This window comes from Strongylocentrotus purpuratus, unplaced genomic scaffold (genome assembly GCF_000002235.5).
Source record: "Strongylocentrotus purpuratus isolate Spur 01 unplaced genomic scaffold, Spur_5.0 spur5_scaffold_12, whole genome shotgun sequence".
Taxonomy (NCBI): domain Eukaryota; kingdom Metazoa; phylum Echinodermata; class Echinoidea; order Camarodonta; family Strongylocentrotidae; genus Strongylocentrotus; species Strongylocentrotus purpuratus.
In genome coordinates, this window is record NW_022145597.1 from 25,668,641 (window position 1) to 25,740,729 (window position 72,089).

The 72,089-nt window shown below is 36.9% G+C and overlaps 1 protein-coding gene across 1 annotated transcript; it reads left to right on the forward strand.

Moving 5' to 3' along the window:
* Positions 1–23,419: 23,419 nt before the first annotated feature.
* LOC594691 (telomerase Cajal body protein 1) lies at positions 23,420–36,602 on the forward strand. The gene is made up of 12 exons (XM_030982222.1): positions 23,420–23,529; positions 24,300–25,039; positions 25,838–25,927; positions 26,825–27,049; positions 27,680–27,770; positions 28,849–28,981; positions 30,245–30,337; positions 31,221–31,339; positions 32,152–32,255; positions 33,173–33,331; positions 34,459–34,635; positions 35,353–36,602. Exons 2-12 carry the CDS (start codon positions 24,489–24,491, stop codon positions 35,354–35,356), a joined length of 1,746 nt encoding a protein of 581 aa, XP_030838082.1. The 5' UTR covers positions 23,420–23,529; positions 24,300–24,488; the 3' UTR covers positions 35,357–36,602.
* The last annotated feature ends 35,487 nt before the right edge of the window (positions 36,603–72,089 follow it).

A 72,089-nucleotide genomic window follows, 5' to 3' on the forward strand; every position in this document is an offset into this window, starting at 1 on the left:
AATCCTGATTTAAATGACTTATTTTATTCAGTGAATGAAATAAGCATTTAATTGATTTGATATTACATGTACAAGTACATGGTATTGTATATTGCTGATTTACGTGGTAATCACATTTGTTTAATAACATAAAATTGTCTAGACAAAAAAATAAAATAATGACAAGCACTGCTGTGCAATATTTAGGAAAAGTTTGACTTGAGGTTAGGATCGTAATTCCTTCTACTTTCACTTCCTGTGGGTCTACTAGAAAAGCACCCAAACTGCTCTCACCAGAGTTGGTGACAAGGGGACAGAAAATGGAGACTACTTGGGTAAGGGAGAGCTGAGAAATGAAATTAATGAGTTGAGTAAAATATATTTCACGCATTTGTAATGACTACATCCCTTGCACTGGGTTACTGGTATGCGGCCGTGTTGATATGCACACCTTGGTCTAGTGGAGCTCGCTCTCCATCTCTCTCTCTCTCGCTCGCTCTCTCTCTCTCTTTCTCCTCATCTCTCTATCTAGTCTCTACCTCCCTCTCTCTCCATCCCTATCTAGTATATACATGTACATATCTCTCCCTCCCTCTTTGCCTCTCTCTCCCTCTTTGCCCCCCCCCCCCCCCCCCCCCCCCTCTCTCTCTCTCTCTCTCTCTCTCTCTCTCTCTCTCTCTCGCTCTCTCTCCATCTCTGTCTAGTATCTACTTGTACACACAAATGTACATCTCTCCCTCCCTCTCTCCTCTCTATCTCTCTTTGCCTCTCCTCCCCCTCCCCCCCCCCCCCCCCCCCCACTTTCTCTTGCTAAATAATAAGGGGATGTGAGGTATGAAATTGGTCTGACAGCACTTATTTACGTATGAGTGCATACTGCAGTCTAGATTGAATGACTGAATTTATGTTCAGCAATTACTGAGATGTGGTGATTTACTTAAAAAGCCATGGGTGCAGTGTAAACTTGTGAAGTCAATTAAAGCATCACCTTGAGCAGTTATGACTAATTATACATGCATGTGTTTTATGTATACTGTACATCAGTGCATGTAGATTTATATCTATCAATAACTATCAATGATCAACAACACGTGAACGAAAGATGCTCGCTCTGCATGTACATGGAAGTTATAAACCCTATATAAACCCTACCGCTCATTTGCAGTCGCAAAGCCTTGTCATTAGTCGTACATAACTTTGCGTCTCAACTAAAAGGATATGCCTACTGGAGGGTCTAGTACATCACATAGGCTCTGTACTTAAGCTGCTCTTATTTGATACAGCCAGAAAGACTGACACTGACAAAGCTAGGCTCTGCTCAAGGCTTTATGAAATTGTGTTCAAGTGTCCAATTATGGCCTGTGCCCTCCAGACTACTCTGCAACTATGGAAACAAAGCAAAGAAACAGAATTTAATCTACAAACACCGGTAGCTTTGTACCTGGCTTTGTGCATGCTGGCTTATTACAATCCCAGCCTATAGTCACCAATATAATCCACATGTTCCAATATTGAAAAAACATGCACTAGGCCATGTGATCTAAAAAAAGTGGTTTTCTATTTGCATCATGGATCGATGCGGGATGGGACATGTGCTGTACATTAGCACATTAATACTGCCTTTACTGGCTGTGTTCCCATAATGGAAGCTTTAGTTCAATTAGAATTGATCGCGGGAGCTCTTTCGTGCAGGGCAAACACGTTTCATGAGTATCCCTTTTATTAGTTTTTAACCCGATTCCAATGCTTGTTTAAAGATAATTAACGGCTTTATCTTTGGTCAGGTAATGTTATTTGCTTAGGCTTTCAAATGAATCATGTATGCTTTTTTTTCTAATGGGTCACAGATTTCATTATCTGAACATTAACTGGGATAAGCTGACAAATTTTCCTTTTGATATGAAGCGCTAAGCCACTATAGTACAGAATAATTCTGCAGATATTTCAATGAACAATACGTCATGTTCCTCTATAACTTTACACAATACAAGTACATGTACATGTACTTGTCAAATTGATAATGAACCAACTGAAAATATATATATCTATGTAGATGGCATATATTGTCATATGTTCAGAGTTCTCATAAATATAATCATTTTAAAATCTTTGAAAATGTATGCATTTGAGTAGAATTGTGTTATTGTTGTCCCGAAATAGAAATTCAGTCAATTTTCCCCAAACCCTAGCAGCTACTCACTTTGTTTTTAATGAAAAAAACATGTGATCATATAAACTAGTTCATTGTTTATTTCTTTGCTTCTTTTCTTGTGGTTGTAGGATTTGGTTGTTTATTGTGACTGAAAAAAGAAACCTCAAAAGTCACAGGTAGCCCTTGGTAGCAGAGGGGTCAACACCACAAACACACTTGACCTCTCTAGGCTACGAATACAGACCTTTTGATTTGAAGTTTTCTTGTTCGAACAATGGAATATTCAACCCTGACACAAGTGACATGAATGTGACCGGTTAAACCAAATTTTTATCCAGATTCCTTCAATTCAAGCAAATTCTTAAAGCTGTATAACTATGAGATTGAGTTCATAAAATGTATTGGTATGAAAAAATGTTATTATTCAAATTTCAAAGGAGCTTTTTCGTTTTTATTTCGAACACCTGTATAGTACAGTACAATTTAGATGCACGCAGCAACACTATGCCGGTTTTGCTCGCGCTCTCTCTATCTCCCTCTCTCCTTGTCTCCCAGAACTCTTTTGAAGAATTTCTGAGGGACTGTAATACTGTATTGTTTTTCACCCCTCGTACATTGTATGTGTACATAGTATACATACAGATGGTATCTAGAGTTTAAACAAAGAAAGGGTTATTCCTGAACAGAATTCTTTGTCAGCGCAATAAAAACAGGTCTGATTTTCAAGACTGGGGCTGACCGACCTACCTGTAGGGTTTCAACACTAGAGAACCATGTTCAAACAAAGTACTATGGTGGTGGAGTTTAAACACAGAACAGAGCTTTTAGGCAAATTTTTCGCTGCATGATTCATACCCAGTCACACAGAGAGACCACAGTCAGTGTACCTACATGTACGTACAGACCTTCGTTTATGAGCACCCACAAGGTATGTACAATGCACCCGAGACTGATGGAGAACTGTTTGGCATTTGTCGATGATGGACAACGGAGCATTCATTATACATAACTTACAGTGAATGACCAACTGCACACTATACTATCCATTTACATGCATGATCTAATTTGGAAAGAATTTGTAAATGGAATTTGATTTGAACATCAAAACATGTAAAAACAAAAATCATGATATTAAAAGTTTCAGAATAGTTATGAATACTGGTATTTTGAGGTTGCAAGCTTTCTTTTTATAGGAATAGGAGGAAATGTCAAATTGGCTCAAATAATATTGATTTCAGACCAGTTGTGAAATATTTTTACTTACATGTAGGTAAACAATATGAAATGGATCTGGAAATGAAATAAGAAGGGGTCTGTTTATAGACAGGTTTAATTTATTTTAGTTTATATTTTCAAATTTACTTTACTGAAGTAGATTGTGGTCAATTACACCACTCCAGACTATAAATGAAAAAACATGTACACATTGTTTCCGCAACATTTCCTTGTTGAAAAGGTCATGTCATTCAACAAAAATGTCACTTTCTCCATTAAAAGTTGGATAAATAACCGTTACAAACCCCCTTTGTGTTTAACCATGCAAAATGTATATGACCTTGCTGACATAATTTGGGAATATTCACTGAGGGGGAGGGGGGGGGGGGGGGGGCTGGAGGGAGGGAGGAAATATTTGTTCACACTTTTTCTTGAGGGAGTCCTTCAGCCAAGTTTGTTTTTCAGCACCTGGTGAGCTGTGTGACACTTGATCCTTTTTCTTCTCTACACATGCCATTCGGGTGACCAACGTTGGAAAGGGCAAAGGTCGTATTGACACATGTAAATCATGGCTCTGAGCAGAAACATACATTACAGTGTACATATATATTTTATGTGCTTTATTAAATGTTTGCACATGTACATGTAGGTCTAGCCAGACCTGCAACTTCTGCAAGTTTATTTCAAAATCAAAAAATTAATTTTATTCATTATCATAATATCAGACTTCCTTTACATTATATTTTGCTGGACTTTCTTGATCTCGGCTGTCGGAGGGGAAACCCTGCTGCACATAACGAGTGAAGGAACACGACAGTTGGCCTAAACTCAGCCCAGAGAGTGAGAGAGAAGGAAAGGCTGGATGTCGTTGAGCGCTACTGTGAAAATAACCAGGGATATCCACAAGATTTCCTTTATTTCCTCACCTGGTAGGACTTGGTAGGCCTTACAAGGCGAAATCAAGTCAAGTCTGGAAGTAATACCAACCCTCTTTTTTCTTTTTTCCATGAGTATAATGTACAGTACATGTACATGTAGGCATGGCTCCATAGTCCACACACTTACTTTGTTATAGGGGGTCTGAATTATGCACGAGACCTATAAAATCTTGAAATTGTGGGGAGTCTGGACCTGAATTTTCGGCCGAGCTTTTATGTAGATTCATATCAAAGATGCAGATTATATTACAGGACTCCACTTCTTGACTTGGCCTGGCCAACATGTACAATGATTTTACTTTCTGCATGGGGCAATTAGTTTTTTTCTCATAAATTTAGGCAAGTAGTTTGGTACTTTGGTTATCCTCATAAGATTAATATAGACCTAGAACACTGCATTTCATTCATTAATCTACCACTTCTTTTTTTGAAGTAAATAAAATAAATACAGTAGATTGATAAGCTTGCATGATGTAGCCTGCAGCATACAGTACATTCAAAATCATTCCATATTATTAATTGCAGGAATCTCAAATCAAATCGTTTCTGGGAATGACATAATACTAACAACCATGTGACGACTGACCAATAGTATAATCTTAATGAAATATACATGTACAACAGTACAAGTGAGTATCCCTTGTACTGTTTTCCAAATTACTGACTACTCTGGCCGCATAATAATCTTTTGGGAGCAGGCTGTATAATCTAGGATACATACAGTGACCAGTAAATAAGTACAACTGAAGGTCAACAGTGAAACAGATTTTGATATTGCATTGCAATTTAGATGAAGTTAGCCTACATGTTGTTTTGGACATGGATAATTTTGTTGGCAAAAGACTACTTGCGAAAACAAATAATGAAATCCCAGTTAGTCATCACAACTGAAGTATATTTTATCAAACTTTCCATAGATACATTAGAATTCTTATATTTTGATGTTTTATTTAAAAATCCAATTCTTCATTTTCTAATTCTACACTTTGCCAGAGCTAATTAATTTAATTATGTTTTTTCCGCCATAGATTACAACAGTTGTATTTCACCAATACTGCTCTTTGTACAGAAAGACATTTTGATCAAACATAATTTGATAAGAAACAGAAAATATATCTATATTTGAAGACATCATAAAATATTACCAAAGAGTAGACATGAACATGAACATTCACTCAATCATTGAGTTATTTATATATGTATTACTAAATGGAAATAAAAACCTCGCTTGAGGATAAGAGAAAAAAAATGTACAGTGTAGGCTATGCATTAGAATGCATGTACAGTACATTTATTCCTACATTTTCTTCCCCTGGGTTTTTATGCCCGAGCTAAATTGAGAGAAAATGGAGGTTGTGAAAGGAAAAAAGAGCGGAGAAACAAGAGAAAAACCGAGCGCCGCCTCCCTGATTCACTTTTCAATTCGATCGTCGTTCGCAGGTGTAGGGCAAGAAGATTGAGCATTCTCCCGTTTCAGCGCATCGAGAGTGGAGCGCAGAAACTTCCTCAAAAATGCCTCAGCAGTCGTCAGAAATAAACTGCAGGATTGAATGTCAATCACAGGCAGTAAATTCAACGAGAGGGGCTCTTTATAGGCCCCGGTTTTGTCTTACTGCTCTGCATCGGGCACGGGAGAGAAAGAGAGAGAGAAAGACAGAGGGAGAGATGGACGAAGAGAGATAGGGATAGAGGTCAGGTTTTATTATTCATTCATAGCGCCGGTGATTCATTCATAAATTGGACACACTATCCCGTCTCTCCAGATTGCTAAACAGCACTGCCCGGAGAGGGTAATAGAAAGACACTGTGCCGGGGATCTGAGAAATTTACCTGATTTGCGGAGTAATATTAGCCGTACATTAGCATGGGATCGAGTGAGAATGGGTGTGCAGTGAATATCACCAGTGGACTAAGGGTTGCATGGGTGGAGTATAGATGAGCTAGCACAGAAACGAGATTCAATTAGGTCAAATTGAATAATGACATTTTGATGTTTCTCATGGTCATTGTAGTTAAGATCCCTATAATCAATTTAGGCTATTCAATATCATTATTTGACAGCAGTTCATACAAGTGCTATTGTGCTACTGCTTTATGTCGAGAATCAATATCATTTCTAGGGACGTAACAGGGGTTTAGGGATCAAGCCCCCACTTAATTCTCACAAGGTATTTAGAAAATAAATTCAAGAATCTTTAAGCCCTGCCCCAAAAATATATTTTCTAGAACTGCTCCTAGTGAGGATTGCGTAATAGTGGTCTACTAGAGGAACAAGAGAAATTGTGTTTCACTGTTACTATGTCCACATTATCTGTTATTTATATGTAAAGTATGTACCCTTGGAATTAGTTTCACTTTTAGTCTGACTCAATTACCTGTACTTCCTCAAACACCATCCATTACATGTACATGATGCCCTTAACAAATAATAAAAGATGAACTCTTTATAGAAAGTCTGACCAATGAATCTTAATCATGGTGCGGAGTTTGATGCAAGCATTCCAAGCAACTACTACTGTTTAAGCTGCCAATTCTTAAGCCCTGACCTACATGTATTATATAGGCCTACAATCCTACATTGTTGTGAGTGATATATTGTGGAGAGGAGACTGGTGAGGATGGGATATTCATATACACTGTATGTGTATTGTGTACGTGGACAAGCCTTTCAATATATTATTTTGATATACAGTATTATTACATGTACAATATATGCAATTAGAAATTTACCTTCCAACTACCTTTCCATATACCTAGGCTAATGCATAACAGGGTCATTTCCCTACAATATGCAAGATTAATTTTTTTTAACACAATGTGGGTATTGATTAATTTTGAAAAATAAAAAATAAATGAACTACAGGTACATGTAAATGCAACCATGTGCACCAAGAATAAAGAAAATGTGAGTTTTTGTTGATAAAAACTACAAACTACCAGTTCCCTGCCTATGAACAAAAGCAATTAATCCATGAAAGATAAAAGTTCTTTGTTTCACCAGAAAGTTCCCTGGTTGCACAATAATCATCGGTCTAAACAACAGGGTTTTCAGTGTTCCTGTTTAGACTCGAGAGCCGACATCAATTGCCACCTGGAAGTATTTCAGACTAAACTCTCTCGAGGAGTTTCTTCCGGTCGAGCAGGGTCCCTCCTGGCCAATTACATGGACGTACCAGCAGAGCCTCATCACCTTTTTAACCATTTCCACAAACAATCCACTCATTTGGACAAAGACCATGACAACTGATCAAAACCACAACAGGATTTCTCTCCCATTGTCTTTCGGCCTAATAGCCTCGGAATAGTTGGAGTACAGGAAACAGTAATGATCTGTTCTCTAAACCCTTTATCCCCCCTCTCTCTCCCTTTACCACCCTCTCTCTCTCTCTCTCTCCATTTCCAAGTTTCCAATTATAAATAGACTTGGTTGAGGGTCAAATGAGTGGTGAATGGGTCATCCGATAATAGTAGTGCTTGAAACTATTTTTGAGTGGCAACTGCAACTGTGGCCTATTTAGGGGCACATGCCACCCCCCCCTCTCCCCTTCTACCGATCCCCCACCAGTAAACAAAAAAGATGTCACAACTTCTTTGTCCCTGTCTGACTGAGTATTTTAATCAGTTTTGATCGTTATCTGGGGTACCCGTGCTGAACAAGTTTGGGATATTTTAGGAAAATGTTGGGAACTTAGGGTTATTTTTTTTCCTCCACTTCCTACCCACCCCTCCCCCAAACCTTCTTTGCAACTTGAAACTGAGCAAGTTCAGGATACATCACGACATACAGAGAGAAAGACTGACAGAGCAGAGCGAGAGAAAGACTGACGGAGCAGAGAGAGAGAAAGAGATACAGACTGACAGAGAGAGAGAAAAAGAGAGACAGAGAGAAAGAGAGAGAGAGGGAGAGAGAGAAAGAGAGAGAGAGAGAGAGAGAGAGAGAGAGAGAGAGAGAAAAAATATATCAAGATGCAACTTTTTTCAAAAACAAACTTACCATTATCCCAACCACCCCACTAGAAAAAGTTATTTACATTTTAACTTAAAGATTACATATTCTGTAACCATGGTAACTGTAAGAAAGTGATAATGCTGTTGGTGACATACAGTATGTAGACATGTATTTCATATATAAGCCTGTATGCCTACAGTATAAGTCAATTGAATAAAACTTGATGCAAGTATGAATGCACCCATTCATATGGGTACATGCACAACACAAGGTGTTGTGTGTACTGTACATGCTTTACTATCCATGGTGTAATGCATGCACTAAGTCATCATCTTAGGAAGAAAGAAGCACATACACAAATGAATATACAATATCTTGACAAAGATGGTAGTTTTTTGTTCATATGTAGCAATGACAGTTTTATGTGTTTCACCTTCAGTTTCTGTGTTTCTGTATGGGGTTGGGTGATAATAGATTATAAAACTGTAGAAAATAATAATTCATGGTATCTGGATATAAAGAATCCAAACAAATACCAATTAAAATTTAGACCATGTTAATATTTTCCATTTGCTACATTGATTTAAAATAAAGTCCAGAAATAAAAAGTTGATACATGATCATATAATTATAACAACTTTAATCAGTTTAAGTTAACAGATAAGCATGACAATGATCTAAGAACACATGCTAATAATGTTAGTGTTTCTTTCTGGTTTCCTTTTGTGTTTTTTTCTACTGAGAAAGTGGAGAGCCGGTGAGGTAACTTACTTGCGATTGCATTTAGAGGAACGTCATTGGCACTAAATCCTTTATCTCGATATGCATCCCGTGTCTCTGTGCATGCCCCTGTCCCTAGGGCCGCTCTATCTTGTCCTGCTGTCAGCCCAAATGCTGCTATTAATGCACAAAAAGTGCAGAGAAGTTCCCTGTATAACGCCATGTTTTCTTTGACAAAATCCTAAATATGTGGTCCAAATAATACTGAGAGCAAATATATGATGGTGTGCCGCGATGGAAGCTGTACACGAAACGGTGTGCAGTTTCGCGTCCGTGTGTTTTGTTCGAATTCCGTTCTCAACGCATGTACATGCAGACGCCAATGTACCAGCCGCCAGTAGTACGTCTATCCACTGTACACACCGCCCTGTGTGGCCCGTACCTTCACTTGCAGAAGTGATGCAAACGACCGCTTAGAAAGCCCGAGTTAGCTCCTCGCATTCCGATCCTTATTTCCCAAAGATAAATCCACAATCGCTCCTGAAGAATATCCGAATGTAGAAATCAGTTCCTCTTTATCAACATCTTTGATTCGATTCCAATTCTGAAGAAAAAAAACCTCTGTGGCAAAGAAACCTTCCGCGGTATCACTCTACTCAAATGAAGCCACTCAACATACACATTTTCCGAAATATGAGAATACGGGCACGCAAATTACGGTAGTACGGGTACCTGTGATAAGGTATATGGGGGAGAAAGCCAAAAGCAAGGGGTACATTCACGGGAACAGAGATAGAGCGTGCATTGCTAACAATGCGTGTGAATACTAATCGCTAATCCATTGGGACGACTACACAGTGTTCGCGGGGGTGATGTTTTACACAATTTATGGAGGGACGTAGCTCATAACTTTCACAGTCCGATGTTCAAGCCAGTATTGAGATTGTAAAAGTGTTTTCTTTCATTTTATTGAGTACTCATTAATAAAGTCATCTTGCTTTCGAATGTATGAATAGCTCTCGAAACAAATATATGCAATGTAATTTGAGAAAAGCAATGTAACAATATGCAATAATAATTAGGCCTAGCAATAATATCACTGTTTAACTTATTTAACTTGTTTCACAATAATGGAGGGGCGTACTTTCACAGGATTGAGTTTATAAAAGTGTTCTTTTTCATATTTGGAGGACTCATTTAATACAATCATTATGCTTTCGAATGTATAAATAGCTCTTGAAACGTACCTAATATGATTTGAGAAAGCAGTGTAACAATATGTAATAATATGTATTTAATTTGTTTAATTTTTTTCACAATAATTATGGAGGGGCGTAGTTCATAACTTTCACAGGATTGAGATTAAAAGTGTTCTCTTTCATTTTATTGAGTACTAATTAATAAAATCATCATGCTTTCGAATGTATGAATAGCTCTCAAAACACATATAATTATGTAATATGATTTGAGAAAGCAATGTAACACTATGCAATAATATCACTGTTTAACTTGTTTCACAATAATGGAGGGGCGTACTTTCACAGGATTGAGTTTATAAAAGTGTTCTCTTTCACATTTGGAAGACTCATTAAATACAATTATCATGCTTTCGAATGGATAAATAGCTTTCGAAACGTATCTATTTAATATGATTTGAGAAAGCAGTTTAACAATATGCAATAATATGTCTTTAACTTGTTTAACTTGTTTCACATTTATGGAGGGGCGCAGTTAATAACTTTCACAGGATTAAGTTTATAAAAGTGTTCTCTTTCATTTTATTGAGTAGTAATTAATACAATCATCATGCTTTCGAATGTATGAATAGCTCCCGAAACGCATATATGCAATGTATATGCAATAATATGTATTGAACTTGTTTCACTTTCTTTTCACGAATTGTTTCGGGAATTGTTTTGGCTAAAATGCTTGGTAGGCCTATATGCAATTGATTTAGGTCTACAACTAATTGATTATTAACGCATTGTTGCTCTACCTAGTTTTTGTATTAAATGCTATTTTATTAATTAAATGCTGTTGTAAAGTTGGATCTTTCCAAGTTGAAATATAACGTTTAAGGATATGGATATATTTTAGCTTTATAACATTTCTGAAATATAAGAGTATAGGCGTATTTATTGAAGTTTTTCCAGAGAATTGTCATCAAATACGATCGCAAAACACCCATACAATTCCGTTTATGATCACGATGTAAGCTGTGCACTTCCAAATTTGGGTTTAATGCACAGCCATCATAAGTCCTTTCTTTGAAGAAAAAAATTACATTTCAAATTTGATCTATTTTATATATTAAAATTACATGTTGTGTTTACAAAAAGCACACAATGTACAATGAACAGATACTATTCTAGAGAGGAAAACCATAACAATGATGATGAAACAGATCTGGAAATCGGAGACTTTAAACTACAAACAATTTCTATTTCAGGGGAAATATTCGTGGTCTGGGTATGGTTTTATTGGATTGGTATAAAAAAATCGCATAAAGTCCGAAACGCGAATTTTATCGTTTTGATGGAAATATATATTTAAGTATTTTTAGAAATGAAAAATTTAAATTTGAATGAATTAGAATTCTATATAAATAGAATAAAAATGTATGAAGAAAACTTTAATAATATGCTTTGTTAAGATTTAAATTAATTACAGATAACCTACCGGTATATGTACATACTGTAATGACAGTGAAGAAACAATTCTACATATATTTTGTTACTGTACTATTTATTCAAACGAAATAACAATCAAAATAAATTGTTTGGGTTTCATGGAAATAAAATAGTGCCCTTAACTGTATTATAATTATAGTAAGGAAATAATTGTTTGCAGCTAAATGCAAACAGTGTCGTTTTCGAACACACAATATCAGCGATAAAGTGTTATTATGATATGGAATAGTATATACGTAAAACAAATCTGAAAGAAAAGAAATTTATGAAAAAGTGGTTACCTTTAACGAAATGTTTCTGATTGTTTATTTCTTTCTAAATTATTTTGCCAAGTAAATCTGTGATCTTTTGAAAATGAAATGCAATTTGTCACTGATATCTATCAATGTATGTATATCTCTTCTTGTAGGCATATGTAAATGATATTATTTGATAAAGGAACCCTGTGGAAGGGAAAAAGAAAAATAATAATAACAATAATGAATATTTATTAAAAATTCCGTGAATCTCTGGCTTTGGGTCCTCATGAAATTGTCAGTGGTACAACTATACAGGTCTGGTTTTATTGGAATTGAGATGGAAAATTTCATATTTTCAAATTCAAAATATGACTATAATCGTGCCTTCTTCATCTTTGTTTTCCTCATCTTATTTTTCTTCCCCTCCTCCTCCTCCTCCTCCTCTTTTTTTCTCCTTCTTCTCCTTCTTCTGGTTCTGATTATGTTGCCCTGTCCTGAAAAATCTTCAAAGTAGAAGGATTATATATGTTTTGAAAGAAAATTGGATTTCTTTTCCATTACATGTTTCCCTTCGTGGTGGTAAACTGGTTATTTTGTCCTGACGCTTATATACCATAAATCCCCCCCCCCCCCCACCACCATCATCCATTTAATCTATGAGATCCATCAACTAATAGTTATAATATATATATTTATTTACTACTATAGTACTAAGAAAATCAAATCCAAATCGCTGAAGAAACTCTGATACCAAATTACTGATAAATACTAATTGTCTGTTTGTAGCCAAAAGGCCGATAACTTGTATACTTTACCTCAAAGAATAGACAAACCATTCAAATAAAATGCAATTAAATTGTCATGCATGTACATGTATATAAAGACAATTCCACTTAACTCGAATTAACGCTTTCTTTGGGCCATGTTACTGTAATTCATATACTTCTAATTAAATATATATATATATATATATATATATATATATATTAGATAGAAAGTTATCAAAAAATGATGAAGACAATTGAATGTCGGACCATTAAGTTTGTTGTGTTCAACTTGAGTGAAGTTCTACTCAATCATGTTCACCTCTAACTACAAATTGAGCAAAAAAACCCGCAGGACTGGGCAATATTTGGGTAATATTTATTGTATAGTACGGTACGTTATACTATCCTACATGTATAGCTCGAATTCAAGTTGGAGTCAATATTTCGCTTTTAAAGCCTAAAGGCAGCAGCGCGTGTAATATGCGTGTAAAAAAGGGCAAAGAAAATGTGACAAAAACAACTAATCGCATCATTAATGGATGGTCCCAAACCAACTAATCTCATCAGTCATCGTTAACGTATGCTCCACCTCCCAACGATATCCTTTCAGTGAATAAAAAGAAGAAGAACAAAAGCCCAATACGTAAAAGGTCCCCCATTCAGCTCCAACTCTATTGGAAGTTTAATCCAGAGGGAACTGAAAGAGGGGTAATTAAGGGTGCATTTAAAGGGGTATTACTAGATTTGGGTATGAGATTAGTGGTGATGAGGGGGTAGGAGATGCACCCCTTTTGGTGTCATTCACCTCAATTCCGGGTGGTCAGTCTCTTCAGTGTCCAAGTGGTCAAGCCAAGTCATGTTTCTTGAAAATCCGTGGGCGGGACTTGACCAAAATCGATACTCTCGGCCGAAGTCGATTTGTTTCTTGTGTTTATGATGTAAATCGGGCCATTAAGGAAAGTAGGAGATGTTCTTCAAGTTGTAAGGGCAAGGATTGAAAACCTTGATCGCTTTTACTTGAAACCGGATAATGGGGTTACAATGTTTATATTTTAAGCTCATTAGCTACCATTTTGTTTACTCTAGAAGCCCCCTCCCTCCCCCGCGCGCACAATTAACAAAACGAGAAAAAAAAGACAAGATGACGTAGTCGTGTGAAATCCTTTCATGGGTAAGTGTATCTACATGACATTATACTGATATACTTGAACACAAACTATGAAGTCCTTCATATCATTGGCGTAGTCCGCTTTTTCATGAGGTGGGGGCGGTCAGGGGGCGGGTTTGATTTTCAGACGCATGTGCCCATTTTAAAATTACACAGGATATTTGCAGACAACATGGCAACACAAATATGAACTTAGTGGCAAATAATTTCTGAATTATCAGCGCTAAATTTGATATAGGTTGAGTTTGTGAGATATTGATTTTATTTTTCTTTAGAATAAAAACGCTGAGAATGGTCGCAAGTATTCAAAAGGCGCATCGTGTGGATGTTACATGCGGCGGGCATTTCTCCTAAAGTCTTAGAATGCCTATCAATATCATTATTTAGCAATTGCAACTTGTATCAAAAGCTATAATTTTTTTAACGTAAGCATAAAACGGTAGCAATTACTTTCGAAACAGTAACCTAAGGCAATATCAATACCTTAAATATTCCATGCAGAAATCATGTTCGGATTACGTAATAGGCTACGTCATTATCATATCGAATATTTTCAATAGGTGATGCAAAAGGTCATTGGAATTGCCTAAGCTTGCATTTTTCAAAAGTAGTTGCTATTATGTTGCATTCAAAATGTGTTGAGCAACACCACTCTCACCCGACAACTTGATCATGATGACACTGAGGCCATCTCAAAATCATTTGTTAGCTTGATCTGTGCGTATGGATATTTTGGGAAAAATAGACGGGCATGGTTCATATTTTTTTGGGAAAAAAGGACAAAGTTTGTTTCCACTTTTTTGAAAGTGCCTTTTGGATTTTCTTTAAAGGGGCGGGGGCACATTTTACACTTTGGGGTTGTTAACCTGATTTGTGAGACCTTATCATTTTGTAATGTAGATCTAGGCGTATCAATAATTTTGTAAAAAATTAGACGGGTATTCGGCTCAGTATTTTTTTAACGAAAAAAGAAGAAAAAAGTTTTTACTTTTTTTATAAGTCCCGATTGAATTTTTAAAAGGAGGGGGGGGGGGGCGCGGGGCACATTTTACGCTTTGGGGTTGATAACCTGATTTATGAGACCTTATTTAAAAAAAAAAAGATTGGCACATGACATGTTTAAGGTTCTGCACCCACCCCACACCCACACCCACACACACACATACACATCCACCATTGAGCTAGTGGGATCTTCTAACGCCGGGTTCAACTATTACGAAACACTATGCAGATAACCCAATGCCATGGCTGATGAGTAATTGAATTATAGGAAAGATAATTAACCTTTTAAGCATGTGATTATTCTTCCTTTATTTGTGTCCACTTAGGATCATTTGTGCACACAATATCATTGTTTAGCCAAGGAAATGACGAAGAAAACGCTATCACAGGTTTCCTCAAAACACTACAAAGGTCCTCCGTAGAGGAAAAGCCGAAGAACAAACATTATTTCCAAACAATACACTAAGCTCACTAGTTATTGGACACCTTATACGCCTACTGGTTATTTACACAACGGAATCAGCCAATCAGACGACGGGTTCTTTATTGTGAGGTCAGACCCTAAGTATGCCAGGAATGTCTGCGAACGGTGTAAGCTGGACTTGTCAACTTTGACCCTCCCCAAAATATTGAAAGACTTGAATAGTGTCTGACTTTGCATAGGGTTTATCCTAATTCGTTTGGTGCTTCTTGTTGAAATTCTGGGACGAGCGATTATTTTATGTGGGTAAACACCCCTCCAAACAATTTTATGTAGATAAAACAAACCAAATAAACACATACTGTTATTGGGTTTTTCCAAAAAATGGCGGGGGGGGGGGGGGGCTCTTATAACTCATTTTGATATTGTACAGACTTCACGAAAAGGAAGAAGTTTGTTCAAAGAGCAACAATAAGTCTAACTACGTCTCTTCCATGTCCATGGTATAACATTACTCAACTGAAAGCCTCTGAAATATCTCGTACACATAAATGTAAGATTTAAAATTAGACTCATTCTATATTTATTATTATTTGTTTTTCTAGTTTCTTCTCTCTATACATATTCATTTCACATAATTATTTTATCACTTACATATTCATTTACTTCAATTACTCAACCCAATTTCTTCCTCCGTTCATCTTCTCTACATACAAGTCTTCTATCTCACCTGGTATGTTCCTTTGTTCTCTTCTCGTTCTTTATTCATGGGTCTTAGGTATTTGTATTTCTTACTTATCTTTGGTTCTCTTCTCATATCCTTTTGAATATTCAGTCTCCTAGTTTGCTATTGGTTTATGATGTAAATCATTTGAATGTACTTTGCTTAAAAATGTTCAGTATGATGCTGCATAGCAGCCTACAATAAAAGACAGACAGACCTGCACTGGACATCTTCTGAGTCAGTCGTATTGATTTAGGGCTCTGCTACTTTTAAGTAGGACATTTAGGAGAGAGGATTTATTTGACTATGACAGTGGTTTTTAGATGATTGGTGTTTTACATAATATAATAAGTGAAAGGTTATTTGTATTAGTTTACAAAGGCAAAGGCGCGTAGCCAATGGGGCGGTGGGGGTGGTCGCCCCCCAAACAAAACAAAACCGCCGACCAAAAGAGAGTGAGAGAGAGAGAGAGAGAGAGAGAGAGAGAGGAGAAAAAAGGAAGAGGACGTATAGGAATAAAAAGTAGCAGACATAGAAACATTTTTTAAAATTCAAACAAGGATTAAGAGTCGTGAACGGTACAAATCGTCTTCTTTCTCTAATAATTTAATGAGACGTCAAAGCTTCCGCGCTTTGCGCGAGAGGGGGGGGGGGAACTGAATTCAAACAAGGGTTAAGAGTCGAGAATGGTACAACGAATCCTCTTCTTTCTCTATTAATGGTTTGATAAAACGTCAAAGCTTCCGCGCTTCGCACGGGCGGGGCGAATATCCCTCGCTCCCCTAAAAAGGCAAGGGGGAACTTAACAGCAACCACGTTTTTTTGGTTTTTTTGTTGTTGCTGTTTCTTCCTTATGACAAACAAAAAAGAAGAAAATAACGTTGATTAGGCACTCACCATACAACCTTTTGTTTCACTAAGGAGATAAGAGGATAATGACTGAATTGTGAATGACTGTGTATTTTCAACTGTTTTAAATGGTTTTAATGGAAAAGCTGAATTGAGAAAAAGTTTAACAGAGTATGAATCTTTCATTTTTAGCAGATTACATGTATTGTAGTTATACAAAAATAAGTAGGGCCATACAGGAAGCATTGTGGATAATAGGGAATCAGATGAGCTGGTAGTTGCTGGTAGACGGGGGGGGGGGGGGGAATAGGGACTTTTCGGACTTTTAGGTTCTCGAGGAACAGATCAATTTTGTACCGTATGTGGATCTGAAGCGGGTGATCCCTCGATCTTCATTTCAATTCTTCTTCTAAAATATTCCATGTAAAATAGTTTATTGATTTGTTTTCTTTATGTGTTATGTTTGTAACTTTGTATATCATATTTTATGATCCTAAATAAAACCAACCAACCCGAACTAACTGAGCTCAAGTTTCCTACCTACGTCTCGAGAATTCTTGATGCGCCCTCTCTCGGCTGATTAAAGGGCAACGGAAAGCGGGGGGGGGGGGGGGGGGAAGTTAGAATTGAAGAAGCTATGCGAATCTCGAATTAGCAGATTAGTTAGGGGATTGTGAGGTAATCGCGGATAATTCTCCCGTTTACCCTGTACACTATATCATTAAAAAAACATCCAACCTTGATAGCAAAATAATTAAGATGTAAGCAGAAAATCAGAAAAGTACTCTGATGAAAATGTAATCGAAATCGGACAAAAATTGAGAAAGTTATGAATTTTTGAAATTTGTAATCACTATAGGCATGGGCTCTTCAAATGAGCTGAATTGGTAATGGTCACTGTCTCATTAAATCGAACACACACAATGACTAAAATATCATCAACAACAAAAAGTACGACTCGGGAGGGTCTTTTCTCTTTGGAGGACCTAAAATATATGCTATCCTTATTATATCATGAGTAGTGCCCCAGGGAAGAAGGCGCTTAAAAAAATAAAAAATAATGATATATGTTTGTACACGACAATTAAGTTATCCTCGACTATGTCACAATCTACTATACCAAAATACCAATATTTGATATTCACATAGACTACCTGATCTCATTTTTCTTGCAATTTTTCTTATTTTTTGTCCGATTTATCTCTAACTTTCGCCATTATTTTTCTGCTTTCATGCAAATTAAATTTATGACAAAGGTCGGATAGCCCTTTAAAACCGAGATGGACAGAGAGAGAGAGAGAGAGAGAGAGAGAGAGAGAGAGATAAAGATAGAGAAAAGACAGAAAACAAATGTAATTGTTTGTTCCGTAAAACTGAGCTCATAATACCCGCATGTAAAATAATCGCTGTCAATCATTCTATTTATAAGTAGTACCCGTAAATTTCATTAAAATTGAGTCGACACCACTTTGTCCATGCTTCCATCAAAACTTGATAAAGATATCAGGGTTTTTTTTGCTTTGAGTATGGGCCTAGTGTTTGTGACGTCATTTATACCGGAAATTGGTCATCCGCAGGTCATCTTGCAGTGAAAGACAAATAAAAGAACATTGTCATTTTCCCGTGGGGGGGGGGGGGGGGGGGTTACTCAGATCTGGTTTGGACTGGGGTGTGCCGCTAAAGCCTCGAAACCCCTACCGATTTTTAAGGGTCATTTTGGGGGGATTTTTCTCAAAGTAAAGCACATTTTCACAATTTTCGGGTGTTAGCCATGCAAACACACAAACATTTTTGAAATTTTGAAAAAGCGGACCCATGCATGTTTTGGGATATTTTTGTTAAAAATAGGACCCATGTTTAGGATTTTTTTTTAGAGCGGCACACCCCCTTTATGTCTCAATATATTAACCCCCCCCCCCCCCCCCCCCCCCCCCTTGGCGGTGGTTAAAAAACGTCCATTTTCAAGGAATAGGGTACTTTTTTCAAAATCCTGCTATAGGGTATTTTTCTATATAGATCCCGACTCCGAATAAAAAAAGCTGGTCGGGAAGCCGATTGTCTATAACTTTCGGTTACGTCATCCTGCTAATGAAAAAACACATAACGAAGCACCGTTATGGGTCGCGTACCAGCATGTGACATGCTTGTATACGACAACAATTTATTATGGTAATTATGGTCAATATATGGTCAATATGGTCAATATGGTCAATATGGTCACTATGGTCAATATGGTCAATATGTGCACGATTCTGCCATTGTGGTTGCATCTATATGGTGATTAATGACGTCGTGTACATTGTCGTACACAATGTTAATTGTGTACTTTATGTAAAAACTATACAAAGTCATGTACTTTATATGAAATAGATCAAATTTTAAATGTAATTCTTTTTTTAATACTTATGATGGCTGTGCATTAAACCCATTTGGAAGTGTACAGGTTGATATTATTGCTTTTCTATTGATAATAAATGTTTACATCGTGAATTTTACATCACGGAAGCGCAATTTGAATTATTTTACATTGTCAACAACTTTAATGGTAATCTCTGTCGCACTTAAAAATGCTCAAAGGGCTACACAATTTTACAAAACTTGTTTAGGACTTTAGGGGTACACGATTGTGAAATACCCGTATGTGAATTCGAGAGAAAACCTCTCGAAATCCTCATTTAGGAATTGTATTTTGGCTTTAGAAGAAATCCTTGATTAGGGGTCAGTCTGGAAAACCTGTGGTCACGCATGCCTACAGTTTTTCTACATGACTGAAATCCCTAAACTCTTTTTAAACGCTTTCAAATGATACTTCTCTAGAAAGAGTCCTTTTAATTTGATTTTTGCCTCTTTTCATATACTTCATTAATATGTGAATTTCTAAAATGCCATAATTATCTTGACCCCCCCCCCCCCCCTCCCCCGCCCATGGCATTTTGAAACTTGACGAATTGGAAGACATGGCATGGAAGTGTAAAAGTGCCAGGAGGAGAGAAAGAACAGAGTGACAAAAAAGGTGTCCATTTGAATTTCAAAATGTGCCCTATTAAAAATCCTTATCACCAAGGAAAATCTTTTCCTTTTATTGGAGGTAAGAACAGAGGAAGCAATTGTTCTTAATATCGAAATGTGCCCTTTTCAAGTTTCTTTTTGAGCTGAAGAGTTTTGCGCTAATAAATTGCTAATTTTTTCCTCTTGAATACGTCTAATACGTCTTCATCATAATTCTTCACCTTCGACGATGTTCCATCCACCTCCCCCCGAAATTACGACAAAATAAGTGATTGTGTTAGCTTTCAACCGTTTCTCCCATCCTTTACAGAACTCAAGTTTGAATTTTCATATATGGTTCTATTTACAAAATATATATAGGGCTAAATTTGCAGGGTTTTGGCATAGTCGGGGCATATAGTATAGGCTATTAATTTCATATTTGCATTTTTTTCTTTCTTTTTTACATTGTACTACTTCTATTTGCATGTATTTTATATGTTCCAGTTTAATTTGCAAATTCAAGATGTCTCAGCTTTTATCTGTGACTTTGAATTTTGTATCAATTCAATTCAATTTCATTTTTTTTAGTACGGAATCCCTGTGGATAAATTTGCTTATACCAAGATCAAAACCAATTGTTGTTGGCGTTCTGTATCGACCTCCGAAAAACAATTTGTTTATCGAGAAATTGTCCAATATTCTTGATACATTAAAGAAGGATGACGAAATAATTCTTTTAGGAGACATGAATATTGTCTTCTTCGCAAATCGCCAATGGCTAAAAAATATATGGGTTTAGTCAACTCATTAAAGAGGCAACACGCGTTACACCTACATGTTCTTCTCTATTGGATCATGTTGGTTGTACCAAAGAAAATAAAATAAGTCAAAGTGGTGTCATCGATCTAGGTATTAGCGACCATTATTTTACTTTCTGTACACGGAAAAATGTTAGACTGGCTATAGGTCATCACAGGACTAATGATATCAGATCCATGAAAAAATATACAGAAGAGTCTTTCAATCTTCAACTATCTGTTGTTGATTGGTCACGAATAACTGACTGTACAGATGTAAATGAGGCATGGTCAATATTTCAACATGTTTTTATCTCAAATTTGAATATGATAGCGCCACTGAAACGGATAAGAATAAAACAAAGATCAGAAACTTGGGTGACTAAAGATATTCTTTCCCTAATTCAAGAGAGAAATATAGTATACAAAAAATGGAGGAAAAGAGCAAAAGATGAGAAGCTCTATAAAAGATACAGAGTATTAAGAAATATGGTCCAAAGAGAGGTGAAAAAGGCTAAACTCGTTTACTTACAAAACAAGATAGAAGAAAATAAACAAGATTCGAAAAAACTTTGGCAGAATCTAAAAAGCTTAGGATTGAAAAATAAGAAGCGAAAAGAACAAGAATCTATCATTAAAATTGATGGGGAATTATGTCATGATAAGATGGCCATCGCTGATGAATTCAATTCTCATTTCACAAATGTGGCTGCCAAATTAGTAGACAAACTCCCCCCTTCCAAAGACTTTTTCAGCGCAGACAATGATTGTATTCGTGACTTTTACGAAAGAAAAGGTGTACGTGAAAACAGCTTCGAGTTATTACCAATCAGTGAACAATTTGTTTTCAAAGAGTTACGTAAGTTGAATGTATCAAAAAGTACTGGGTTAGACTTGATTCCAGCTAAATTTCTAAAAGATGGTGCGAAGGTTTTATTTAAGCCTCTAAGTTACTTAATGAACCTATCTATCTTGACGAGTACTTTTCCAGAGGATATGAAAATAGCAAAAGTGACTCCACTTTATAAAAAGAAAGATAAAACTGATGTTAGCAATTATAGACCTATTCGTGTTTTAAGCGTAGCATCAAAGATTCTAGAAAAATCTGTCTGTGTTCAAATTGAAAGATACTTCAAAGAAAATGATATAATTTATGAATTTCAATCTGGTTTTCGACATGATTATTCGACTGAAACATGTCTAATTCATTTGACTGATTATTTGAGGAGAGAAACTTCCCAAGGGCGCTTTGTTGGTATGGTGCTCCTTGATCTGCAAAAAGCTTTTGATACAGTTAATCATTGCGTCTTATTGAAGAAGTTACAACTATAATGGGTTTTGATAAGGGAAGTTTAGATTGGTTTAGATCCTACTTATCTAATCGGCACCAAGTAGTGGCCATTCATGATATTCGTTCCAAACTAATGCCTATAACTTGCGGTGTTCCTCAGGGAAGCATTTTAGGCCCAATTCTATTTTCAAGTTATATAAATGATATGTGTATTTGTATAAAAGACTTCAAACTATTATTGTACGCAGATGACAGCGTACTACTCTATTCAAATCCTGATCCTAAATATATTGAGGAAAAGCTCAGTGAACAGCTGTCTACGTGTGTCGATTGGATGACTGATAATAAGCTTTCTTTACACTTGAGAAAAACAGAAAGCATTTTATTTTGTTCTAAAAGTAGTTCTAAAAAGTCATTTGAATTCAAAGTGACACACAATAATCAAGCAATCAAGAGAAAAGAGTCTGTGAAGTATTTAGGCATTGAGTTGGCTAGCGCAATTTCATTTTCATCTTTAGTAGAATCAGTTGTAAAAAAAGCAAATTCTCGTCTGAAATTTTTGTACAGATATCAAAGTTGTATGGATTTAAAAGCAAGACGTACACTCTGTTTTGCTCTTATTCAATGTTTATTTGACTATGCTAACCCTGCATGGTATAGTAACATAAACAAGTCAGATCAAAAGAAGTTGAAGATTATACAGAACAAAATGGTGAGATTTATCAACTGTTCTGGTCCAAGAACTCATGTTGGCTACAGCGAACTTTCTAAAGCTGGTTTTCTTGAAGTCGACCAAAGATCAAAACAACTCGTATTGCATCATGTGCATAAAATATATCATACTAGGTCGAATCATTATATTCGATCCAACTTCGATCTTGTTACTGACGTACATGATTATAATACAAGAAATAGACGATTCAACTTTAACTTACCTGAAAGAGTAGGTAGTATTGGAAATTCGTTTTATTACAATGCCATAAAACATTGGAATTCCCTTCCCAATGGTGTAAAAGAAATAGGAAACTATGATCATTTTAAGAGGAAATTAAAGGAATACCTAATACTTGACAGTCAGAGAAGAGAAGTGAATGACATGTTATAATTATGATTGAAATTTTTATTCTGTCGGTTCATACTTTTTCATGTTGTATATACTTATGTTTTCGTACGTTATAGAAATTCTACAAATTCATCATTATTTTCCTCTTCTTCCTTCTCCTCTTTTTCTTTTTCTCCTTCTTCTTTTTCTTCTTGTACTTAATATCATTTCTATCATCAGTTTAATGTTGTTATTATTATTATTATCTTTAATAAGTAGTTCTTTTAATTTTCTTATCTGTCTGTAAATATTACTATTTTAACTTATTAATTTTATACATGTCTGTAAGGGACCCCACTGGAAATAAGCTCTCGAGCTTTCGTGGGTTATCCTGTTCAAGCTGACTTTTTTTGATCTGTTATTATTGTATATTGTTGTATGTTGGAAGCTTGTCGAATAAAAATCAATCAATCAATCAATCAATTTTTGTATCTCAATAATTTCGAGTCGCCGAGTCACGGCTGAGATGGCGCTATAGCTAAAAGCGGCAAAATGAAACTGAATTGCGGTAGCTGAGTGTAGACCCTCGGCCTAGGTAGGTTTTTAATTAAATATTTATTTATTTAAATACTAATGCATTAATTAACATAATTTTGAATGTAAATAAGTGCATGGAAGTGGACATTGTGGAAGACATGATTTTTTAATCTACATTTTCACCATTATCCGAGTTCTTTGCATTTCTTTGTTTGAGTCTCATACTCATTCCAGTCCCATTCGTGTATGTTGGTGTAGTGTTCATGTTCGCTTTCAAATCACGAAGAGAACGTGGCGCTAGCGGCTAGTGTACTTTGGTATCTATTTTTGACCCGTGACTCCCGCGTGGAGATACCCTACTAAAACATACCAGAAAATCTACTTAATCTTCATCGATTGTTCAAATAATGGTCATGATATAAATTTTGTTATATTTCTTACTCCTTTGAGCCTTTTGTGTCAATTTTCTTATCTTTTTTGGAGTATTTTTTGCTAAAAACGAAGACATTTAATAGATCTATTCACTTTCTCACAGTCACAGGTTTCACGGCAAACTGCTGCACGATTACAATACAATTGCATACCGTACCGTACCGACGAAGGGGTGTGGGGGAGCGAGCATGTCCGAAGTTATCAACTGTATTAATCCAGGGCTGTCAACTTTGGGGGAACTCCTTAGATGGAGATCGTATGCAATTTTCTTTTGGCCCAACGGAAGGGAGGGGGGGGGGGGGGGGGGGGGTGTTGAGTTAGAAAAATCAGAAAAATCGAAGTGCTCACTAATATAAGTTTCCACATATTAATCATCATCTTAACTTGCAATTGCAGATCATCTAAGAAAAAGGGATGAATGAAATTGCAATTCGTGGCAATGGAGACGATTTGCAATCATTGGCAGTACTTCAACAAAGTCAGTAATCATTGAGTCAGAGAGGGGTGGTGCTGTAGTTAGTTGGAGTAGCTGATGAAAACATCGCTTTAAGTTTCCAAACAAACGCCAGCTCTCAGAAGAACTTGATGACAGATTCCAATCAGATACCAAGCACAATGTCTCTTCCGGATAACAAAGACGCAGAACCCCAAGATGTCCTTTCAGAAACTATCAACAAATACTTGGCAGCAGAATCAGAAAAGCAGAAAGTAGAGAGATTGCCATTGTTGGCAGACTCAGAAAAGCAAAAATTAGAGAGATCGCCAGTGTTGGTAGACTCGGAGAGAGATGCAGCAGACACTGCTGGGAAGAGCGAACCTGATGTTGCGGAAAAGAGGCATGATAGTGAAGGGGAAACAATCAACAGAAAGTCAGCAGCAGAATCAGAAAAGCAGAAGGTAGAGAGATTGCCAGTGTTAGCAGACTCAGAAAAGCAGAAATTAGAGAGATCGCCAGTGTTGGCAGACTCGGAGAAAGATGCAGCAGACACTGCTGGGAAGAGCGAACCGGATGTGGCGGAAAAGAGGCAGGATTGCGAAGCAGATGAGATCGCCATGGTAACGGCAATGGAGCCGGCAGACATTGGGATGGATGCAGTGTGGGAGGATACAGACATGGAAGCAGAAAATAGTCAAAGGTCAGTGTAAGGAAAGAGACAGGTGTCTGACAAGTGCTCTGGCAACAATATTTTACACTTACCAAACTCCTAGCTTCAACCCAGGACCAAACACTATATCTAACCTTTGAACTTTGAACTTTAAACTAAACCTTTCATATAACCCAGTTGCAACCCTATCCTAACCCAATCAACCCTATATCTTTGAAGGAATACAGCCTAGAGTAATTGTTTGAATATATGTCGGACCACCGGAAGAGACATTGCAAAAGGCTTTGCATGGCCACCATTGAAGTTTACCAGGCACTTTGCATACTGTATAACCAGAGAAGTAGTATGTGAGTCCTTCAGGTGAACTCGCAAAAGTTTCATGCTACGCAATGAATCAGTCACAGCTGATACTGCACTGAATATGTGCAATTCGCAAAAATTTCTTGCTGGTAAAAGTGCTCTCGTTTAACAAATCCCCAAATGTTTCTCGTTTTGAAGTTAGCTGCGTGTTGATGAGACATTTGCCTGGATATTTCCTTTGTCAAATGTTTAGAAATTCCTTGGTTTCTGTTTGTTAAGATAATAATTCCATGAATGGAAAACAAAATAGACATAGATTGATACACACGGCATACTATTTTAGTTCAAAATTGTACCATTTGTTTATAGGTGATGGTTTAATATGAATTGTCAGCATTACAGTTTGCATTTTAGTACATATGGTAAATATTTTGAATTTCTTCGTTATTCACAAATCAAATAATGAATGCACATTAGAGACATTTTCAGGTTGTTTATCATCTCTTTTTTGTTTTCTCTCTGTCTCAGCTTCAACTTTTCTGAGGAGCCTGTTCTGATTGCAAAGATGTCTGCAGAGTTCAATACGGTGAAAGGCAACTTCCTCAAAGGATGCAAATGGCAAGTATCGACTATGGAGATCATGAAATCCAGTTATACCAGCTCTGTTGATTAACTGTGTACAGAAAATCTAAATGCTTTAGAAGAACAAAAGATATTTCCCCTGAGTGGTCTTATGGCATGTTTCAATGTACTTTGTCTTTTGAGGGTATTTTGCCAATGTGGACAACTAAACAGGTCCAGCAACTCCTTAAGGACATGCTTGAGTTCTGGTAATGATAGAATTTTTTTTCTAACAGAATCCAACAAAACTTACACTGAATGTTAAAGATAACAAATAAATAACATGTGCCAAACGATTTTGTTAGAAAATGTTTAGGGGCTGAGTAACGAGTATAGAAAGGTACCGTAAAGAAATCAAGGTAAGTAGGCTCGACACCATGTGCTTAACACAGGTCCCTATGATTTCAAGCAAATTTTTGTGAGGTTTTTATTTTACAGGTTCAAACAATCAATCTACTGCAGGAGAAACAATCCTAAATGAATTGTAGCCATGTTCTCTCAACATACGATGCCCATACCAGAGCTTAAGATTAGCTTTAAAGGAATTGGGTAACTTTGTCTTAGATGCTGCAATGATAATCATAAACCTTTAGGTCAGTCAGGACCCCATGACTTTTTCCAGCTGATCGCCTGTCTGATTATCAAGATATTTATGATTGCAAATTGAAATTTAAAAATTCCTTTTCCTCACACTACAGTCTTTTGGGGAAAATGAATATGGTAAAACCGGTCACTCAAGATTTTTATTTTTTTGTGGCACTTCATTTTTTAGGGCTTCAATATTACACCATATCACAGGCACTGATAATATGTAAGGCCATGCATTTTCAGATTTAACATTTTTAAACAATGCAGTTAATAGACAGGTTTACATGATGTGATTGTACTCTACAGGTCTCCAGATGGGCTGTGCATATTGACCAACAGCGAGGACCAAACCTTGCGGCTGTTTAACATTCCACCTCAAGCATACGGGCACCGCATCAGCACAGAGACGGATGATGAGAGTGCGGACCAAGAGAGGGAGCCAGAGTCTGTCCTACAGATCCATGAGGGAGAGCTTATCTATGACTACTGCTGGTATCCAAAGATGGACTCTTATCTGCCAGAAACATGCTGGTATGAATTGGTTGTCGAAAATAGCAAAATTTGACATATCGTAAGAAGGGTTTAAAGGTCCCATGACCTGCAAATGCATACATTGTATTAGTAATCAACTTCAGAAGAAAATTATGAATTTAGTCATCAAACTGTTTGATATAGATATGCATCATGAAATGAAAAAAAGTGCAATCAACGAATGTACTTCTTGAGAATGATGAGAAAATACATGTAGATAAAACCATTCTGATTCTTTTCTACATGCAGAGCCCTGATTGAAAGTATTATGATATACAAAATAATATGCTACTTTAGGAATGTATAACTAAAAGTAATATGAATTCATAACTAAAGCTGTTATGTACATGTAGTTTACCATTAATGTAATTTTCTTTGATTATGATTGTTTCTTTTTGTAAATTGATTTGTAAACTTTAACAGTGAAAAACAAATTTCTGAATGGACACTAAATATTTGATTTCAACTCATGTCTCATGATTTATTTTGAACACTTATTCCTCTTATTTTGCAACCTGGTAATCCCTGATTCATAAAAATTGCTGCAAATTCAGAATTTACATGGTAGCAGATCAGAACAGTGATACTAAAGAAAATGTGAATCATTTTTTTTTCTTTCTCCAAAATCAGTTTGGCCAGCACAAGTCGAGACCATCCCATTCATTTATGGGATGCATTCACTGGCAAGCTCAGAGGGACTTACAAGCCTATTAATTCAGTGGTGAGTAGATGATCCAAAATATGCTCCTGTAACATCACTCTGGTGACAATAAGCTAGTTTGTAGTTGCCGTCTGAGCATGAGCAGATAAAGGTCATTGCAGACCAAATTGTGAAAAACATGGAGACAAAATACACTGAATGCTCATGAAAGTTATGTAACCGTTATTCATTTATGCACTCCATGATACACAGGTGGAAGTATTCTTTGAAAAGGGGAAACAAAGGCTATTTATGTAGCACCTCCAATCGCTGTAGGAGTGATTATTTCAAAATGTACAAAGTGGGACCTCTTCATGTTTTGAAGATCTGTGGATATTCAGGGTCCTTTGGGACATGTGCTAACCTTGAACTGGTCTATTGCTTGGGCGACAGTTGCTTTTGTCAACAGATATATAATATAGGTTTGTGATTGAGGTTTACAAGGAGGTTAGGGTTAGGTAATAGTTCATTATTCTGGCTAATGGGAGGTGCTCTAGAAGTTAAGCTGCAAGTCATAGTGACATTGCTGTGTTCTGAAATAATTACTGATTTTTTTACCCAGATGTGTGGCCCTGGTTTGCAAAAAAAAAATCTCATCAGAATTATATTAAATTCAATTCAATACAAATTTATTTCCATTCATAACACATAAAATGTAACAAAACTATACTTTGGACAAATAGTATGGAGAAATACCATAAAATCAAAACTTACTCCATTCAAATTTGACATCTTTCAAATTGCAAGGTTGCAAACCTCATTCTGCTATAGCTTCAACCTGAAGTATTTGTAACAATCAAAGGGGTCAACTCTTTTTTGTTTATTTGTTTAAACTCTTATTATTAAGCACTGTATAAATTTTAAAATCCAGTACATTATTATACATTTTATTGATAATTGTCAACACATTCTGTGTTGTAAGGTAGGAAAATTTATAATGTTTGTCCTACCTAACAATTAATGTATGCAAATCGCATTCTGACTATTGAAATACATTTATTTGTAAGGGGGGAATGCAGCACTTAACAAAGATTTATGCATTAAATTTGATTAAATTATGAATATGTTCTATTTATTTTCTTGTCTCTTCTTTGATCAGGATGAGCTCTCCACCCCACATTCGCTCTGCTTCTCAAAGAACGGACGACGTATCTTCTGTGGTTTTAACAAGACTATCAGAATTTTCTACACAGACAGGCCAGGCTCACAGTGTGAGGTCGTTCCCACCAAAAGTAAGTGATTTACAATTTCTACCTGTTTATTATCAATCATATTAGAGACTTTTCGTTTTACACAACGAGAATGTGGACCGCCACGTGTGACATCCTTTTAAGGTAATGTGACGCTCTTTTAAGGCACTGCCGGGCACGGCCCAGTGCCTTAACACAATGGCACACGCGGCAGTCCACGCTCTCGTCGTGTAAAACAAAAAGTCCCTATTCTACAGTCGTCAGTTTTCATGAGGAACTTGACATCCTTTGGCTATTTACCCCATTAGGGATGTTATCAATAATGATACTTAATAATTATAGGCATTTCTATAGCACCGTCTATCTAGAAATTCTATTCCAAGGCAAATTTATTATTACCCGAGCTTTAACCTAGCTGCCATTACAGCGCTCCTGCATTTCAAGAAATTAATTCCTGCCAGGTACCCATTTACCTCACCTGGGTCGAGTGTGGAAAATGAAGATTAATACCTTGCCTAAGGACATTAGTGCCATATCAGGGATTGAATAACGACCTTGAATTTCAAGTCAAGGGCTTAAACAATTCGACTACGACACTTCTGCAATCACCAAGAGTGGACTTTGCTTTTACGACCAACGTGGCTGACGTAAAGCTCGTACATTCCACGATCTTCAGAAAGGAAACATCATCATTATGGTTTCTGAATCTTAAAGTTAACAGAAAGCTTTCCAAGACTCCCCAGCAAGTTCATTGTGGGACAAAGAGTATCGTTGCTTCTGCATGCAAGAGTTTAGATACACACAACAACTAGTAATTTCAAGAAATTTCACCAAGTTTGGTGTGTGTATGATGTAATGCACTTAGAAACAGACAAGAAAATGTCTTCATGGCATTTGATCGTTATTGCTGCTCTCCTCTCTGGTGTATAAAATACTAGACGAAGGAGGTAAAAATACCAATATGATTTCATATATAATTGGTGATGTAAGAGATAAAGTTATGTTCAGATCGTCAACCTTGCTCCACCATCAGTACTGATACTTATTATCTTAACCCAGGTAGATTTATCCGTAATAAAACTGTTCTTCCTGAGGTCCTTATAATCATAATTTGGTATGATCCAAGCTACCATGATACAACACCCAAGCATGCAATAAATTTCTTCCTATCCATTACCCAACTTTCCTTCACCTGGGTAGAGAGTGGCACATGTAGATTAATGACTTACAAGAGAATGTCAGTGCCTGCCAGGGATCCAAACATTTGTGGATTGATTTAAATTTCAACTTTTGTTTGGTTCACAGAGAAGAGTATGAATGGACAGACTGGAATCATTTCTTGCTTTGCCATGGCTCCTGAACTCAAGATGTATGCAGCAGGCTCTTACTCAAAATCTGGTAAATATCTCTCCCATCACAGTTGTGTGATTAATGTTTACCATGAGATCCTTCAGTAAATATTATATATTTAATATCGTGTTCTATATAGATTGTAAGTTGTGAATGTCTTTTAATGTTGAGTTATGTCTTTAATTATGAATTGTAGATAAAAAATGTATGCAGTAGGTTCTTTTCTCCAAATCAGGTAAATATCTCTGTCATCACAGTTGTGTGATTAATTAAGCAATATTTCTGTAAATCCTGTCAATTGATTGCAAGGTTTTTATTAAAGTGTAAATGTAAATATGTTTGAATTTTAGTACATGTAATGGCTTATATAATGAACTGCGGGTGTGTGCATCAGGTTCTCATTCAAAATTTGGTAAATATCTGTGCTGTAATGATTGTGGAATTATTACAGAGATACTTTCTTTCGATCTTGTAAATGGTGTATTATGGTTTATAATATTGTATATAATTCATTATTTTATATAAGTAAGCACCTATCACTTTACTTGAAAATTGTGATATGTGTGGTGGTTATTTTACCTGGCTGCTAAGAAAGCATAAATGCTTGTTAATACGCAACCCGACAGCCGACAGCTTTAGGTCCTCTCCGAGGGACCTGGTAATGAGGATTAATGCCTTACCAAAGGACACTAGCACATCGACTTGGTTTTGAACCCGGGTCACTGGATTACTAGACATCTGCTCTACCAACTGAGCTATCGTGCCTCCTCGTAAAGCGATTTTGTAAATCATATGTGTGATATGTGTGATATTGTAGGGTTGCTTATCATTCTACAACAAATTAATAATCAGTTCATCTATTCCAAGGCCAACTAATAGTTTGAGAAAGCGTTTATAAACTATTACATTTCTGCTTCTGTTTGTTCTTCAGTTGGTCTGTATACAAACGACAACAACAACCTGGTGTGCCTTCTTGAGGGACAGAGTGGTGGAGTAACCCATCTCATGTTCTCTTCAGACATGAATAGACTCTACAGTGGAGGGAGAAAGGTGAGAACTGTCTCTTATGCCATGAGTGCTTTGTTGCTGATATACTTGCGGGGTAGTGATGATAGTGGTTGTTAGATAATGAATGGGGAAATGAATAGAGCTTATGATGTTTCGTTGGTCATGATTGCATCGTTGCTAATAGACTTTCGAGGTAGTTATGAAAGCGTTATAAGACTGATTACTGGATGGAAAAATGAATGAGGCTTACAAATGATAGGAGGGTATGTGGAAGAGAGATACAGGGTTCAAACTATCCTGGAGGTCAGGAAAAACCTGGCAAATGAATTTTCTGTAAATAGGTCATGGGTAGAGAAATTAACCAACTTGAAGGTGGTCAGTCTTCTTCTTCTTTTTCTCCTCCTCCTTCTTCTTCCTTTTCTATTCCCCCTCCTTCTCCTCTTCTTATTCTTCTTGTACTATTTCTTCTCCTCCCCTCCTCTTGTTTTTGTTCTTGTTCCTCTTCCTCTTCTTCTTCTCCTTTTTCTTCATCATCTTCTCCTTCTTCTTCTTCTTCTTCTTCTTACTCTTCTTCTTCTCCTTCTTCGTTTTCCTCTTCTTTCTCTCCTTCTTCTTCCTTCTCTCTTTCTTCTTCCTCTTCTCTTTCTCTTTCTTCTTCTCCTTCTTCTAATCACCACCACCATCACCGTCATCATCATAAATATATTATCTAACAAAATATCTCAATGGTAATGGAACTCCATGTTCCAAAGATGATACAAAACCCTGGATGCTCTTTTCCTCTCTCATCGTAGACAGCCCATGAAGGTCCAATTTTGTTATCTAGCTTTCATTTTCTATTTCCACTGACACAGGATAAGGAGATTCTATGTTGGGACGTCCGTAACCCTGGGAAGGTGCTCAACAGTGCTCTAAGAGAGGTATCTACACATCAGAGGGTCTACTTTGATATAGACAGGTGAGATGATTGAAGACTGATCAGCAACATTTGAAGGAGTTTACTAAATGTTTCCCCTCCTCCTTCTACAAAAGAAGAAGAGGGAGAGGAGAAGAGGAAGAAGAAGGAGAAGAGGAGGGAGGATTATGAGAGGGAGAAGGGGAAGGAGAAGAGGGAGAAAGAAAAGTGAAAAGATGAAGAAGAAAACACTCTGCAAATCTCATGCCCAGAAAGTAAAGGAAAAGATATGATTTATTCGTAACATACAATTTGTTGAATATATGGGAGTTGGGGGCCCATCCCACCCTCCTTTAGAGATAGAAGGTACCATCTTACAATATCTGGGTCGAGTGTGGCAAATGTAGGTTAATGTCTTGCCAAAGGATTTCAGTGTTGCAGCAGGGATTCAAACCAGTACCTTGTGGTCCACAGTCTAGTCTGGAGACTTGTCCACCAGACCAAAGCACCCCTACAGACCACAACACCTCTACATGTAAATGAAGGATTTTGAGCTGGTCTGAAGTGTAATGCCTTGATAAGAGGATCAATAAATGTTTGCTCTCTCTTCCCCCCTCCCTCTCTCTCTCTCTCTCTCTCTCTGTCTCTCTCCCTCTCTTTCTTGATATTTTACTCTCTCACTCTCCCGCTCCCCCTCCCTATCTCTCTTATCACACTTTTGTACCCCTCTGTCATTTCTCTCTCCCTCTCCCTCTATCTATCTCTCTATCTCTCTCTTCTCTCTCCATATCCTCTCTTTCTCTCTCTTTCTCCCACTCTCTATCTCCTTCCTCTCCGTCTATCCCTCCCCCTCTCCCTCCCTCCCCCTCTCTCTCCCTCCCTCCCTTCCTCCCTCCCTCTCTATCTCTCCCTCCCTCTCCACTCCCTTTCCCTCCCTCCACTCCCTCTCTCTCTCTCTTCTCATTTCTTCAACACTACAGCAATGGGCAATACCTTGTATCAGGCAACCAGAACGGAACCGTAAGCGTATGGGACACGTCTCAGCCACCCGCCTCATCCATGGACGACTGTAACTCAGACCCAGTCCTTCTCTCTTCCTACAACTACAAGACTCACAGTGACTGTGTCAATGGCATCAGGTATTGATAGAGCTTCCCCTAACATTGCATCCGCTTCGAGTGCATCCTAGCGTACATTAAGATTTCTTTAAAGGCATCGTTTAACAATGAAAAATCTGAGATGCATGTCCCTACGTGTTATCAGTGTCTGTGATATTGTGTAATATTGAAGCCCTAAACAAATTAAGCTTCAAAATGATCAAGAAGTGCCTCAAAAAAGTAAAAGTAAAAATCTTTGAGTGACTGGTTATACCATACTCGTTTTCCCAAATAGACTGTAGAGTTAAGAAAACCGTTAGGAAAACGCAAAATTTGGTTTAGTTTTTCAATCATAAATATCTTGATAATCAGACAGGCAAACGGATTGGCTTGTTAAAGTCATTGGGTTCCTGGCTGACCTTAAGGTTTATAATTATCATTGCAGCATGAGCTAAATCCAGGATTTTGTTTCAGAATCTGAGACAAAGCTACCCAAACCCTTTAAAGGTACTATGTCTCATTTGCAGGCCCTAAAAATGCCGTAGATATGACAATTTGTAAAGGCTATATCAACTGCAGCTGGTAGTACATGCAAGACCTTTGCTGAAATGAAGCTGATTTAGCCTTTTCTCTGGCTAAAAAGTCTGCCGTAGTATGCAATTTTGAATTAATGGTAAAGACCAGTTTTGGAAACGCCCCCCGCTCAAAAAAATGAAATGGAAGTTCTTATTACCAATCATGTCAAAGAATATGTTTTGACTAATACGTGATGATTCAAATTTCTGGACTGGATAGATATAGGATAGTCCAATATACATCTTTCTGTGTACAGTGCTTGTAACTTTACCAAGACTGGGCCAAATTTCTTATCATTTTGATGATTCCAGAACCTCGCAGTACACACCTATACTTATATGCTAGATGATCAACCTTTCCTGATAGATTCCACAACGTTTCTTTCACGATGCAACCGCATGACCATAACTGGTCTATACCTTTAAGTATTTATATTACTATTATGTCAATCAGGAAATTTGTTTGATATTCTTTATATATCTAATGACATTTTGCAAAGTTTTTCCAAAATTGGACCATAGTAGGATCATACAATATGTGGAGGGCTTCACCAATCAATATCCCATCTTTCATCATCTTTGTCTTCCCTCCAGTCTTCATCCCCATCTGCCTGTCATGGCGACCGCATCCGGTCAGCGGAGGCTGGAGAATCCTTGGAGGAGCTTGGCCGGTGGTAGTGATGGAGACGACAGTGACGAGGAGATGGACCCAGTACAGCCAAGTGACCATTCACTCAAGCTCTGGTCACTCCGCCCGAGGAAATCTGTCAGGTATGGGGTCATTCTAATACTTATCTCAGACCAAGTCGTTTGAGAATTTGTGTAAATTTTGACAGATCCATACAGATTTCAGTTTTGGAAGTCACAATATAATGTCAGATTTTATAGTCATTCAATGTATTTTTTTTTCACTTCATAATCACATTTATGTAAGGCAATGCTGTGATATAATTCCGTTAAAAGGAAGGGGTGGTCTGTTTCCATGTGCAGAAATCTATAATTTACTGACACCAGACTTGGTGGAAATACCATCAATGGGTGTACAAGTCACGTACACAGCCAACCCATGGTTCCGTCAAGAAATACCCCCTAGTCTCTCAGATAGTCTTCAGGTGAGGGAAATGTAAGATAATGACTTTACTATACAGGGGATGGTTGGAAAACGCAAAGCATTACATATGGCCAGTTGGTCATAAAACTGAAGGCTAATCCTGGAGATTGATAACACCTATTATTGGGTAAACAACCGAATGATGTCGAATTCCTCATGAAAGCCCACGGCACTCCTATGCGTCTTTAAGATATAAGGCTTTTATCAATTTATTATGCCCCATGATCAGGGATTTATAGTAAAGGTAACAACAAGAACTATTAGGTGATGGTTATATCAAAATAATTATCATTTTGGATGAAATGACCTATAACCTTTAACCTATGTCATATGGGATGCTTTTTCATGGAATTTCTCTGTAAATCTTTAAATTGCAGATGATATTCGGCCGTCATTCCATAGCTGAATACTGTTACACTGAGCAGCGTCAGCCAGCCCGGAGAGGAGGTGACGTAGACCACCGTGACATGCTGCATTTCATTCTCTCTGCCTCTCCTTACCCGGGAGAAGAATCACCCAGATTGAACAGGCCAGGGCAGGTCAAGGCACTCGTACAACACGCACTGTCCTTTTTGCGTGTTTGAAAAAGTACATCGCGCAACTTTTGGCATTTTATCCGGTTACGCTGAGCTATGTCAGCCAGACCGGACAGGACGTGACGGAGACCACCGTGACAAGCTGCATTTTATCCTCTCTGCTTCTCTTCATCCGTGAAAAGAATAACATGGATTGAACAGGGCAGGGCAGCTCAAGGCACTCTCTCAAGACACACTGCCCATCATGACATGCTGCATTTTGTCATCTCTGCTTTTTCCTCATCCTGGAGAAGAATTAACTGGATTGAAGGCTCAACGCACTCTCACAAGACGCACTGTCCTTTTTGCGTGTTTGAAGAAGTACATCGCACAAATTTGGGCATTTAATCTACCATGTTTCTCCACATCAGGGTGAAGAATTACTGGGAATTGAACGGGCGTAGGCAGCTGAAGACACTGTCACAAGAAACACTGTGCATCGAGCAGCTTTGGGCATTTTATCCACCATGTTTCTTCATATCCGGGAGAGGAGTTCAAAGAACCAAATGGATAGAACAGGACAACTGAGGGTGTTTTTACAAGACGCACTGTCCATATTGCCTATAGATACTCTGGCTCTTTATTCACCATGACTCTGTATACAAAAGAGATGGAGAATCAATGACAGTGAGAGTGGATTGAGAAGGGGAATCTCATGCATTCTTACAAGTCTTTTTTTTTTCTTCACAATTTTGCCACTTTGAACTCAGGAGCTGAAAAAGGAATATATCTATTATGTTTCTTCATACCCATGAAATGAAGAACTAGGTGGATAAAACACAACTAAACGCATTCTTCAAAGACATTTAAGTCTAGTTTAAGCCCCTTAACACTCTGGTATGTTTGCAGGAAAAAACGTATCAAGCAACACTGGCATTATTAATCAATAGCAGTTCAGAATTTTCTGATGAGGCTCAAATAAGTCAGCATTGCCTCCTCAAGTTGCCAACAATTATTTTTATAACCTCAATGGTGTAATAAAGTGGCATCATAGCAATAAGTATATATTTGAATAAAATCTAGCCTGAAGGAGGTCTAGTTGAAAATGCAAAGATTTGTCTGACTTGTTTTTCATTCATATGTAGGCTTTACCAACATTCTATAATGGATGTTGGCACAACAGTAGGAGTAATGGTTTAATGTCTACAAACATTTATATATTGTGAAATAAAATTGAATTGAATTGAAACATGGGCCAAACGGAGATAAAAAGTTTAGGGACTGGACTGAAATATTGTCTCGGACTGTAAGCTGCACTAACCCAATCAACATGAAAGATATGTATTCTTAAATTTCCCCATGTTTTGGTCATAATTATATGATCAATTGGCCCTAATACCACAAATCAACTAGCTGTCAAACCAAGCCAAAAATATTGAGCAGCCCCACCCGCCCATTAAGAAACTTACCAAACTCACCTGGCCAGTGCTCTGTGCCTTCTGGTTGACAAATTTAGCAGACGTAGGGTTAAAAGGTTTATGATGGCAAAAAGTTTCCCATATCATTAATAGAGTGTGGAAAGGATGGCCTGTGATAGATTGAGTCCCTTGCAAAGGGTGTCTGGAGCTGCAGAGGGTGTCCTCAGTGTGGTGTTGGTGTGCTCTGTATTGATAGAGTCCTTGCAAAGGGTATCAGGAACCGCAGAGAGTGTCCACGGTGTAATGTTGGGGTGCTCTGTATTGATAGCGTCCTTGCAAAGGGTATCAGGAACTGCAGAGAGTGTCCACAGTGTGATGTTGGGGTGCTCTGTATTGATAGAGTCATTGCAAAGGGTATCTTGAACTGCAGAGAGTGTCCACGGTGTGATGTTAGGGTGCTCTGTATTGATAGAGTCCTTGCAAAGGGTGTCTGGAACTGCAGAGTGTGTCCCCGGTGTGATGTTGGTGTGCTCTGTATTGATAGAGTCCTTGCAAAGAGTGTCTGGAACTGCAGAGAGTGTCCACGGTGTGATGTTGGGGTGCTCTGTATTGATGTTGTCATGACCTGGAGTTCTGCTGAAAAATATTACCTGCCATAGGTTTTGTGACTAGGTTCAAGGCCAAAGCTACTTAATTATAACCTTGAGGCTGGACTTCCCTGCTCACGTGTGATATGGTAAGACTGAAAATCAGTACAAAATCGTTCGGGGATATGTTGTGCTGAGATTACATCTGGCTTCAGGAAGGCATCAAGAGACAAGATATGTTTTAACAAACTACAAGCAAACAGATTTATTGTCTAGATTTTGGGATGCTCCAACATATGCTCCGGTGACAATTGCTCTGGGCAATATTTTGTCATAGGTATAGAGTTAGGTTTTAGGATTGCAATTGGGCTTTAGGTTAGGATTATTGTATGGGCTGGGGTTATGTTTACTCTCTGGTGCAGGGTTGCAGTTCGGAATTCCTTCAGTTGGGTTACTGAGCACAGCACGATTAATTGTCATACAGTGGAAAATTGTTATAACAAACTCCTGTCCTATCAATAGCTACCTTATTTTTGTAGGGCTCAAAAACAAAAGAATACAGATAAATTGGACCGGCAAATTCACTATGTTATATGCCTTAGGGCGGCTGGGCTAAAGCCGGGGTCATAATACTACTTTTATTATTATTTTTTTTCTTCCAATATTAATTTGTTACATCACTGTTCTTTGTAACAAGTTTCTGGGATCAAGTGATCTAGTTAGAATTTGCGAGGCAAAAGATGGCTTCAAAATGGTTGTATTGTTTTCATTTTAGGAAGTAAGAAAAGGGACGGAGAGGTAGAGGGGAAGGAAAGAGAGAGAGAGGGAGAAAGAGGAGGAGTATAAAGAGAGAGAGAGAGAGAAAGAAGGGGAGGAAGTGCGAGATGAGAGAGAGAGAGAGAGAGAGAGAGAGAGAGAGAGAGAGGGATGATATAATCTTTAACTTTCGAGCCCCGGCTTCATATAACAAGACTAAAATAACTGTGTACTGACTAAAAGTATACAACATTGGCCTTACCAGTAATCAAAATAAAAACAAACAAACAAACGTGCTCTTGCTCTAGTCTGAATTGTCCTGTCATTGTAATATGTTAAAGCCATCTCTTGTCTATGTCTCTGTCTCAAACGGTGCTATTTATGGGGAGTGATCGCTTAGCTTGATTGCAAACAGAGTTAACAAGATTTAGGGGTTTAATCCAATGCCTTTTTTGCTTCAGGCATCCATTGTGATCCGAAATGTATTTAATGAGGAATGCTGTCTCCTACCAATATATATCTAAGCTTATATTCATCATCCACTCAGAGAATGTCACAACTTTATTTTCTTGAAATATAAACAAACCAAAACTTGAATATAAAACAATAATTAACAAACAAAATTAACACTGGGTTATAAAATAGAATATGAACATATTGTAATTTAGTGTAAACTTTAATCAGAATGGCCAACTAAGTTTCCAAAGTTTCAAGATCCCTTTTTCCTCTTATTTTTTTTTATATTTTACTTCTTCTTCGACTTCTCTTTGTTTTTATTTTTCTTATTCCTATTCTACTACTCCTCCATATTCTCTTCCTCCACCTTCTTCTCCCTCCTCTCCTATTTATCATTCTTCTTCTCTTCCTCCTTCTTTTGTTTTTCTTTCTTCTCTTCCTCCTTTAAAAAAAAACTTCATTCTTTTTCTCTCCATCCTTCTTGTCTTTCTCCTACTTCTCTTCTCTTCCTCCTCCTTCTCTTCCTCTTCCACTTATTCTGTTTTTCTTGTTTTACTGATGCTGTTGCTGCTCTTGCTGCTGCTATACTACTTTTACTACTACTACTACTACTACTACTACTACTACTACTACCTCTTCTTTTTTCTTATTTTCTTCTTCCTCTTCTTCTTCTACTTCTTTTCTGCTTCTTCTACTTCTTCTTCTTTTTCTCCTCCTCCTCCTCCTCCTCCTCCTCCTCCTTCTTCTTCTTCTTCTTCTCCTCTACATTATACTATTGTGGCTTGATTCATAATTTTATAACCAGGTCTTATAGCTTCCGCCTAATGTTGACACACGTTTATTAATATATAATCATGTTTCCAAATGCATATATCCTCAATTTGATGCGTTGCTTATATTATTATATATTTATGTTATAAATTTGCATTTTTGTTATAATTGCAATATGTTTTATATTTGTTTATAATATAATATGTCATGTCATTTCTCGCATTAACCCCTAACAGTAATAATTATTTTTTGTCTTCATTGGTCTACATTATGAAAATTAAAACGATTCTACAAAATCAAGTGCCTCGCTTTACACAATATGAGTGGGTGTGACTAAAAATTATTTCTCCGTCGCTTAACACATTTCTTCTTGGTAATATCAAACGTTTCCAGCCATAAAGAGACATTTTAATTTTACAATTAAGACGAGCAGATGACATATGACCACCCAACCTCTTTTCATGCATAATGAATTGTCGCCACTCGCTTATTTTCGTGCGCGAGTTGCTGCCACTATCACCGGCAAACATGCATAATTAATTGTCCTCTCTCGCACCCCCAGCAAAGCTTTCACAACTCAACACCCCGCCCGACAGGCCAGCTTCAAGTCTGCGCAAACAGACCCGTAAGTGAATTCGAATTTAGAATTTGACGAACCACTGGTTGCTAAAATTTCGGATACCATTCCAAAAATGAAGCAAACATAATCACTGTATGTATTATTTTCATTATTACTCACATCACCACGGATATACGGTATTATAGAACTCGCTACACAGAAAGAGTTAATCATGAAGATGGAGTAAACGTATTTGAGACTAGTTTTGTAGACTGTGCTAGACATGACGGACATGGATGGGAATTATGAAGGGCATGATACCCTTCGTGTTTTTTGGATGAAGATGGAAAGAGATATAGAGAGGGAGGGGGAAGAGAGAGAGAGAGAGAGAGAGAAAGAGGAGGGAGAGAGAAAGAGGAGGGAGAGAGCCAAAGAGGAGGAGAGAGAAAGAGAGAGAGAGAGAGAGAGAGAGAGAGAGAGAGAAAGAGAAAGAGAGAATAGAGAAAAAGAGATGCAGAGAAAAATAATAAAGGCCTCGTCATCTAGCTGAGTACTTTAAATTTTCACTAAACCTGTAAGTAAAGGTGGACAAAAAAATGAGAAAAACGAAAAAAGAAAGATTTGAGGTAATTTTAATGAAATAAGGAAGTTGTGATTTAAAATAACATATTAAATTGACTACGCAGTGACGTATTTTTTCATAAATATACATTTTCTTCTTTTTAAATGAAGGAATGGTTCTACTTCGTAAAGAGGTTCTGAACAACTATATATCGAGGACGCAGCGAGAGATTAATTTTTAATACAGAGGAAAAAAAAAGAGTTTTTCCTCTTCAAAAAAATAAAATATAGGAGAAATATCTGCAAGATAAATTCCAAAGTTGTCAACCTTTGTTTGATGGATCGCAAATGAATACTCCAAAACTTTCTTTTCCTTTATCGGATTAATTGCCCCTTGACTTCAACTGATTTGTTTCTCTCATTACTCATCTTGTATATTGAACCCAAATCAATATTAAGATAGCCCTCATTAAGATCATTTTCGCAATGCCGAAATATCAAATAGTTGGAAATCTTTGAGAATATAAGATGACCAATCCATGATTAGTTATTACTTTTTAAAATGTATCACGTTGTGGTAATGTTGGTATGTATTTCCGGCCAACGTGCGGTTACAAAACACAAACAAGCAAGAAATACAAACGAGGAAACGAGGTTCCCAAAACTTTGGAAAGATGGTTTTAATTAAGTCTGACAATGCGTGAAGTAAGATATTACCGCGATCCTGGTAAGAAGATAATCTGTATATAACGGCCTACATTCGAGCTTAAGTTCACATAGCAACACTTCAAACATCGATTAAAAATTGTCAAATTACAAGTCGCACATACTATAGATTATAATGGAACAAATTAGTGAGGAATGAACAGTTATTTGTTTTATGTTTTATAAAACATCCCGAGCCTCCTTTATTACATGCCTTCGTATTAAGTAAAAAGATATTAAAAAGAAGAAGGAAAGAGAGAGTAAGGCCTACAAGAATGTATACAATTCGCCACTATGACACGCCCCCCCATAAAAATATGTTGACCACGCCCAGCTTTATCTTTGTTCGGTAGCCACGCCCTTAATTTGCGTGCGCTCGCCTATAATATATAGATATTATTGTTCACGTTTCATTCATGAACACACTGCAGTATATATAGAACCGAAAAACCACGCCCTCATTCTGGGGGTGGCTTGAGCCCCTATCAGAATCTATACTGGGGCAGGGAAAAACTGCAGCCCACTGACACAATTTAATCTGACCCTCATTCATGTCATGTTCGAACAACATCGTGGTGTCGATGCATAATTTCACATTTTATTAACCAAACTTTTGCAACAGGTGCGGTCAGCATGAACTAGAATTTATCGACTATATAAATGTTTACTTGCTCGCCTAGGGAAAGTTGATAAGAACCCCCCCCCCCCGGGATACACATAAAGATGGGTCTTTTTTTCTTCAAAGTAAGTCAAACATCAGAAAAATATCAAGAATTAATGAATAACGCATTTAAAATACAGGGCAATATACTCCAATGAGCAGAGCTGATAACAATCATTGATTTTCATCTATTTAATAGTAAATGTGCTATCTGTTTCGATTTGTAATAGGCCCCTATCGATTTTGTTTTGTTTTGTTTATCTTTTAAATTTTATTTTATTTAACAAAGTATTTGAATTTGTGTTTTTAGTGAAAGCATACAATTTTCTTAAAACGCCAACACACAACTGGCCTCATCCATGACTAATGGACTTTCCAAGAATTGACTGGCGTATAAGTTAGTCATGCAGCCTACTCTTTTTATTTTCAAATTTTACTGTAAACAAAACGAATCATTAGTTCGTTAACCTTATTTTTTAAGAAACAGAATCAACATGAGCTTATCTGCAGCTTTTTATGCACGTTATTTATTTAAATGTATGTACATATCGTGTTTGTTTGGAAGAGAAGAACGAAGAATCATTAAAAGACGATTACAAGAGGATATACACGTATATAGATCTATAGTTTACTTGTGGAAACTCACAGGCCCTACATCAAAATGAACAAGAGGGACTACATATGCACGTTAAACCATCATCCCTTGCAGCATGCATACACGACCTATATAACCAAACCTTCATAATCGACCCATTACTTCATGCTTTCTTAGATCGCCAAATACACCCAAAATAAGAGATCTACAAGTTAATTGGAATTGTTGGATATGACGATTATATTAAGACGTGACGTCATGACGATTGCTGTCAAGTTTCCAAAACGGGCTAAATTTAACCGGCACGAGAAGCTATGGCAGTATGGGTGATGATGGCCATTAAATATTAATTGTGACGTCATACTCGGCTCTTTTAGAAATTGTCCTATCACCCGGCGATCGACGTTTCGTGGTTCGTGAATTTTGGTGTAAAATCATCACTGATAGTCTGAAATGATAGTTGCAGAGTCAAGGAAAGCTTATGCAAGGCATAATCAGTCATTTATTTCGGTTATATCATTTTATTTCTCAGTATACTATTGAAATAAACATGGTCTTGATGTTCTGCATATATTTTGACGCTCATCCATCGAAATCAGGGATGGTAGGCATATTTTGAAATTCATTTAACCCCCAAAATATGACATAGGAAGTGGTTTCAGAATACGGATTGTAAATAAATGTTTTTAAAGATAACATACATTTTTGAGAGATAAAATCGTGATCAGAATAAAACTCCAGCTATTTAAAATTTGCACAACAGCGAAGCAAAGACTTTAGCTAAAGCAAAGTAATCAGTTAAAGAATGACACAAATGGAACAGAGAGAGAGAGAAAGCGAGAGAGAGAGGGAGAAAGATAGATAGAGAGAGATAGAGAAAGAGAGAGAGAGAGAGAGAGAGAGAGGGTAGATCACTGGGACACTCAGACACAAATATAAATAGACAAAGTTAAAATCTACAATACAATGAAATGAATTAAAACATTAATTAATTTTCAATTTCTAGTATTGGCACAATTAATTACTCCAGAGATTTCTTTTTAAACACAAAGGCTTATATTCCCAAATAGAAAATGTTATTATTTCAAAGGGCATGAGGTAAAAATTAATAACTAAAGTGACTGCAAAAATATTGGAAAGGAAACAGACACTCCAAATAAAAAAAAACCTTTTTCATAAACGAACAAAACGCGCATTCATAGTAATGTGATTATGCACCAGTCTTGAAATGGGCGTGACAAAGATTGACTCCTCTCCTAGCCACGCCCAACAAGGAGCATACGCGCATTGCGATCAGCTGTTCATGTACACAAATTGACTGCTATTGTGCAGCGTAATGAAAGATTACAGCAATTTACTAGCACGTTTTACTTTAATGAACAGGAATTATTAAGGTTCGATTCTAAAATTCGATTGCCTAAAAAACAATGAATTGTGAGAGCTAGAGTGATGACATAGATTGCATGACATACAATAAGATATGAAAAAGACATGACTAATTTGATTGCGAGCTGAAAATGTGAGCGAATCCGAGTAAACAACATGCACGTACTTTCGAATTTCCCATGGTACAAATGCGCTGATAATTGCACTGCGTGCTTTTGTGGTTAAAAGCCCTTTTCGCTTGTACTGCATTGCAGATTGAATACATATACGTGCAACCGAATGAGAAAGGATGCATGTTGTGTATCATGCTTGAGCGAAGCGAGACCACTCCTTTGGTGCACGGGGAGAATGGGGCGAGAAAGCTTGTAACAAATTGTTGATTATACGAGGGACGACGGGAAGAGAGATTGAACTTGATTTCGTGGCGATCTCTGGTCATCATTTGATGTTTGCAAAATGAAATGCATGTAAATTATGCTTCACAAATCCAACTCCTGCACATAAACCCGACATGATTATAACTCCCAGTGATGTTCAAATTGAAGAGGAAAAATGTCATCCAATTGAAAAACAGTTCAGTTTGGGTATAAGAGGATGATGGGCATGTCGCTATAGACAGGGTTTAAGGTTCATGATTTTGAAGTAGGGTAATAATTTTAAATGATATGCATTCCTGAATTTTAACGATTAATTTTGTCTTATTTCTACACATGATCAGCCTAGCGTGCTCGATGAGCCTTCTTTCCTCTCTACTTTCCCCATGTTCATGCTGAGTCGTGGTTTTCGTCGTTCGAGCTCCGTCAATTAATTTTTCTTTTTTTCGTAGGAGCATGCGCGGTGTGGAGGAATGCGTGAAATCTGTCAAGATGGCGACTGTGTTGGTTTTTATGTGAAAAAACACCTCTCGCTTTTTCACGATGTTACTAACGTAAAACCGACAGATAACCCCGACTTTTCACGCGGAAGATATACTGGAGTAACTCCTCGTCCAGCGGTGAGAAAATCAAGCGTTTTATATGGGTGAATTGGTTGGATTTCGTTGGAAAGAAGACAGGCTGTGTTTTCGGGAGCCGGTGCTACTATGCTGCAGCGTAGAATCTGTGGTTTGTGCATTGTATGGTGGCTGCTGGTGATCATGCGACCCTTTATCGCTCATGTCTCCGGAGCAGAATATCGCTGTCCAGCAGGATTCAAGTCGACTCCAGGTGATTCTAAGCAACCAGCCCAAGCTTCAAAGCTATTTCTTGAGCGTAGCCAAGCTGAATACCACCATCTCTATCGCGCATGACGATCGACACGTTCTCTTGTCTACATGTCTGAAATATGACTTTGAGATTTTACGATGGGGGTTCTTTTAAAATATTGGCGGCGAAACCCTTGGTTCATTGGTTTTTCTTACTCGCCTGCCTCGTATTTCGTGCATTGCTCTTGCTGCCTTTTGCAGTCGTCATGGACAGCTACGTGGTGCTAGCATCAACAAACTTGACGTCGACATCGATGACGATGACGACATGGGTACCAACGACAGGGATGCCTCCACAGTGTATAAGAGACGTCTGTAATGGTACTAGTAGTAGTACAGAAGTTACTATTAACACTGTAGAACCCATGTGCAACGAGGCAGGGAGGACAGAAAACTCCTCGTGGGTTGCGTACACTATGGGATTTTGTAAATGGAGGACATATCAGAGTCTAGTGGAGAGACCGGACAAGAATTGTTTTTTACTTAAGAGCAATCAGGAGTGTAGCCAATGTTTAAAAGAACTTCTCCAATTAGAGGCTGACATACAAGCCATATATACGGAATATGTGGGTATAATTCAAAGATTTGATTGCACAAGGAGTTATTCCATGTGGAATTGTCAGGACTGTAAGGTAAGTAAACCAAGAGAAAATGATGGAAAATGTATCCATCGTGTTCTTTAAATCATGACAATGTTTCATTTGTAATGCATGCTTCATTGCTCTCTAATTCATGTTTATCATAAAAAGGTTCCCGATGAATAATACATTTAGTTAGGAGAAGTTACAAGATCCTTTCACAGATTAAGCAGCTGTGCAAGACGTACACGGGAGCTGTCAACCAACGTGTGATGTTCCTTCGTCATTTCCATTGGATAATAACTACATTGACCCTCACACTGAAGAGCAGCAAGACACCAGACTCAACTCAGAAAGGGCGTAATGAATATATCCAAGATTCATCCTCATTTTCTCAAGATATTGCATAAAGTCGTCTCAAGAAGATATGAACGCAGTACTACAAGTGTAATTCAGTTAAGTATGCTGAACCATGTATTAACGTCATACAGAGCAATCATGTGTATTGAAGTGTCACACGGTGTTGCTCTTAACGTGTAGAAGTTGCTACATGTTGTATATAAACTGTAGGACCTAATATATAATTCAACCTGTGCTGTCTCAAGTAGATGTAGAGTTAGGATAGAGAGTTAAAGACATCTACTATCGAGTTTAAGATAATGATCTGATCAACTACATGTATGTCATCAATTTAAAATGGTAATATATTCACATAAATGTACATGTTCCTCACCTCGTGTTCTAATTATTCATAAACTTGGTTTGTGGTAGGTTACTTTCTTATGTAGATGTGAAGATACTTTTTATAAAAATCTTGAGTAATCTTGAAAATGTGTCATGCTATTAATAGAACTTCAATATCATGTAAGATTTACACTGAATAACTAATCTGTAGAACAAAAGACATGATATATTTTCTAATGTTCAACAATTTTCTCTAAAGTATAATGATGACATGTACAGTAGGATATATATATATACAATGATAAAATGATCCCATTTGTTATCAGCTGAGCTGCGTAGAAGGGATTCGAAACTATGCAAATTAATGTATGCGCCAGGCTTGAAGCCATGTAAGAGAGGGGAAAGAATGTGAACGAGTAAGTGAGGGAGAAAAAAAGGGAAAGAGAGAGAGAGAGAGAGAGAAGAGGGGGGGGGGGATATATAGAGAAAGAGTTAGAATGATAGATAAGGAGAGAGAGAGAGAGAGAGAAGGTAGACATAGATAGGAGGGGAAGGGGGCTCAAGTAATTATTTACATGATGAAAAGGGCAGGAGGGGAGGGGGGCTTTGCACTCGGAAGACAGAAATCAATTGCCTTCAGGTACATGTACATGTATATCCCCAGCTTTTATGTGCATCTTTACTCATGTATGTACATGTGTATGCATGTTTACATCGATGTACTGTACATTACATGTATGCATGCATGTTTACATGGGTGTACTGTACATGTATATTACATCTATGTACGTACATTTATATGCATGTTTACATTAATGTGCTTCACATTACATGAATGTAGTACATGTATGCATGGGTGTCGATCCTTACGTAATACCAATTGTTCAGGGGGGGGGGATGAATGAATAGATCATCCCCCCCTGAACAATAGGTATCAATTACAGATCGACACCCATGCATGTATGTACATGTACATTACATTTATGTACATATTCGGTTCTCACATATACTGCATAAGATAGCAAATGTGCAGTCAGTAACATCATGTTCATGTACATGTATGCTTAACAGAGGCAGATCGATGCATATCATTTTCAAGGCTTGAATATCGAGAACAAAGTTGGAACAGAATTTAAACCAGAGCACGTTAGATGGCTTTGCAGAGAAGAGCCAAAGCAATTTGTGTACTAAGGAAAGAGTACACTAATGCCTTTAATATTCAGGTATGACGTGACAAAACCGCAGCATTTTCTAATGATGACATAAAGTGTAATATGCCTTACATTTCTATATACCGGTATCTTTTAAAACAGATCTCAGTGAATACATGCAGAACCTTTGTTGCGTGTACCTGTATTTGCCATTCATTTTCACTATACACATAAATAAAAGGTGCTTACTGCATCGTATCTGTATGAGGCGTAAAGCTTCTACATTTGAGTGATCATAGTGCGCACGTACACAATTTAATATCCATGATCATGCTTCTAGAAATAAGGATGTACATGTACATGTATAGAGCCACATAATTAACATGTACATGAAGGCTTACATGTACAGTATATATGCAAAATAAACCAGAGCTGAACTAATGGTCATGTACATAACATACATGTACATGTTGTGCTGTGCTGCACTGCGTCCCAGTTGAGAGCTGTTAAATCTCTCGCCTCCCTGTGTTATAATGAGTATGGCGTCTCTATAGTGAAATCAAGTAAGGGAATATGAAGTGACTGACTCGATCCGCTTTTGTGTAGGACACTGTTGATAGTGTGTGTACAAATACAGAGGGGATGGGATAGCTATATGTATACAGTGTGTTAAAAAAACAAGAAAGTAGTAATGATATGGATAAATAGTGGATATTTTAAAGATTTCCGATGGAAACAAGAAACTCTCTTTATGTTTAAAAGCTTGGAAAGACAAGTATTGCGAAGAAAAGAAAAGAAAAGAGATATACATATATGGAGAGAGAAAGAGAGAGAGAGAGAAAGAGAAAGAGAAAGAGAGAGAGAGAGAGAAAGAGAGAGAGAGAGATAGACAGAGAGAGGTAGAGAGAGAGAGACAGAGACAGAGAGACAGACAGAGAGACAGACAGAGAGACAGGAAGGTGCAGGAGTAATGCAATCCTATTCAATCTTGATGTTTGTCTCATGTACTGCATATTTATTGCAAAATTCTATGTTTTCATGGCAGTGTTGTGAATATCAGAACACCTTTATTCTACAGGTTTGTCATGGGGTGTACTGTACCGATGGCGTATGCATAAGTTGTATTCAACTACATGTACATGTGAGCTCTATCATGAGCCTATACATGTAACTTGTCCATTGCCTGCCAACATGTACAGTATGCGGGCAGGTTCTACCATCCAAAAATTACTTTACAAATAGACCGAACTCTATATTAATACTCCACCTAAATTTAACCAAAACCATATATATATATACATGATTGTATTATGTATTTAGTTACTGATGAGCCTTCTGGCGAAACAGTCTGTATAACTCGTACCAATAAAGTGTAACCTTCCAACTCCTATATCTACATTTGCTCCTACAGTTGAGCACTGTCAGAAATTGCAGTTTCACTAAACTTGCTTATATATATATATATATATATGACAAACCTAAAACTCTGGTCTTTCCCTATATCTTCAGCAACATGAAGCCCAGGGGGGCGTTTCACAAACTTGTCATCAGTGACAAATGACATGTTGTGTTATAAGCTACTGAAATCCTTCCTTCAGATTGGTTATGAGTGGATTTGTCACCGATTTTTGTCATTTGTCATTGAGAAGAGGCTTTGTGAAACGGGGCCCCTGATCTAGAGTTGCAGGAACAAAGGACAGACCACCACCCAGTGAGTGTATATCAAACGCAGACATGCATTCACCAGTCACGAGTCAAGACCTTAAAGACCCCCCCCCCCCCCACCCCAATCTCCCATGCATGTACCAAATCTGTACATGTACATTGTATGTACTCCATGCCCTTATTGCATCAGGATCGTGAGGCTAAATAAAGCCCCAAGATTCTTTAATTAAGCGCAAGCCACCCCAGCTAATCAGGAAAGTTACATAATTGCTAGCAAACATTTGGTGCAGTAATTGTAGACTCCCCATTAAGGGCTGGATCAGACTGATTGCCCCGTACACGTACTTGCATTCTATGAATTTACCCTCGATTCTGATGTATTTGTAATGCATCGGGAGGCTTTGCAGGCATTGTATCAGCTGGTACTACACTGGTAGTATTGAGCTGGACAAAGCTAGATGCATCCCAGATGAGTAGAATGATTGAGAGAGAGAGAGAGAGAGAGAGAGAGATAAAGAGAGAGAGAGAGAGAGAGAGAGAGAGAGAGGGAGACAGGGAGAGAGAAAGACAACAGAGAAATTATAATTTAAAGAGCGAGAGAGAGAAAGAGTGAGACAGAACAGAGAGAGAGGGAGAGTGAAAGACGGGGAAGGGGGAGGCACAATTTCTTGTTATAAATATTATAATTATGTGAGATTGGGTTTTACTGGGAGGGGGCGCACATACCCTCTGTGCCCCTCCTCACATCCTTGGGTTCTCCCTCTGATATATTACCGGGAAAAAACGCTTTAGTATCCTTGTTGTAGTTACAAATGTGTATCTTCCTTCAATGTTGAAGAAAAGAAGTATTACATTTGACAAAATATGCTTACATTTAATATACATGTATGTGTAGGATATTTTTAAGGGAAAAATCAGGCTCGAGATTTGTAAAACTGGAAACCTTTTAAAACAATGCCTTCAAAGTACATGTACATGTAATTCATTTTCAGTACATTTGCATTGCAACCAACGCTCATGGTACACATGCAGGGGAAGGTAGTTTCTATGTACTGTACCTGTAGATGTACATGTATCGTGGATGTCTCATTTAAACTTCATTTAAATGTATAACTAAGCCACTGTCAGGGATGCCAGTTTTCAGACAATAGCCTGAATTCAGGCCCTGGCGAGTTATTTTCAGACCATACATGTAGTTTAGGCTTTTTTGTGTGCAAAATAGCTCATTCTAGGTGATTTTCAGGCCCTCTGACCGATTCTTAACAGCATCCCTGCGCTGCACACTGCATAGTCTATTCACATGCAGGGGGAGATAGTTTCTACTACTGCATCCATGCCTGGAAATCAGACTATTTCCTCCTTCTTCTTCTTCTTCTTCTGAGAAGGTAAATCCACCTGTCCTAGCTCGAGAGGTCATTTCCATTTTACAACCTTCTGTTACAACAGAGGGGGTATTGAGACAACCAAGGATACGAACGAAGAAGGCGGGGTATACTCACTGATGATGGCAAAACCATTACTACACCATATCATACATGTACTCTATGCGGGCATGTTCCTATTGCTAGGATTGCCTATTAATGTATGTACATGTAAATGTACATGTATATATGTCACTTTTCGTACTGTAATTGAGATCATATCAGTGGGTTGGCTATGAATTATGATATAACATCTAATTTATATACCGGTACATCTACATGTTATGAACATCTAATTTATATACTTCTACATAAATATGTTTTAATACGTCTTTCTTGGGAAAAAGGTTGAGTAATGTTACAAATTTGGAAATTTAAGACGTAATAAAATACTGTTGGATTACAAGCATGCAATTTCTCTTCTACATGTTTTGTGTCATCATCTTCATATAATGTATATGGATGACCTTCTGTTAGAACAGGGGGAGGGGGGGGGGGGGGTGTGAGACAATGTCTGGTAAGATAGGAAGGTGGTGGTAGCACTGATGGGGAAAACCATCAGTACATGGTGTATTTTATCAGTATGGTATATTATACCGGCTTCTTCATATTTTCTAAGATATTCTTTTTTTGTCAGCTCCTATACTGCACAGGTTAATCATATCACTGGCATTTATTTATATCACTTGGCTTTACTGTTATTTGTAAAGACATGTTATCTCTTGCTATACTTTGCATGTTGGTCGTAATACTCATTGGTTTTAATAGTATACGAGACATCATCAGCTTACTGCACATTATCCTGGCCAGTACGATTAAATATCATTAGCATTATTACATGGTTACTGTACATCACATGTATCATTGTCTTGTACAATAATATACATGTTTACACAGAATACTGTTAACATATTTCATATCATCATTTTTCACTAGACAAAAGCCTATATTGTACACATTCATATCTTTTATTCTATTGATGTTAGGACATTTTAACCCCTACTTACTTATAATAGGTATATGAATTAGCTAGTATATACTTCTAATTACCGGTAAACATGTCAGTTCTATTGTACAATTGCTTTATATCCATGCTCCTTAAAGGCATCGTTCACCAATGTTAAATCTGAGATGCACGGCCCTACGTGTTATCGATGTCTGTGATATGGTGTAATATTGAAGCCCTAAAAGAAAGTGCGCTTCAAAAATGATCACGAAGTGCTTCAACAAAGTATAAATCTTTTAGTGACCGGTTTTACAATACTCATTTCACCCAATAGACTGTATTGTTATAAAAACCGTTGGGAAAACAGTTTTTGAAATTTCGAAATTCCAATCATAAATGTCTTGATTCTCAGACAGGTGACTGGCTTAGGGTTTATAATTATGATTGCAGCATGAGTTAAATCCAGGATTTTGTTTAGAATCTGAGACAAAGATACCCAATCCCTTTAAACAGTTTGAATGACACAACCATGATAATTAACATGTACTGTAGGCAAAGACAGATTTATGTACAGTGAAAAAGTACATGTATAGTAGAGAGTAGGCCTGAGTCATCACGGGTTTTGCCGAACCCGGGTTTGACTTGAAAATTTCGGGCGGGGACCAGGTACCCACAATTTTCACCATTGACACTAAAAATCACTTTGATGTACAACTGTAGGCAAAGACTTGAATTTTGAGCTAGAATGGTGTTAACTCATATACTTTAACACAGAGTTAACACCCTTCTGGCTCTGAACATACAATATGTACAGTAGACTGATTTTATATTCCATATCCTTTTTTAGAAGAAGTACATGTAAGTAAGTAAAATAGTCAGCCATATTAGGCATTCAAATATTTACATGTACATGTACATGCAGATAGTCTGTGTTTATGTGACGTGTAATGTATTGGGTACGTGATGGATAATGGATATTGTAAAAATATACAATGTTTTGGCAGGATTATACCATAAATTGTCTTGGGTGTTTTAATAGGAAAATAAGCATCAAAAGATACAAATTTATAGACAACTTTGTTTTCACTTATTGCTAAATCTGATAGTGTATATATTTCATTAAAATAATAAATTTTGATAGACAGATGAGTGATCCCCTTTAACACCAATGCCAAACTTGATTGGAAAAGAAGAAACGATCAATGTTTTTTGTAAATATTGAAACATGCAGTTGGATGTATGGGGATCTTGCCAAGTTATATAGACACTATGAAATTTGTCCCTAGTACTTTTTATTAAGTAAAAGGAGCTTCATCACCTTCTGCATCATTTGCTTGTCACCCTTCATAAAGCTATTATATTTTGTACATTCTGAGACATGGTTCTGTGATGTTTGTGCCAGGCTTTATTTCATCAAAGGTATAGGGTTAGCGTTAGTGACAGTGACGTGACATACCGGTACATACATGTACTGTACATGTATATGTAGCTATATATACAGAGGATTATAGAAGGATGGAGGTACTTTCCCTCTACAATCAAATGGCCGAAAAATGAGAAAGAGAAAACAAATGAAAGAGAGAAGGGTAAAAAGGATGAAAAAAGAAGAAGGTGGAAGGATCCGCGGCACTAATGTCCTTTGGCAAGACATTGATCTACATTTGCCACACTCAACCCAGGTGATGTAAATGGGTACCAGTCAGGAATTTATTCTTTGAAATGGTAGAGCGCCGTAATGGCAGCACAGCTAAAGCCAGGGTAACAAGTTTGGAAGCGCTTAGTGATTGTAATAAGCGCTATAAAAAAACTGAGTAGGCCTATTATTATTATTATTATCCCACAGAGCGTTTCCCTAATAGCAGTGTGATAAATTTGCATTTTCTTTTCTGAGTAAAACCGGTGCCCCCATTGATGCCGAGCCCCCTCAATTGCTAGGCTCGCACTACCCCCTGGTTAATACAATTAACAACTAAATTATTTATATCCCTTGTAATTTGGATGTTTTCTATGTTTTTAGTTACTCAAGAATAAAAGGGAGACTAGTTAAATTAGGGCATTTGTTGAATACTTTTAGATGTAAGACATAATATGTCACATTCTCAAGAAACATAAAATGGGACAAATCAATATTTCACCCACACACACAAATACAAAACTTTGAAAGGTTATGAATAATTCAGGTGTTAACTTTAGGTTAGGTTTAGGGTCTTGGATTAAAGGGATTGGGTATCTTTGTCTCAGATTCTAAACAAAATCCTGGATCTAGCTCATGCTGTAATCATAATTATAAACCTTTAGAGTTTAGGCCAGTCAGGAATCCCATGAATTTTACAAGCCGATCGCTTGTCTGATTACCGGTATCAAGATATTTATGATTACTATTCAAAATTTTCAAAAACGCTTTCCCAACGTATTTTTTAACACTACAGTGTAGTGGGTAAAATGAGTATAAAACCAGTCACTCAAAGATTTTTTGTTGTTGAAGCACTTCATGATCATTATGAAGCGCAATTGTTTTAGGGCTTCAATATTACACCATATCACAGACGCTGATATCACGTAGGGCCATGTATCTTAGATTTGTAAAACTGGAAACATTGTTAAACAATGCCTTTAAGGTTAAGTCAAGGGTTCAAGTTAAGAATTTGGTTTGTATCAAGATTTGTTACCGGAGCATCGAACCCATTCTCTATCTTCGTTAGATGTGAAAGTATTAGTATTTAATTGATTGATGATTTATTCATGATTGAAACTAATGGTTTGAAAATAGATGAAGAAGGTGTATGGTTAGGATACCTAGAAATGTCTTCAGAATGACGGTGCTATTAATAATTAATATTGGGTCGGAGGGGGGGGGGGGGGGGGGACAAGCATAATGAAATACATACTCTAAATGTTTTGAGCATGAAGATATCCAATGAAGAGACATCATGTACATATCCTGGATGAATATTGTCAGGTGTAAGGAAACATCAGAAAACATTTGGTTCAAAGTCCTGAGGGAAAGTTACATTGTATCTTAACATACTCAATGACAGAGATTCCTGGAAATCTCCAGTATCCCTTTAAAAAAAAAAGATTTTAGATATAGATGTGTGCGTAATAAAAGCACTCATACATATGTATATTTGTGCAAAAAATAAATAAATAAAGGGTCAGTTTATGACATTCAATTGTATGCAGTTCATGAGCACTTTAGTTTGACACTAAAATAGTTGGTATACAAAACATAAGTATGTTTCTCATGTAGTAATAAGCCGGTACTGTGCCCCATTTCACAAAACTTGTCATCATTGACAAATGACAGTTTTTGTTATAAGCTAATGAAATCCTTGATTCTGATTGGTTGTCTGCAGATTTGTCACAGATTTTTGTCATTTGTCATTGATAAAGGCTTTGTGTAAATTGGTCCCTGATCTCTTCTATCGATTTCATTTATTCTAATTCAATTTAATTATTCATTTATTCAGTTCTGAATGTACACATAGTAGATCAACTGCCATAAAAAGTATATGAAAAGTATAAACTATTTAAAACAGAATTCAGGTTCTAAGGTAAGCAAATTTGTCTGCCTTGTGTGCCCCTACAATATTGCTCATTCAACTACATTGTGAGTCCATTATTAAAATTATACAGATAAATGTATGAATGTTCACTTTATCTGAGCTATGAAAAAGATGAACCAACCCCAACCTTAGTTTGAGTATAATGTATTTGTCATGTCTGTGAAAACTGTAAGCCAAGTCATAGGTGCATGTGTGATTCTCTAACTTTAATTTTTTAAGGTATGAAATTTGTGAATTTATATGTACATGTAAGTACATATGAAACAGTAAGAATGAGTAATTGTAGACAGTGTACATGGATTATGTAATTGCTTATTTTGTGGTACATTGTGTATTTCAAAGACTAATAAAAGTCAAACAAACATTTGATTATTGGGGGCGGGGAGGCAAGAAGGGGGGGGGGCATATGTGAGGCAGGAAAGGTCATCTAATGAGGGACCAACTGGGCCATTATTATTCTGGAAAGAAAAATGTCTGCATACCAAGCGAAGACCTCATGTTGAGAAGGTGGCTTTTATGACAAATGGCATGTGAGTCCACCTCTGAATAAACAAGGTGTTCAACCCGCTCCAGACCCTGTTTCATCAAACTTCTTAGCAATAACAAATTTTAAAATTCTACAACAAATTTGCCCTAAGCCAATTAAATGCCACGATTATCAGTAGCTCACATATCTGTAGTTTGTGTTTGTTAACAAGTTTTGATGAAATAAAGCCTACATGTAGTTCTCAGAATATAAATGCTCAGGACCCTGTTTCATAAAACTTCTTATCAATAACAAATTCCACAATTCTACAACAAATATGCTCTTAGCCAATCAAATGCCACAATTATCAGTATCTTATAACAGTTTGGTACATGTAGTTTGGGTTTGTTCACAAGTTTTTATGAAATAGGGCCTAGTTCTCAGAATATAAATGCCTTTATGACAAATGGCATGTGAGCCAATCAAATGCCATGAGTATCAGTAGCTTACAGTTTTTTAGTTTGCGTTTGTTAACAACTTTTATGAAACAGGGCCTAGCTCTCGGAATATAATTTTTTTCTTCGAATAAATCAAATCATTTCTTTTGAACTTGCTCAGAGCAAGAAGAACATTAACTATATCATTGTCATGTAAGTTAATAATACCCTTCTGGCCCTAATCTGATATTATATATATATTTTTTTTTTAAAGCAGATGTTTCTGCATTTATTGAAAAATCAAATACAAAATATTCAAATAACAGTAATGGTTAATAATATTATTGATATACATTAAATGTGACAAATGAATTACACACAAAAAATGCATATACATTGTATATAATTGAAAAACTTGAAAGTATGGAGGTAATTCAAAGGATCAAGATAAATGCAGAGGCCAACTATCATAAGCATGAATACTTGAGTCAATAGCAGAACTGGATTATAGTAAATATATAGTAAAACTACAGTAAAACTAGATTTATAGTAAATATAGTAAAACTACAGTAAAACTACATTTAAAAGTAAACTTCAAAATTTAAAGCACATTTATCCTGCTCAGTTCTTGGCGTGCCTATATTTTTCTCCAAATTCATAGAATCATTGCTTTACCGGTATCTAGTCTACTGAGTGCCAAAAGGGCATTCACTCATATTGATGAATAGAAGTTAATGACACCCTTCTGGCTTTATTCTGATAATACAGTAAAACTAAATTCAACTTCAACATTTATAGTTTGTTTAACCTGCTCAGTTATTGCCATACATATATTTTCTCCAAATTATTAGAATCGATGCTTTATACTGAAGCTTGCTCAGTGCCAAAAAGGCATTAACACATAAGACTGTATATTGAGTAAATGCCCTTCTGATACAGTGAAAATAGATATAAAAAAGTTAACTCAAAACTTAAAAGGATTAAAAATTCATCAAGTCTGGCCTTTTATAATTATACCAATTTTGTTTCCTTTATAGGCCTAAGCTGCCATCATGTTTCCGAAGCTGCTATTATGTACACCTTATGCATACATTTTAAGCATATTATATTGTGTATACATGTATATCCATGCAAACAAAATCAAACCAAGCTCATCAAGCAATTGGCAGACTATCTATGCAACAGTTCATTTGAAAATTACATGAGCTTTTAGCAATATTAGCCAAATTAGCCAAATGTCCATCGATGAGTGGGAAATTTAAAGTGCAATTTTCCTTAAAAAATGTATCATTATCACTTTAATAATTCAACGTATTGTCTTAGTTGAGAAGGATAGCTCAATTTTAGGTATGGATATTTAATATTCTATATCTATAGCCCCTGTATCACTGCTGTTATAATATAGTTCTAACATCAATGGGAATTTGTTCATTATGGCAATGATTTCATATCTTATGAAGATGGATACATAAATATACATGTTCAATGTTTTTCTTTAAAAAAAATGAAACCCAACTTTTTTCATTAATTTCTTCAAGAGTAAACATAAAATGTAGAGGTTTACAGTGTCATTTCTATAGTTATGTACTTTAAACACTGGTAAATTAGTATTTAAAAGCAATTCATTTCATGTCAAAAGTATCTTACAAAATGAAATCATCATTGAGCTTTTAATTTCATGTTTTTTAAAAACAAAAAATGCCAAAAGTACATTATCTCATATTCTTCTGGCTATATGACAGATGTCCTTTGAGAGAAATATTTTTATTTTTTCATGCAGAATCAATAATTTATGGGTAGGTGTTTCATTGTTCCAGTTGTGATTCTTTAAAAGTGAAGCATTTCCATATATGGTGCATTTTTAGATGTGGAGAATATATTTTGATGCATCAATTTATTTCATCTTTCAATCAACAGATGACAATTTTCAAGGAATGTGTTTTGCAATTTAGTCACTAAAAATTCAAAATTGGCTAATAAAAAGGAAAAGGAACTGACCATCTTTAATAGTTAAACATGATGAATTCTGTGAAGACCCCCAAAATGATTGCATCATGTTTGATTTGAACCATCATAAACTATGCTCTGTAGTGCATGCATGTACAAGATGGCTACTACATGCAGCGTTGTACATGTACCACCGTAGTGCACACATACAGTATACATGCAGTCCAGTATGCCTCTCTATGAAAGCCGGTAGATAAATAGCCTGGGATATATATATATTGACCGGCCATACGACGAAGATCCCACTCTGCTAGCGGGAGAGAGAGAAAGAGAGAGAGGGAGAGAGAGAGAAAGAGAGCAGGGGGATGGAGATAGATAGAGGGAGATGTAGGAGGAGAGAGAGAGGGGGGAGGGAGATGGAGAGAGAGAGAGAGAGAAACAGAGATGCTCGCATCATAAATCTACATGCATAGCTTACATGGGCATCCTCTTACAGTGCATGCACATCCATGGGTTACGAGGCGGAGGAGGAGGAGAGAGAGATGCGTACATGTGTGCAGCATGAAGATGACTTACATGTAGTCCGAAGACGCATCTCAAAGATGCACCAAAACTCCACCGCTTCTCACCCCAACCCCCCCCCCCCCCCACATGCAGACACGCGATGTACATTCAAACATGCTATTTCAAATATTTCAGATTAATCCCTCTCTCTCTGCCTTTTTCCCCTCCTCTTGCTGTATTTTATCCTCTCTTACTGTTTTGAATTGATGACATGGCTTAAGTATTTCAACCTGACTTTTTTTTTCTCCATTAAAAATAAATAAATCAGTATGTCCTTTCCAAAAAAGAATAGAACCAATTAAAGTTTACATTTATTGATTTTTTATTCTTCATTTCGAAAATTATTTTCCCTTCATTCAAAGTTTGCATACAAGTCTATAAATCTGTTGAAATTTTCCAGCAAAATATAGTAATTTAGTGTAATGAATAGAATTATACCATCCTTTTCAATACTTTGTCTTTGAAACTTGATGTCTTTTCAGATGTGCAAATCAAGGCATACAAATTACTGTTTATCAGCCAGTATTATTTTGGAAAAAAATTGTTTAATCAATTTTTTATATATCGGTTGGTTACAGTGTTCATACATGGACTGGTTTTGCTTTCCTGTCATTTAAAATGATTAACAACCCATATTTGCAATTTATAGAGAAAATCTTTCGATCAGATTTTGTTTTAAAATCCTATCTTTATATCCATAGATGGTTTGATTTTGCCTAACTGTCATTTAAACACCATTACCTGATGATATTATCCGATCAGTACTGTTATGATTACAGCTAATTCATCCAATTTAATCAATTGAGCATGACTTAGATGAAAAGGACCTCCTTTTCTCGGGAATTAATCAATTGGAGTCAGTTATGTGTGGACAAGGCCGCTTGCGATTGATTTTTCATATCTAATTGGATTCGATGCATTATTAGTCGAGGAGTTGAACACAAAAGAAATTAATCACCCCGCTGCTTCCACTCGCGTTGTTGGTGGCTTGCGTGAAATAATGATCAACAGTGGGAAAACCCCAAAAGCGGAATTGGTTTATATTTCTGCTTGATTAATGAACACCGTGAAATTGGATTAAATAATTTAGTAAACGCATGAATGATTTACATCAAATCATTTCATTAATTTGAATGAAATCACAAATTCCAATCATAATTCTTTGTAATAATATATAAAAACCCTGTTATTGGTTAATATGTGAAAGCTGTCAGGTGTTTGTCTCTACATTTTGCTGTTACATGTTTATATTCTTTGAAAGGGTGACAAAAGCATAGCCAAAAGAATGCTCACCATGGGAGCTATTCACTTTCTTATTTCTTTTGAAAGTTATATGATGATTGCACCTGTAATGTTATGAAATGCATTAATTAATCTACTTAGAGTTTGAAGCATAATTAATACACTCTTAGCTGTCAGGAGAAATGTTTTTTTGTATTTACCATTCATGCATGCAATTATTTAATATACACACAGGGTATAGGGCTAGATAATTGTGTTTCTAATTTGTCTTTTTAAATATCTTTGAGAAAACAAAATCATTGTTTGCTTTTGCATTAAAAAATTCTTCTGTTCATGAAATATATAATTGAATAACATCTATAAAGCTGAATGTATCTATACAGGAAGTACATTTATCATTGTTTTGTCTGTTGGAAAGTTAAAGGAAGTGTAGCCTGATGAGACTATGTGTCTGTCCTGTGTCCCTACTTGGGGGGCCAATCGGGTATAATACGACTACGGACGACGGGACCACAGCGATCGCATGCGTGCAACATACGCATTTGCCAGATGCATGAGTAGAAGGGGCATAAATTTCTGCACATACAGCATCTATTTTTTTTTCATGCATTTCTCGCATGAGATGTCAGAAATTTTGAAAAGGAAAATAATCTTTAAAATTCTTCAATTGGCAACACATAAAGAAATTCAAATCTTTGTTTTTTAAATCAAATTTGACATGTTCCAACTTTTTGACAACATCCCTGCCCATGTATACTAGTCCAGAGACGTCATATTTCATTTAAAAAATGTAGCAATTGAAGAAAAAAATTGTTTGCCAATTTGAAGGACAAAATGTGATCAATTTATCCCGAAAAATAAATCCTTTCCTGAAAGGGGTAATAAGTCTTTCTGTGAGAAAGTTAGATCTTTAAAATGCAGGGATTCCAATTTTCAGGCTATTTCCTGAATTCAGGCCCAGTTGTTTTTCTGTTTCAGTCTTTTAAATGTACAGATTATGGGGCTCCAACATGTCTAGTGTCTGTTTTGAGTGGAACAACTGGTATCGCCGTTTATGAATTACTCATTTCATGTACAAAGAGAAAAACCCATCTATTACACATCACCCAACACCTTCCATCATCTTTTTCTGGAACAGAGAAAAAAAGATATGTTAAGTTTTTAGTCAGAGAGAAAGTCAGTCTTTATGATTTATTCAATGTGCAGAGATAAATTGATATATCACAAATACATTGCAATGATTATGTCCCCTACCTTTTTATTCATTTTCTTTTTTGTTTTTATCAATAATCCTATTTAATGAACATTTTAACATTGTAAACATTGTGCATTTAGTCAATGAACTTCTACTTTGAATTTTTAATAAACCACATAGAATTAAAATTGAATTGAACTGAAAACTAATATCTTTTCACAGAATGCATTTAACGCAGAAACTGTTAAAAATACATGTAACCATTTTTCTTCTTCTGGGAAAATTAAATCCTCTTTTCATTTACTCGATGTGAAGAGAGATAAAAAAACCCTTCTGTCACAAAATCAACCATCATCTTGCATCATTTCTTTCTATAGACCAATCTCCACCAAATAATTCACAGCGATTGTTTGCTCTGGAAAATAAACATGTTCTCCCGGAGACCCAACCCACTTATGCCTGTATTATTTGTACAGTATACAACTGGCATGCAAGCGATTGTGCTTAACGCTGTGATAATGTACATCTTACCAGCTCGCCATAGTGACAACCCATTAGGGCCGGCAGTTTTACGGACGGGTGTGTGTTGTAGGTAGGGTGGCTGTGTGTCGGTATATAGTGTATGCAGACGGGTATATGTATATGTATATGTATATATATATATATATATACATCTACCCGGGGTAGGAAGAATAGAAATCGTTTGTGGAAACTCTAATTAAAGATGATCTTGCGAGACTGCCGAGGAGAAAATTGATCTTAGCGCAGGTAGTAGCATGGAGCGTATGGGGAATAGCCCCTCTTGTTACCGGTAACACTTAATTGAAGAGGGATGGAGATATAGAGAGGGAGATACAGACAAACCAACACACAAACACACACACACACATACAGACAGAATAGTGAAATATATATATATAGAGAGAGAGGTTTACATGTAAATACATCTATATATGGAGGGAGAGACAAAAGATAATAGAGAGTATTAAAAAGAGATGTAGAAAAAAAAGAGAGACAGAATAGACAAATCGAGACACAATTGATACATACATGTACAGTTTACGCATAAACATATTGATTAAGGAATAGCCTAAGTAAGTAAATGTAGAGGTTAACATGTAAATACATCGGAGGGAGAGGCAGAATAAATGATAGAGGGAGAGAAAGAGATATATGAAGTAAGACAGAGACAGGCAAACTGACATTATTATTTATCACATGCAACGCAAACTTGTTGATATAGAAGGAGGTTAAAACTATAGAAGAATACATGTACATAGATATGGAGGGAGAGACAGTCTTTGAGAGAGAGCAAGAGAGAGAGAGATGGTGATGATGATGATGTAGGGAAAAATATTTACATTTATGTGGCATGAGTTGACATGTTTTCTTTTTGAAAGAGAAAGAGAGAAAGAAAAGAGAACAATGCAAGGTTACATTTTGAGATAGAGAGAGAGAGAGAGAGAGAGAGCAAGAGAGAGAAAGAGAGAGAGAGAGAGAGAGAGAGAGAGAAATGGTGATGATGATGATGATGATGATGATGATGTAGGGAAAAATATTTGCATTTATGTGGCATGGATGACATGTTTTCATTTTCAAAAAGAAAGAGCGAAAGAAAAGAGAACAATGCAAGGTTACATTTGATGATTAAGATATGACATGTAACATGTTTACATATATGTGTGCATGAATAGCAACATGTAATTACATGGGGCAGGAAATCATGTATGAAAAAGGATAAAAATCTAATAGTAATGGAGAAAAAAAAGGAGTTGCACAAGACAAAGAGAACAAGAATGTTGTGGAAATGAAATTGGGAAAACTTTCATGGAGAAAATTCCATGGAGAAAAGTGTATGCTATATTTAAGAAAGGAGGAAAACATATATGTGATCAATTTTGTCAATTTTATCCCTTTATCTGCAATGACTTTGAATAAAAAATGAAAAGGGTGATATTGATTTACATGTAGGCTATGCACCACTTGCTTTTGTCTCACAATATTGCAAGATAAGAGTCAAAGAATGCATGAACTACATGTACGTCTTGGTTATCCTCATAATTTCCTTTATGTTAAAACTATAATTTAGACACCATGATTCTCTTTGAAAGTGTTGGAGTTTGTAGCTGATTATATTGCCAGTCATTGAGTGATTTTCCCCTTTTCAACCGAGCCTCTGTATATAATATCTAGATTATTTAACCCTATAAATTTTTAGTTAAAAAAAAAAAAATATATATTAAAAATAAAGCTGACACACTCTAATGCTGTGTAAACTATGACTACGCCTTTCTTCACATGATGACAGCATTATTGAATACCATTAATAATAACAAAGATGTACCACAGAGAAAACACAAAACCACACCCAAGCTAATATACACAAATCGTATCTTGTTTAAAATGTAAGATATCCTAGCTATTTGTTGCCATGCCTCAAGTAATTTCTCACTTTTAAACAGAAAAGTCTCCGACAGATATTTGCTAGGAATGATTGATACTATATTTTCTTGAAATATACTTAAGCAAAAACCCACAAATGACAAATTCTTTGTTAAATGTGCTCAATATATATGTTTCTGGTCTGTGATTGATCTTGGCTGTTTATTGTCCTGCCTCGAGTGATGTTCCCCTTTAAACGGAACAGCCTCTGTACACATAATGCCAGGATGTATTACCGCAGATTGGGTATAGGGAGCTCCCCACTGATCGGTTTCTGTATGCGAGCTATAGCTCTCTACCCCTAGTGTGCTGGCTCCAAACCCCTTGCCAGTCATAGCACATTACATGAGGTCTGAACCGCGAGACTATGTCGACTCCCTGGTTTACCACACCCCATAGCCTTTGTACTTATGGTGCTCAAGGCATGGCCGGAGAATTACAGCTAGACTCGGCTCAAGACTTCATGGAATTGTGTTAAAGTGTCAAACTAGGGTCTGTTCCTGCAGACTATTCCATACTGTAGATATAAAGCCCAAACTCCACTCCTCTCTCTCTATATTGGCTCCCCACTGTGTCAGGCATGTTCCTATGCATTCCTGGCATGTACATTTCACATCCCCGTAGTCTTTTAACCAGACTCTCCATCACTCCATTGTTCATTAGTCTCTTGACCAGACTCGCTATCACTCCATTGTTCCATATTCGTGTGTAGGTCTAGCTACAGTAATTTGTAACAGGCATATTATAAGGGTTAGGAATCGTTGTTCTCTTTTTTCGGCTTTACATCTTTGAATGGCCACAACAAAAATGTCGACAAATTTCCTTTTCTGTTAACTTTTCAGATGAATTGTCGTATATCTAAACCAATGTCCATGAACAGAAATTAAATCAAGTACTTTGGTAAATAAATATACATGCGTAAAGTCTTAACACGTTATAGAAAAATCACATTTGCATAATTAAAATGGCAATGCTGATATCTCTTTCTTGCTGCTCATAATTCTGACGAAAAGTCATGTTGGTCTATCTTTCATGTACAGAACTGAAATTTAGTAAAATATTGGTAAACAAGACAAATAAAAAACTTGTTACACTAATATTGTATCTTAAATAAGCCCATTGTTTTGTCCCTTGAGAGCAAGAAGGAGATTAAATCATGTTTTTTAAAATAAAGACTTAATACCGGCCTTCTTGATCTCGGCAGACATTTTGGCAGTGATTTCATATCTTATGCAGATGACTTACATGTACATGTAATTTACAATGTGTTTCTTTAAAAAAAAATGAAACCCATTTTTTCTCATGATTTCTTGAAAAAGTGATTATGTCTTGATAAATTTTGATTATGCATGTTGAAGATCAACTGATCCTGTGTCAAATGATACCCAGTACAGATATGATATATTCTGTTCCGACTCGGAAGGGCATGCACTCGGTTCTCAAGTTTATAAGTTTTTCCCGAGTTAACCCTTGCAGGATTTATTTTTATTTTATAATTGATACTGTTCTTCAAATTGGCAACAATGATAGTTTTCTTTTATCGCTACAATGATAGAATAAAATGTCCCTGAAAACAATAAACACAGGTGGGAATGCTGTCAAAAAATTGGGGGAAAAATGATAATTTTGGCAGAGAAACCCCCAATGATTTTTAATCTCGCGCTGTGTTGCCAATCGAAGGATTTCAACACTAATTTTCATTTTTATTATCTATTCCTATTATCAAATGCAATATAGTAATGAAACAAAATTGGATGCAGTGTGTGCAGAAATGTTTGCTCTTTCTACATGTTTATCTGGTATATTTGTTACGGCTCTGAATAAAAACTTATTGAGCCAAACCAAAAAATGTGGAATAATTATTGCAAAAGGGTTAATGCTCTTTTGGCTTAAACAGGAAATTATGTCATGCATGAATAAAAATAAATGGTTTTAAATGAGTAATGTCTAAAGCAGAGTGCACACACAAGCAAAGAAAAAAAAGTTATTTAAATATCATACAGAAAAACAAAATGCTACATGTAAGTAATCATTGATGATATCCCTTATTTCATCATCCAAAGGGTTTGAAACCTTCGATTGTGAATAGACTCCATAATTACCCCTTCTCTTTACATCTCTCCATTTCTATCCCCTCCCCCTCTCTATGTCTCCATCTTTGCCTCTTTCCCTTTATTCTTTTCTTCTTCTCCCTTCCTTTTTTGTTGGTATCATTACAATATTCAGCCTTCAAAAATTCCCCCAAATGTATTCTGAACAAAGAAGTAGGTTTCTGGATAATAATGTGAATTGATTTTATATTGTATATTTTGATTCGTCACACTGTTGAAGACCTGCATATACACATGACTGGCGAAGGAGCACGCTCCTAATACTCCTCGCTGTGCTTCTCAGATCAAGCGTGGAAAATTAATTTTCAATTCGAGAAGAACGCAAGTGAGAAGGAAGTGAAGGAAGACATTTTTAAGAAAGAGAGAGAGAGAGTGAATAAAAGAGAAGTAGAGAGCAAAGGAAGAGGAAAGAAATTGAGTAACACAAAAAAAGAAGGGAGGGAGGGAGATAGAGAGAGAGAAAGGGAGAGAGAGAGGGGGAAGAGATAGATAGAGAGAGAGAGAGAGAGAGAGAGGGGGAGAGAGGAAGATACAGAAAGCATGAGGAAGAAAGAGAGAGAGAGAGAGAGAGAGAGAGGGGGGAGGGGGTGCAACATATTTAGAGGGAGAGAAGAGAGCAAAAGAGAGAATGAGAAACAAAGAGAAATAGGATGGAGAAGAGATACAAAATGCATTTTCAAGGGAAAAGAAAAGGGGAAGAAAGAGCTAAATGTGAGGAAGAGAGTGACAAAGAAAGAGATGAAGAGAGAAAGAGGGAGAGAAGGCAAGCAAGAAAGAAGAAGGAAAGAAATTAAGGAATGCTAGAGAGAATCAGAAGGAGAGAGAGAGAAAGAGAGAACAGTAAAAAGGAGAATGGGAGAGAATCAAAGTAGAGAGAAATAGAGAGGAGGAGAAGAATTGAAAAAAGAAGGTGAGATTATGAGATTAGAGACACGAAGAAACCACGAAGGAGACCAATCCTTATGGGCATGATCGGTGTGCGATATGTGTCGAAGATGACGAGTGTCTCCGGTGGAGCGTAACCGCGGCAGTTCTAATGTATTTCTAACACTGGTAGGAGTACGAATTGGCACCGTGGCCGGGACGGTCGGTCGACCAGCCAAGGGTTTCTCTTTCTCGGTCTGGACTGACTCTCTTGCTGACTTAACTGGGTGTGAAACAAATCAATTCCACCAAGCACTTTCAAATACTGAAGGTTTTTTACACTCACAGCCACAGTATGAAAAATGCCACATGATCATTCATGACTCAAGGTCCTGCATTTGATGAGTGGTTCTAAAGCTATTGTATATTTTGATAATGAAGTATGTTAATTTTAATATACCGGTAATTTTTATAAGCATTGTCATCAGTAACTTGTATTTGAAAAAAGTTGACAGTACTATTATTACTGCTATTATCATTATTAACATTGTTAGTAGCATTATTATCATTATTATTACTACCTTAGAAATAAAAATAAATTATTTTTGTTATTATTTTTATTATTAACATTATTATTATTATTTTTATTACTACTTTTATTAATTTTTGTTGTTGTTGGTATTATTATTTGTATTATTAATATTTGTATTATTATAATTGTTATTATTATCATCCTGATCATTAAGAGAACAAACAAACAATGGAATGATGAAATGTACATGTATGTTAAAGAGCGTGGGACTCAAAAGGGTGATACAGGTACAGGTGTATACTCTGAAATAGTGAGAGCAGAAGAGAAGAAAACTTGAAAATATTTTTATCACATCTTTAAGAATTAAGAGGATTATTCACTCTCAGATTATTGTTTTGATATGATTGATTAGAGCTATGAGGGATGTCTATTAGTTTTTAGTTTTGATCACCATTGTTAAATACAGTATCAAATGTATTCATGATCTAAATCGTTCTTTAGTAGGCGAAGTTCAAAATAATTGGATAAATATTTAATGTATTTATACAAAAGAGGCAAGGTAAACATATATCTGGAATAACTGTAATTCCATTATTTGATTAAAATAGATTATACCAGATGATATGTATTGATAGTTTTTTGATAGAAATCCCCATCTCCCGCATTGTGTCACTTTAAATATCAACTTGAACATCAGTAGCATCACCATTACTGTGAGATACTAGTACTACCATCACAATCATGACCCCACAACCACTAACACTACCACTACCACTACCACCACTACTACCACCACCACTACTACCACCCCATGGCCAATAATCATCTGCTGCATTTTACAACTATAGTCCTTACTTCCATTACCACTACCACTTCTACCACCATCACCACTATCACCACCATCACTTTCACCATGCACCATAACCACCATAACCGCAACTATCATCATTATCATCAATACTTTCATACAATTGTGATGTATATAGTGTATACTGTAGTCAGCGCCACTTTATAATCACATGTATAATCACTACCACCATAATTCCAACTGCACATCGACAGATATCTCTATGAGCAACATTAATATCACGCTGTGATGTCACTAAGTACTATCACTGTCATCAACTCCCAATACCATATACTAGAACCACCACCAACCAAACCACACCATTACCACCACAATCACCACCAATCATCTCTACCACCAACACCACCACCACCACCAACCATCTTTACCACCAACACCACCACCACCACCACCAACCAAACCACCATCACCGCCACCACCACCACCACCACCACCATCAACCAAACCAACACCACCACAACCAACCACCTCCACCAACTATCTCTACCACCACTACCCCCACCACCAGTACCAACCACCTCCACCACAACCAACCACCTCCACCAACCATCTCTACCACCACTACCACCACCACCAGTACCACCAAAACCACCACCACCACCACTACCACCACCACCACCAACACTTCCACTATACCACCTCCCAATAAGTATATCCAAAGGGGGAGGTTTTCATGCCCTCACACCCCACCTCCAGCGCCCCAGCCATGACTGACAGCTCCGGAAAAAGCCGGAAACGAGAGGTAAATCTCTGTAAATAATGACATGTCTTTTAAATATACTCCATGGTATCACCACCATCAGTATATCACTATCATCACCACCACAACAACATCATCATCACCACCATCTAGAGTTACTAACACATTTTGTGATCGCATTCAATGTGAGATAAATTTACTAACCTTGATTAACATGTTGCTATTGTTAGCTCCAGTTTCCAAATAATATGTATGTATATATATTTTATTGACTATAAATGAATTTACATGTTAGTGATTGGCAGTAAATTCAAATTCAAAATAAAACCACCACCAATCCCAACAACATCAATACCACCACCACCAACACAAACACACCAAAACCACCACTACCAACACAAACAACACCAACAGTACCAACACCAGCACCACCACCACCACCACCACCACCACCAATACCACCACCAACAATACCAACAACATCAATACCACCACCACCAACACAAACACACCTAAACCACCACTACCAACACAAACAACACCAACAGTACCAACACCAGCACCAGCACCACCAGCACCACCAGCACCACCACCAGCACCAGCACCAGCACCAGCACCACCACTTCCACCATTCCATCCCCTCCCTCAAAAAACAAGAACAAAACAAAACAGAGGGGAGGGTCCTTGCCCTCATCCACCCCACCTCCAGCGCCCCATCCATGACTGACAGCTCCGGAAAAAGCCGCGACGACTGGGAGGGTAAACCCTCGTAAATACTGACATGTCTTTAACATATATACTTCTGGTATCTCCCCGGCCACTCTCCATGTGCGATTGACACCACACGTAATTATTGGCCGTCGGTCCGACACGGCTTACGAGTTGATAGCCTTGGATGGGTCCTGAAATGTCAGGCTCGGCTGAGTATGATCTTCTGAGTTATTGGACTGAAGCGAGAGAGACCCTCCCCGGTTGTAAATTAAATAACAGACCTGGTGGAAAGAGCATGGGACAGACGGACTGACAGAGATGTAGAAACATTTATATATACATGTATATATTTCTCTCACAATGTTTTCATAGATGGTTTTGCTTTGTTACAGATTTGTTTAATAGAGAGAGAGAGAGAGAGAGAGAGAGAGAGAGAGAGAGAGAGAGAGAGAGAGAGAGAGAGAGAGAGAGACAGAGAATTAAAAGGGGGGGGGGGTGAAAAGGAGAAAGAAAAAGGGAAATATGTATATATTTTTCTCACAATGTTTTTATAGATGGTTTTGCTATGTTATAGATTTGTTTAATAGAGAGAGAGAGAGAGAGAGGGGGAGGGAGGGAGGGAGGGAGAGAGAGAGAGAGAGGGAGAGGGGGAGAGGAGAGAAGAAAGAGACAGAGAGACTGAGAGAGAATTAAACGTGTGGGGGGGGGGGGGAGTGAAAAAAGAGAAAGATAAAGAGAAATTGTTAGGAAGGCAGGTTGTTTAGATTAATATCAAGTCTGATATCATCTACTTTATTGTACCTACCGATGCCTGCCAATCAAAGGTTCATATATATATATATAAAATCTTCCATTTTATGCCATTTCTTTTACTCTCTTTATCCCTTTTCTCTATTCTCCTTTTCTTTTCTGTGTTTGAACATGTTTAATATGTACATGTAGCTCTTTTAAAAAGTTTTTTCTTTCATTTTCAGTTCCACTATTCTTTTAAAATAAATCCTCTTTAAAAAAAAATCCCTTTACAGATATTTATTTATATTGACACATTCAAAGACATATTTTGCACCAATTAATTATAGTCAAAATCTGCATTTGCATGACAAAGGACAATAGCGGCTCAGAGAAAAATTCAACATGATATTCAGAAGATTGGATGTCGAATGGTACTTCATAGTCTTCCATTTCATTTCTATAAGTGCTCTTGTGTGGAGAGCTTTAATTACATGCCAAGAGCCGTTATAATAGCTCTTGATGGTCATAACATTCAGTTATGATTGTCAGGGAATTTTAGTGCATAGTAACGCTGCTTTTTAGGAGTGCCAATAGTCGATAACTTTAAGCTTTTTCATATCCCTGTGTCAAACCTTAATTTGGAGGAACAAGCAGTTTTTATTGTGACTGTTTTTGTCACACCGAGAAGAAAAAACACAACTCAAAACAGCACATAACATTTTGATTATGTTTAATAAAAAAGCATTTAAAGTATTGTTCTCAGTTTATATCATTTACTGTGATACAGTGATTTTTGTATTTACGTGTTTTTGTAAAGTTTATATGGACATAAGCGTAGTATGATATGAAACTTTATTGAATGGTATAATTCCTTTATGACCATTCCCTGACAAAGCTGACATCTCCATGTACTTCTGTATTACTACCGAATATTTCATGAAGATTTCTATGGCCCGAATAACAAAGGAAGTTTAAATTTAACCCATGGTTTAAATTTTCATTTACATTTAACCCATGGTCTAAAATTAGCCTAAAATATGAGGGACACAGAGTTAAAAAAAAATAGATGCTCGCAAGGTAAGGTTTGCTTAATTTTTGCTAATTTTTGCTAATTTTTAAACCATGGGTTATGTAAATGAGGGTTTCAATTTTAAAAGGGTACCGGTATGTAGTAAAAAAAGACTATATGAACCACTTCTATCTAGCTATTACTCGTTCTTCTACCCAACCTAATTTATTTCACATACATGCTTGTATCCATGTTAAATCTATCTTTCCTGCACATGGTCTTCATTTATACATAATTTGACATTTATGTATTGTGGCTAAATTGCATATAAAAGAGGTCACCCGAGCATCTTCAAGCTATTCACTTCTCTTTCTTCCTTCCTTCCATCCAACCGAGTTCATTTCTCATTCGTTCCATCATTCATGTTGAACCTATCTCACCCCACCCATGGTTTTCATTTATGCATAATTTGATGTTGAGTAACAGTGAATCGTGGTTACACTGGTTATTTGTAACTCTATTTTTAGTAGTTTATCCCAGCCCCTTCCATCCATTCACTACTCTTCCTTTCTTCACTCCTTCTCCCCATCCTTGCTTATGTCAAATCATCCTTGTTCAATCTATCAAGTATCTTCCTCTCTCCCCTCCCATGGTTTTTATCTAAGCGTATTTTGACGTTGAGTAAAAATGAGTCGTGGTTACACTGCTTATTTGTAACTCTATCTTTAGTAGTTTGTCCCAGCCCCTTCCATCCATTCACTACTCTTTCTTTCTTCACTCCTTCTCCCCATCCTTGATTATGTCACATCATCCTTGTTCAATCTATCAAGTATCTTCCTCTCTCTCCCCACCCATGGTTTTCATCTAAGCGTACTTTGACGTTGAGTAAGAATGAATCGTGGCTGTCTGATGCGGTGGAGGTTATGCACGGCACATGTAAGCGAGTGTGTGTGAGTTAGTGTGTGTGTGTGTGTTCGTTTTTAATACATAGCCTGAGGCAGCAGCCTCATCACAGTGCGCTATTCTCTCAGTACATTGATATAGATGTTGTTTCCGGGCCACACGATGAC

Excerpts from the sequence above, each read along its gene's own strand:
- LOC594691 (XM_030982222.1), top strand. The coding sequence starts at position 24,489 with ATGACAGATTCCAATCAGATACCAAGCACAATGTCTCTTCCGGATAAC. Across the intron at positions 25,928-26,824 it reads TTCCTCAAAGGATGCAAATG|GTCTCCAGATGGGCTGTGCA; the intron begins GCAAGTATCGAC and ends TGTACTCTACAG. Across the intron at positions 28,982-30,244 it reads TGAGGTCGTTCCCACCAAAA|AGAAGAGTATGAATGGACAG; the intron begins GTAAGTGATTTA and ends TTTGGTTCACAG.